Source organism: Beta vulgaris, chromosome 3 (assembly GCF_026745355.1).
Source record: "Beta vulgaris subsp. vulgaris cultivar EL10 chromosome 3, EL10.2, whole genome shotgun sequence".
NCBI lineage: Eukaryota > Viridiplantae > Streptophyta > Magnoliopsida > Caryophyllales > Amaranthaceae > Beta > Beta vulgaris.
Window position 1 is genome coordinate 42,381,055 of NC_079204.1, and position 69,462 is coordinate 42,450,516.

Genomic DNA, 69,462 nt, shown 5'->3' on the forward strand with positions numbered 1-69,462 from the left:
AGAGTGTTGCTGCTCTTTATCTCCCTGAAAGCATTTCGAACCATAGCCCATCCTTGATCAAGTTGACAAATACATGATTGAATAGAGTTAAATCATTCAAATACTGTAACATGTGGAGCTTGTCTAAGGAGTTTGGTTGGAAGGTGGAAGATAGTTGGTGTCAACCAGTTTAGGGTGTGCTTATGTAGAGGTTGGTAACCAAGCTGAAAAGATTAAAGCAGGTGCTTAAGCAACTTAATAAGGAGAAATTTTCCAATTTACTTTTGTCAAATTGAATGATATTTAGACTGAGGTTCATGTTAATCCTCACAACATTGATCTCCATCATTCAGAAAAGGCAGCTTTACAAGAGTACAATAGAGTAAATAAGGCTATAATGTGCTTTTTGAAACAAAAAGTGAAGGTTGAATGGTTGAAGGGAGGTGATGGAAACACTTCTTATTTCCATTCATGCATTAGGAAGAGAAGGCCGCAAAATCAGGTGGCCAGAGTGTAGAATTGGAAGGTGAATGGAAGAAAGAAATCCAATATATTGAAAGGACTTTCATTCAATACTATGAAAAGATTACTAGGTACCGCTGAAGTTAATGTGAAGCTTCTTAGTAGGAATGTTGTGAATGAGGGTGTTGTGGTGTCAATGGATCAGCACAAGGATCTTTGTGCTCCATACACAGGAGAAGGTGTGAGATGAGCAGTTTTTGAAATAAATGAGACCAAGGGAGCTGGGCTTGATGGTTACTCAAGTGGTTTTTACAAGAGTGCTTGGCCTTATATAGGGAAGATATGGTGGAAGCTATTTAGATTTCTTTCAAGCTGAAAGAATCTTGAAGCAGATCAATTGTACTACTCTATCCTTAATCCCTAAGTATGAGCAGCCTGAAAGTGTGACATAATTTAGGCCTGTAACATGCTGTAATATGATTTATAAGATCATTTCAAAGATGCTATGTACAAGGCTTAAAACTGGTGTTGCCTTCTATTGTGGGTCAAAATCAGAGTGCCTTTATGGATAAACGAATGATCATGCACAATATCCTTATATGCCAGGATATGGTGAAGCAATATAGAAGTAAAAGCCTGCCAGCTAGATGCACTATGAAGGTGGACCTAAGAAAAGCCTATGACTCAGTCCATTGGAGCTTCATTGAGGATTTGATGACTAAACTTCAATTTTCTGCATAGTTTATTAGATGGACCATGAATTGCCTGGCTACCCTTCATTTTTTCTCAGTATTAATGGGAGATTGTGTGCCTTTTTTAAAGGAATAAAAGGGTTTAGGAAAGGAGGTCCTATTTATTCTTTAATATTTGGTGGTTTTGGAATATTTCACAAGGATTTAAAGAAGATGGGCAGGAATGAAGGTTTGAGTTATCGTTACAGGTGTGCTTCTTTGGAGTTTAAGTATTTAATATTTGCTGATGACTTAATGCTTTTTTGTAAGGGTGATATTAGCTCTGTAATCTTGATGGTGAGAGCTATGAAAGCCTTCTCCCTAGCCTCAGGGTTTCATGCCAACAATGACAAAAAAACTTTGTACTTTGGCAATGTCAAAGATGAGATGCAGCAAAAAATTCTTCAAGCTACTGGGTTCACTAGTAGAGAAAGGTCGATTTGCATCGGACGTGGGACCCCTATTTGCGTCGGACTTGGGTCCAACGACACAGGTCTCGACGCAAATGACCTAAAAGTTGATCGCATGTTCAAGTAATATGCGACGCAAATTAGGAGTTTTTTTATTAAAAATAAAAGGGAATCTGCATCGCATTGCTAGCTAGGTGCAACGCAAATTGGGCAATTTTTATTAAAAAAAAGAAAAATCAAACCTCAACAATCCAACATGAAATAACAGTGCAAACCTAATGATCGAAACGCAGCAAAAGCAAATAATTTCAATCGCACAATAATGACAGTATTGCAAGTAGATAACAGATTTATTATATATAGAATCAAAATTCTAGAATACTATTGAAATTGAAAACGACAACGTAAGGGGGAAATTTACAATGCAAATTTAAAACACAATGAATTTCTCGAACCACAATGAATTCTTGAAAACCTAAGGATTTGGGTGGATCTGAAAATTGAGGAGTGTTGTGATACTTCCCATTCCATCAACCTATGTAAAAAAAAAGAAAAGAAATTTAAAAAAATCATGATAATTACACATAATTAAGTAAGATTTCAAGAATTAAAGAGAGTAATAAATGTACCTTCAGGGGAGAAAACCGCCGACAAATTCGAGCCATGTATGTTGCGTTCGTCTTTGGTGCTTCAGAAACAAAGGACGAACTTCTCGAACCCAGAAGTTATGGATCTCTACTTCTCACAATGAATTCCAAAGAAAGGACTAGATAGATTGGAGCAAATCAACTTCTCGCAAAGGACGAACTTCGATGCGCATTCGTCTTCGGTGAATGAAATTGGAGCAAATCTTTGCTCGATTTTCAGTCGATTCTCTTGCTTTGGTTTCGGTTTCTAGGAATGAGTTTGATCTGTTTTAGCCTCGATTTATGCGCCGGATTATTGATTTGTATTTTTGAGCGATGGCTGGGGAACCTGAGAAGAATGTAGAAACTTCTGCAGGAGAGAGTTCAGACATGGTTGAATCCTAAAGATGAGGAGAAATCAAAGGAAGTTTCAAAGAAGAAGAAGGAAAAGGGGAGGAAGATTGAGGAAGGAGAGGTGAACGACGTTCAGAGAGAGAGGGGGAGTTTTAGGTTAGAAAGGGATGAGTTGGGAGTTTTATGTTAGAAAGGGATGAGTTGGGCGTAAGTTATAAAGTGGGCTGATCTGCGCCGGATGGGCCCAGATGGTCCGACGCAAATTGTGCTTTTGCAATGCACCAAAGTACCATGCGAGGCAGATAGTGGAATTTTCTTTTTTCAAAGAGGAGACTACTTACGTCGTATGTGTCAGGTGGTCCGACGCACATTGGGGTTTTGCTACGCACCTATTGTACGTGCGACGCAAATTACCCATGATGTGCGTCGAACTCTTCTTTGCGTGCGACGCAAATTACCCTTTTGCGTCGTTTTGCTTTACATTCGACGCACTTGGGGCGACGCAAATTGTCGTTTTTCTACTAGTGGTTTACCAAGGGTACATTCCCATTTGGGTACCTTGGTGTGCCCACAACTACTTGGAAATTGAATGTAGCATATTGTGATCTATTGGTTGATGAGATACTTAAAAGAATGTTGTGTTGGTCATCTAAAAACCTTTCTTATGCTGCTAGACATGTGTTAGTTAATGATGTGTTGCAGCATCCACACTTATTGGGTACAAATCTTCTTATTACCTAAAAGTGTTTGCGTCAAAATTGAACAAAGATACAAAGCTTTCCTTTGGGAGGGGAAATCTATTCTTCATAAGCCTCCTACTATTTCATGGGAATGGGTTTGCAAGCCAAAGAAAATGCGAGGATTGGAGCTGACATATTGTCTTATGTGGAACAAGGGTACTATAGGGAAGTAATATTTGGTAGATTTCACGAAAGGAGGATGTGTTGTGGATAAACCGGGTTCATAATGTTTATATTAGAGATTCAGATTGGTGGGAGTACTAACTACCAAGAAGTGCAAGTTAAGGATGGAAGATGATATGCAAGATGAAGGATGTTTTCAGACCGGGTTACTCTCAAAATCAATGGGTTGATGGCTCAAAAGAGCACACTGTTAAAAATGGCTACAATTGGCTTACAGGAGACAACCAAAGGTAACTTGGCATCACTAGCTTTGGAGTACAATCACCCCAAACATGCTTTTATTGCATTGTTAGCAGTCTGGAGAAACTTAGAACCATAGAGTTGCTTGTCAAAATTGGTTTATGTTCTAATGCTGTCTTTTTATTGTGTAATAATGGTGTAGACTCTTATAGACCCCTTTTCTTTCAGTGCCCAAGTTTGCATAGGAGTAATGAGTTGGCTCCAGATCAATTAGAGACACCCAAAAAGCTTATATATAAGGTGGAAAATACGGGGGTGTATATTTTGCAGCTCTTGCTGCTACTGTTTATCATGATTGGAAGTCCAGGAATCACTCCTACTGGAATTGAGCTGTTATTAGGTTTGATAGTGTACTTAAGCAGATCAAGACTTCTATTTGCATTAGAGTTAGAAGTAAAATATCAGATCAATGGTAAAATCAATGGTGTACAGGGGATAGGAATTGGTTTAGTCAGTTGTGTAATTTGAAATAGTGAGGCTTAGCTCTGTTGTATGTATGTTTGATGTCTTCTGTTGCCGTGCCTATTGGTTGAGTGTTTGTTAAATTCTCTTGCTGATGAGAACTAGTTTAGGTTGTATTAGGTGGATTTGAATGCTTTTGGTAATACTACTTACATTTTACCAAAAAAAAAAAAACAAAGAAGGAAATTTGAAAAGTTCAAGAGTTTAAAGTAATCAAATTCTTTAGTCTGTTAAGTCAGACTATTACTGGACATGAAATAAAAAAGGACATGAGAATATGAGATAATTTGTTATCATGAAATCAAAATTCTAGTTCTATTGTTTCTCAAAGCTACAATTAATACGTACCACTATTCAATAAATTTTTGCTTAATACATTACGATTTGCACCACAAGCAACATGAAAAATGTTATACTCAAGTTCTACAAAATTAACAATTATTATACAATAACGCCCTCAAGATAATATATGTCAGTTGCAAGCAATACGGAGTCATGACAAATATGTTTCTATCATTAAATACAAAAAGTGATGATGTGAAAACTTATCATGACGGGAGCTAAATGATGATAAGAATGTGTATGCTTAAACTTTTTCTTTATCATAAAATTAATAAAATTAACCTTAATCCTAGAATACTCAAGAGTCGCCACCCAAATTTTTAACTTTTAAAAGCTGGAGATAAGGAAGATATATACAATTAAGAAAAAGATAGTGATATGATTGCTCTTATGAAAAGGAAGATATTATCTAGAGCGAGCTTTGACTTTTATTACTCCAAATTTCTGTTTTTATAATCAACAATTTCATTTGCGAAAACTGTATTTCTTTGAGTTGGATTTTAAATATCTTGCTCATAAAAGACTATTAAATCTATAACACTCATGTCTAAACTAAACAAAACCCTGAAAATTGTTGTAGGAAAGTTCTCATGTAGCGTAAATAATTAGCTCATCATGATGTCGAATAATTTGAAGTAAAATCGTATAAGATTCACTGGACATTTTGGAAGCTCTCATTATTAAGATTTTATATTATTTTTTAAGATATTACATAATTTATAACAAATCAAAGTTTACCTATTAATTTACTAATTCGGTTTAAAATGATGCGCATAATCATGACCAAAAAATATTGCCAGATTATGATGTAGATGATAAAATATGCCTCTCATCTTTGTAGATCAGATTATATTTTAGCATTAGAATATGTACAACAACTAGTTTTAATAAAAACTAGTTATTAGGCCCTAATTATGCCCCGAGTAAGAAAATTTTCATTTATTAATATAATACTTGATGATAATAACACTAAATACAACTTAGTCTAGTTCTTAAAACTTTAGTATATGTACTTGAGGTCTCAAGATCAAACCTTATACTATGCAATTTCTTAATTTTTTTATTATACATGAATTACATGAACTAAAACTCCGTAGGGATAGCGGCACATGACACATTTTCTTATTTTCGCACGTCTTTTAATATATTTGTATAGATTAAATATCATAAAAGTTAGCATAACATTTTCTGAATATTATATTCTCAAAAACTACCTATTAGTTGTTGACTTTTAAAAACAAATAATTTTAAATATATATAAGAACCCAAAAAATTTGAATAGCACTACCTATTAATGTTATGCGTCAAGTTCTTCTATTAATGGGCCCACTCTAATTAACGTCCAACTAATTAGAAATATAATTATGCCCCTCAATTACCCTATATCCTATTTTCCAATTCAATTTTCCACCCTTTTAACCTCATTTATCTTACATAATGAAGATTCTCTACTCTCCTCTACGGCTCCACCATTACTCTCACTTCAGGCATACTAGTTAAACCATCAAAGAGTTATACATCAATTAAATTGAAGCATAAGTTAGATATATCTTAAACATCTAAACCATAAGTCCATAACACACAATAATACGCAGGGCGTCTAGGGTCTAACCCAACAACTCAACAAAAAATTATTAACTTTCGAATACCAAGGATGTCTTGGCCTAGTGGTTAAGATTGAGGTGTCCTGAATGATAAGTCACAAGTTCGAATCCCCCATCCCCTTTTTTGTACTTTGTACCGCCTTCGTGGCTCATATGGATAAAAAAAAAAAAATTATTAACTTTCGAAAGGTACAAGAAGTCACACACAAATACTACAATAATACAATATGACATTTTTTTTCTTCTGAAGGGAACAATATGACAGAAATTAAATATACCCCTTAACATGAAGAGGGATATGTCCAACCATAATTAACTAAATAGGAAGGATTTATTCATCCTTGGATGAACCATAGAGTACATCACAAGTCTAGACCATGGCTAATATATCAAAAGCTTTCCTGAACACAACAGGAAGAGGGTTATCATTATTGAATCCCAAAAGCCCATCCTTCTCAATGAAACCAACATCTGATCCCAGACCCCGAATATACCTTATTTTATACACATTATTACCCTCAATCTGCGTAATATTGAAGCCACTGATGCCATCACTACCTGTTGTGACGTACGACTGGCCAGTTGTTTCATCGGGAATCACCTGCCACCCTAATGGCTGCATACAAATGTTGGGAGTGTCGTTGAAGACTAGGCTGATTGGCAAAGAGGAAGTGATGATTGCTATTTTGGCAACGGAAGCGATAGTAACGGGGATGCCAGGAGACGTTTCGTCGTTTTCTCGGGTTATATAGAGTGGGCACGGTGAATAACCGGATTTTGATTTTAAAGTGAGGCCGCCCCCAAAGCCTATGCTCTGTGGGATGATGTAGTATTGTCCACCATTCCTTATTGTATCGCCATCTGTATCTAGGATAATGGCTGTGGCAATACAAAGTGCAGAGAAAACTAGGAGGAGAGTGGTGGTTGATTTTAGGAAAATGGAAGCCATAATGTTATATTTTGTTAGTAGATGAAGAATGCTTGTATTTATAGAAGGATTATATGCTGCCGAGTGCCGATGCTAGTTTGAAAATACATGCAAGTGGAGGAAATAATACATAAAATAAGCATATACTTCCTCTGTTTTCTAAAGATCTTCCCACTTACTGTTCCTACAGATACTAAGGAAAATCAAGTTGTGTGGGGCATGGTGTGAGTAAAGTAGGAGAGAGAAAGGGGTTAAGATAAATAAACAAATAAAAAGGGGTTAAAGTAGGAGAGAGAAATGGAGTAAAATTGAATTAATAATGTAATGGTGGACCATATGATAGTGACATGAGAGGGTAAATAGGGAAATTTGATTTGCCAAATAAGGAATAAAGCAAAAGAGGGAAGATCTTTTAGAAACACCCTTAAACGAAAAGAGGGAAGATCTTTAGAAAACGGAGGGAGTATGCACTTGTGCCCTTCTCGTTTTCAATTGATAAGCATACAGTCATCGTGTGAATTTAATTATATAGCTTTACATTGGTCTCACCATCAACATATCCTTACAGAGTATTAATCCCAGTCATCCAATAGATTTTTTTTTTATATTATGAAAACTTGCATAAATAAAAAAAAAAAAAAAGTACAACCTAATGTTAATAGAATCAAATATAAAACTAACCATATTGAAATTAAAGTGAAATAAATATTCTCTTACATTCTTTATGAAATGAAAACAAGCTACTTCCTCTGTTTCTAAATAAGTGCAACATTTCTTGTTTTCACGTTTGCCAATACATTATTTTAACCAATAATATATTCAATTATCAATAAGTAAAAATTATAAAAAGTTGATTTTAAAAAAATTCACATTCAGACGAATCTAACAAGATCCCACATGACTATGTTTTTTTTCCTAAAATGTAAATCACCAAAGCTAATTAAAGTTTAAACTGTGAATAGTAAACACTATGCAAATGTTGCACTTATTTAAAAACGGAAGAAGTATTATTTATCTAGTCTAAATTAAAAATGCCTCAAGCGATGGTAGGTGAAATTAAGTTATATGTCCTGATAAATTAGACCTTGATATGGAGGTAATATGTTGAGAGATGAAACTCAAACGACCTTTAGAGATAGGTTGTTGCATCTCATTCAGTAGACCCCAATGTATACTAGACGTTAAATCGCAATGTCCTTGAACAAAAATATCTTCTTGAAATCCTAGCTACTGATTAAAGTCACGAAAAAGTAACGTCCTTTGCTGAATTATGACCCTTCTCCGAGAATATCCAGAGTTTCATCTCGCGAGACCGGAACCCAAAATACATGGAGGTCGAAATTTCTCAAATTAAATTGGGATGCCTCCCACAAGATGCATTTTTGAAGTGTGATGACTCCAAAAATCATCACATGAACTTGGGGCAAATTATATTGAAGTAATTCACCCAACTTACAAATCCGATGATCCGAACTTGCAATCTCAAATCTAGAAAATCGAACCACAAAAGATTTAAAGTGAGAACCCCTACCGTATATATAGGTGCTATTGGACTTCTTGGTTGGGATCATCAATGGATGTCATCTTTTTATCAATTGGAAACGGGCCCTGCGACATAAATTACCCATTTTGATCAGTCTGTATCTTGTTTGGAATTTTTTACCCTTAGCATCAATTTTTACATTGACGGGTGAAGATGTGGCAAAAGTCGAGGGTTGTAACTTGTAGTTGTCTTCATGTATGGATGACTCTTCGGCGGATGGCCTGCACAATCACATTGGGATAGGTATTGATTAAGGGTATGTTCTCTTTGGTATAAAATAGCTGAACTGAACTGAACTGAACTGAACTGAACTGAATTGAACTGAACTGAAGTGAATTGATTTGAACTGAACTGAACTGAAATGAATACTGATATGTGAGAGTAAAAGTATTGTCAAGAGTTGAACCGAGTTGAACCGATCTGAACTGATCTAAACTGAACTGATCTGAACTGAACTGAACTTAATTGAACTGAAAATAAGTTGGGGAGAACAGGCCCTAATACTATTTCAAGCATATATATCAGGCAAAAGACTAATTGAATTGAACTAAACTAAACTAAACTAAATCGAACTGAACTGAATTGAACTGAACTGAACTGAAATGAATACTGATATGTGAGAGTATAAGTATTGTCAAGAGCTGAACCGAACTGAACTGAACTGAACTGATCTGAACTGAACTGAACTTAATTGAACTGCACAGAACTGAACTGAAAATAAGTTGGGGAGAACAGGTCCTAATACTATTTCAAGCATATATATCAGGCAAAAGACTAATTTTGGATAAAATAAAATAACATAAGTGCTATATACATCAAAAAAAAAAAAGCTAAATACAGCATCTAAAATTATGCCTAACTTAACCATGGTTAATTATTTTATTTTTTTTTAATAATATAGTTGCACAATTATTATTCACCCCATAGCAAATTTGAGAATATAATTTCACTTACCACAAACACTTTTTCCTTTACCGCGTAAGTCATATTTTCTAATTTTCGGGTTGCGACTATGGAAATGTGGTCATTTATCATAGATGACCCCCCCTCGGGGAGGTCATTTGTGATAGATGACCCCCCCCCCCCCCAAAGCGGGGTCATTTGTCATAGATGATCCCCCGGTAATAAGTTAGTCTTTTTAATATGTTTTGTTGCATTTAGGCTTTTTTTTTTTTTTTTACTGTATATAACACATCTCTAAAATAAAGCCACATTGTGTTAGTAACACTTTTGTACCCGGACAATAAAATTCATTTTTAGCATTGCATTCTAGATTCTACCCACTTAAAATTCAAAATATTGGACACATAAGAAAACTCAATTTCTTTTCATTTATTCAGGAAAGATATTGAGTAGACATTTCTTTGAAAAAAAGACATAATTGAATAATATGAAATTTTGTCAGATTTGTTTCAAATGTAAACTTTACGAATGCTATTTTTTTTGTAATTTTTAGTAAAATTTAACAAATAAATTCATGGTAATACATATCAAAGACTTAAAAAAAAGTAAATAGGTAAAATTAACAAATATATATTGTGTTTAAATTATTAAGTACTCCATCCGTTTCAAAATATAAGTCACGCACGATATTCAAGTTCGAACTTTAACCATGAATTTCTATCAATATATGTTGATAGAAAATTTTAAAAAATAATGTTATTATATTATTTTTCAAGACGAATCCAATGGTATAATTTTTTAAATTTTTATTTATCATATTATGAGAGATATTTGTGGTCAAAGTAAATTTTTACAAAACATGAATATATTATATTTGGAAACCAAGAGAATATAACTTCAACCCACGATATAATAATGTCTTTATTTTTTATAATTTTAATTACTCCACAATACTCCCTCTGTATTTTTTCTCTTTCTCACTTAGAATCTTGACACTATTCATAATTAAAGAGAATCTGTTAGATTTTTCTTAATATATAAGAAAAAATATAGTTATGTGGGTCTTGTGTGATTCGTCTCAACGAATTAATTATTATAATTTTTATTAATATGTAATGAAAGATATTTAATGTAGAATAAGTGCATTGGCAAATGTGTAAAGTCAAAGTAAGATAGTTAAAAAAATATAGAGGGAGTAATACTATGGGTTTTTAAAACAAATCTATTTGGACATAGAAACAGTTTTTTGCTCAATCACAAATTCACAATGTTAGCTTCCTTTCTTTCCGCTATCACCCACTTATTTATGAGGGATTGATTGTTCTCTTTTTAAAACAAAAAAAAAAAATTGCAAGGGGAGGCAATTAAACGTGGCGTACTAGCTAGTCAAGTATCCATACATCATTTGGTAACAGATTGTCCAAAGACCAAAAATATCTCATGCTTATCCTTTCATTAGAGGTGTCAAAAACTGGGCCGACCCACGGGTGAACCCTCATGCGACCCAGACCCAACCTGTTCCGAGCCTCAGTGGTCGGTTGGAAAGCCGACCCATTCCGACCCAGTGTTCACCCGTGCCCAGTTTAACCCGTGGAATTAGTAACCCAACCTGAGTTGGGCCGACCCAGTTGTACCCGTACCCAGTTGCACCCGTGAATAACGATCCAGACCAACCTGTTTCCGACCCAAAATGACCCGCACCCAACTTCACCCGCCAATGACCCAGTTAAACCCACCCAGTTATCACCCAACCCAGTTATCACCCAACCCAGTTACCACCCAACCCAGTTGTGACCCAACCCAGCTATCACCGACCCAGTTGTGACCCAACCCAGCTATCACCGACCCAGTTATGACCCAACCCAGCTATCACCGACCCAGTTGTTACCCAACCCAGCTATCACCGACCCAGTTGTGACCCAACCCAGCTATCACCGACCCAGTTGTGACCCAACCCAGCTATCACCGACCTAGTTGTGACCCAACCCAGCTATCACCGACCCAGTTTCGACCCAACCCTGTTACCACCCGACCCAACTAAACCCGACCCAATGCCATTCCGACCCAAGTAAACCCGACCCAACACCATTTATTTGTTTTTGGGGTGCAAGATCGAAGACGTATAAGATTACCAGTTATTTCAAGTTTCATCTTTCTTTTATTTTTTTAAAAAATCGATGGAACAAATTTTTTCTGACAAGTACATTAATATTTGGAGTAGTTCTCGATTAGGCGGAGATGAAACACATAGTTTCTGTTGTTAGACATGCATTTAAGCCATGACTTCCGTACACCATAGGGCATAAGCCATAAGGTATCTTAATTCTTAACCTCCAACTTTTTTTTAATTTATGTAAATAGTTGAATTGAATTAATCATTATGTATATTTTCAGCCCATTTATATTTGGTTCTGTTTAGAAATTAGGCAAATTACAATATTTTTAGAGTTTAAATGTAAATTATAACATGCTGTTTTAGAAATAAATAAAATCAGACTTACTTAATGTTTGAACGTGTTCGGTCCTTGTTACTTAATGTTTTAATGTCTAATAAAGAAATAGTGAAGACGTCTCTCTCTAACGATCAAACATTTATTTTACTTAGTATTTAATAAATATTAGAAATAAAATAAATAAAATCAGACTTAAAGTATTAGACAAAAAAAATATATATAATTAAAATTGAACAAAAACTGCCATTAATCATTCCAAGCTTCCAACAACATTACAAAATCAGCAACTAATACGCCCTAATATAAAAGGTGGCACTTTTCTCCATCTGTAGTCAAAATGAGCCAAACAAGAACAAACAGATTTATGACTTTACAAGGTAAAGGATTGAAGAAGGGACTGCTTGATACTAAATTACTTTATGTAAAAAAAAAGAAATTTAAAATAGGAACATATTGAAACTTGCCAATGAATAAACAGAAACAAAAAAAAAACGAAGAGAGTACATTCCTAAGATGTATATACATCAAAATATCTAAATTCTTCCAAAAGAAAATCATAATCTCTCTGTTTTTATTAAATTGTTCAATCACTTTCACACTTGTCCATGCACAACTTTGACAATTAGAATCTTAATTTATCACTTAGTAATAGTTAACAAAAGTTATTATTATGAAATTATACATTTAACCACATTTTACATATAATATTTGTTTTTATATACTAATTAGAAAATTAAAAGCAATAGTGCAAAGGTCAAAATCAAACAATTGAATAGGAAAAAAAAAGCAAAGCAATAACTTTTCTATCCGCCAATAACGATAGAATCAGACTATTTAATCCCCAACGAAGGGCTCAAAAACAATAGCAGCGTTAGATAAATTGATCAATAGGACGGAATGAGTAAAAGCAAAAAAAAAAAGACCTTGGTGTTGAATGGTATAAGGTAGAGGTGTCAAAAACTGGGCCGACCCACGGGTGAACCCGCATGCGACCCAGACCCAACCTGTTCCGAGCCGGGAGTGGTCGGTTGGAAAGCCGACCCATTCCGACCCAGTGTTCATCCGTGCCCAGTTTAACCCGTGGAATTAGTAACCCAACCTGAGTTGGGCCGACCCAGTTGTACCCGTACCCAGTTGCACCCGTGAATAACGATCCAGACCCAACTTGTTTCCGACCCAAAATGACCCGCACCAATTCACCCGCCAATGACCCAGTTAAACCCACCCAGTTATCACCAACCCAGTTATCACCCACCCAGTTACCACCAACCCAGTTGTGACCCAACCCAGCTATCACCGACCCAGTTGTGACCCAACCCAGCTATCACCGACCTAGTTGTGACCCAACCAGCTATCATCGACCCAGTTGTGACCCAACCCAGCTATCACCGACCCGTTGTGACCCACCAGCTATCACGACCCAGTTGTGACCCAACCCAGCTATCACCGACCCAGTTTCGACCCAACCCTGTTACCACCCGACCAACTAAACCCGACCCAATGCCATTCCTATATTTGTGCAAGAAAACATTTGTTGTAGCTAAATAAAAAAGATAGTATATTCGACCAATTATAACATAATAACAAAATGTTTATTCACTTAAATTTTTCTTTACAGTGGAGAACGAGAATAAGGACATTAAAAAGTACAAATATTCAAAACTTTTGAAACTGAAAATCTGAAATTCAGTAAACTTACAAGATTAAATTACAATTAAGTGTATAAAGTAAAATTTACATTACAGCAAACCGAAATAAAAAAAAGAAGAAAAAACCAGATACAATAAAAATCAAGGTCAAAGCAAATTATAGGGATTGTATTCTTTTCTTTTACAAGAGGGATTGTATCTTCATCTTCATCCTCATATATTGATGAGTATAAAACAGTCCAATCCTACAGAGAAAAAGGGCACAAATTAGATCGCAAATTACTAATAGAAATATAAAATATAATAAACTTATAAGAACGCAAATTAGTAAATTACTAATAATACAACAAAAAAAAAACAAGATTAGTGGAAAATTAATCATGAGCTACAATAATATAGAACCAAATCATTTTATGCTCATGGCTTTATTGTTGATGAAAACTTCCTAGAAAAACAAAAAAAAAGTTGACCATAAACCTGGAAAAACATAAGCAGCTTATCAGAAGGAGAAACTAAGATGGCAACAATTTCAGCTGGCTCCGTTGAAGCTTCTTCTTCACAACAGCAGCGTTAGTTTCTGGGATCTCTGCATACTTTTGTTTTTTACCAGCAACATTACAACAACCCAGTAAGAAATTCGAAATATATAATCAAAAAGCTTAATTCTTTTATCACCCAACCCTAGAATTTAGATTCTCATATCTCACATTATTTGAAAAATAAAATTCAGAATTACAAATTTAGTACAATTAACAATAAAACAAAATACAAAAAAAAGAAATTAGAATTACAAACCTATAAGTACTGTGACTGCAAATTCCCAATTCACATACCAATAAGAAACTTTAACATTGTGAAAATTACAAGAAACTGAGATGTTAAGATAAAAGAGGCGTGAAGAGTAGAAGAGAAATTTGCTGAAGAGGATTTGAGAGAATAAAAAATGTTAGGGTTTGAGGGGATCTAAAAAGGAGTGATTTTCTCCAAATATAACTTTAGGGTTTTTATCTTAATTCATCCGTTGGATTGTACATTTAAGGGCTGAGATTAGCTTTCATCCAATTATGATTTTTTTTTCCAGAAGAGAGTAGTTTAATAAAGGGCTCAGATCTGTTCTTCTCTAATCAATGGTATCAATTCATGATCCATGACATTCTTTTTTGACCAATGAGCATTGACAATGACCAAACACATGGATTGCCAAGTTAATGTCCATCAATGGTTGAATTTTGATCTTTCTCAAATCAATGGCCCTATACAACTTATAAAATGGTTTGTTTATAGCCCATATACAACTTTAAGACATATAGCTCAAGTAGATTTTTTTGTTTAAAAATGCATTTTTCATAAAGACGATTAACTCAAATATTGTATTGTTATCTTAATTAGCCTATCAACTACCATTGACACATTCATTTAGTATAGTATGTAATTTGGATCATTATTCAAGTAATTTTTTTGTTTATGAAACGCATTAACACTCGATGACGATTATCATAATGATTACCCACCTACATTAACTAATCTATACACTAATCCATTTATATTACTTTGTGTTAATACTAATGTATACTAGCTAGAAATGCAATACATTGATCTATACACTAATTATACATTGACATATAGTCAAAATGCAATACATTATCTATACACTAATCTAGTTTAGCCTAGTGATTACCCTCCTATATTATTCCGTCACGTTATACTCGTATTAGTTTGTGTTGATCGACTTTAATCATCATTATCACCAATTATGATCACATATACTTGTATTATTTGTTGGTCAATGATATGAGATTTGAGAAACGATAATGTTTATCGACAAGGGAGTAACCGAATAACTGACTAAGTATTAAGTTATTATATGATTGTGCAACATATGAACCTCGTTATAATCACTTAGGCTCATATGAATGTCGTGTAAACATATGATTGTATGATTATTCTCCTTACCATCATAGCTATTTACAAACTTATATATCAATCATAATGCTTATAATAATAAATCATTTATATAAAGTTTGGAATTGATCGTCTACTGGTTATTATTGTCGTTAGTTATAATATATAATATTAAAACATATGAACCGTCGTTGTAAATCTATGAATGTATGATTATCATTTGTTATACTATTTATTGTTATTGTTATTGTGTTATTGTTATTATTTCTTCGTATTTATATTATATAATAATAAATCCTTTATATGAAATTTGGAACTGATCTTGTACTCGTTATTATTGTCTTGGTTATGAATTATGATATATAATATTAAAACATATGAAGAGTCGCCTCTACTCCTTTACTCATTAGGCAATAGGCCAATTACCAATAGCCAATAATGGTGAATGGCCCAATAATATAAGATATAAGTATAACTTATAAGTTATAAGTCTTACTTTAGTAAATTTCAAATTAGTAATATAAGTATCAAAGTATTAATGATTCAATGTATTATTAAAAATTCACAATAATGACTCAATCACAATTACAATATCAGTATAATTACAGATTACTATAATATACCACTATAAGTATAAAGTATAATGACTATAATCTATACCAAATATCAATACCTCAATACCACATCCACATGTTATAAGTTTATAACAATCTCGACCCAAATCAATACGCCACGGAGCCGCCGGTTCGATATTTAGTCGTTCCAAGTAATTCCGACCCAAGTTATTCCGATATCGATTTCTTTCGACCCAAGTAGCCCGAAAGCCGATTTATTCCGACCCAAGTAATTCCGAAAGCCGTATTATTCCAACCCAAGTTATTCCGATATCGATTTTTTCCGACTCAAGTAACCCGAAAGCCGATTTCTTCCGACCAAGTAATTCCGAAACCCGATTTCTTTCGACCCAAGTTATTCCGATTTCGATTTTTCCGACCCACGTAACCCGAAAACCGATTTCTTCCGACCCAAGTAATTCCGAAAGCCGAATTATTCCGACCCAAGTTATTCCGATATCGATTTCTTCCGACCCAAGTAACTCCGACCCAAGTAACCCGAAAGCCGGTTTCTTCCGACCCAAGTAATTCCGAAACCCGATTTCTTCCGACCCAAGTCATTCCGAAAGCCGATTTCTTCCGACCCAAGTTATTCCGAAAGCCGATTTCTTCCGACCCAAGTCATTCCGAAAGCCGATTTGGACCGACTTCACCTTATTCCATTCCGACCAAATTCACCCAACCCAGATACCGACCGACCCAGTCTCACCCGACCCATTTCGACCCAGTTCCGAGCTCCTCTTACCCAGTTTCACCCGACCCAAGTTCACCCGACCCACCCAGTTCCGACCCATGACACGGTGTCACCCAGATTATTCCGACCCAAATCATTCCGACCCAGCTTGGGTCAACCCAAACCCAGCCAGTGACCCAGATTGACACCTCTAGTATAAGGGTGACTAATAGTAGGATGACCCACATAAGTCACAAACCTATATATTCTATACACTGTAGGCTGGTTAATGGTAGTATAACAACAATTAAAAATATGACAAGTCAATTTATATGAAGTAGAAGATACATGAACCCATACCCCCAAAAAAGTGGAATGCTCTTTGTATCCTATACCCGACAAGAGGGTCTCTTACCTTAAAATGCTTTATATGTTTAGCTACTTCGTTATAACTAACATTGATGTTCTTTTCCGCATTGGAAGGATCCTTAGAGAGAATCAAAGCAAAACAACTCCCACTCCATAACAAGACATGGGGCTTTTTCACTTGATATAAAACATCCTGGATCTCCAAACCCTCGAAATGATGGAGAATGGTGGTAATGAGCGCTTGTTTGCCACCTCTTTACCAAAATCTTAGGGCTAACGACTCAAGTCAGCACTAAATCTTGGTATTCTTTTTATAGCCTCCCATACTCCTCCTATAGACCACAATTAGGTATGTCAAACTCGAACATAATTTCAATTCAGAATTTCAACATTTAGAGAAAAAAACAGACCTAGAAATCATTTCCTCCTTCTTATTCAGGCCATCTTGTTCAGCTTTCTCTCTGATCTGCTGCAGTGCGAAGAAAACACCTTTGATCTCGCTAAACTTAAGCCGAATTTCTGCAAACCAAAAGAAACGGTAACAATACAATAAATCAACCAGCAAATTTGAAACAGAAAAATCTAAAGAATTACGATGAATAAGTGAGAGAAAGAGAGAGAAAATAAATTAAAAGACCTAGAAAGTTTGTTGTCGAAAATATCATGATCTACCGGAAACTTTCGCTTTCGCTAACTGGACTACAGAGTGTCATCTTCTGGATTCTTCTTGCCGTTATTTTTCGTCGTCTTCTACTTCACCAAGCTCATCGAAATGTAAATAGATAATGTGATTCCTCATTTGAATCTTTGGTAATTTTGGTTCGAAGAAGAATAATGGTTAGGGTTTTTGTGAGAGATGGTGTAGATCTGAATTGCAAACAGAGAAATTGAGATTAGGGTTTAGAAAGTGGCGAAATGGGGGAGGAAATGAAAAAAAGGGTTAATTATAGTATGGACTGTAGGCTTAGATTTTAGGGTTAATCACTTAATCTCAATCGTTGGATTTTAGAGTGAAGGGCTGAGATTTTAGAGTAAAAAGTCCATAGAGTTATAAGGTTAGAGAGTAAAGAAATGAAGGGCTTAGATTTGATATTGGCTAATCAATGGTCTCAATTCATGATCCTTGATTTATTTTTTTGACCAATAAGCATTAAGAGTGACCAAGCACATGGATTTCAAAATATCAATGGTTGGATTTTTATCATTCTCAAATCAATGGTTAAGGTTAAATATTCTATTTTCTAATTTCTAAATTTATAATTCTATACTTCTAGTATTGATTTGATAAGCAATTAGTAATCTACTTAAATTCCTAAACTATTATTAATAATAAAAATTATAAACTTTAGAAGTTTAATTATTATTTTTAATTTCAAACAAGTTGATTCATGTAAATATGATTATGAATGACGTGAAACTTAAGGCAAAGTTGTAGTTTAGTAACTTTAAAAATTAGTAGTGTTATTATAACTTAATAGAAATTATAAACTTTCAAAATTAAATTAGTATTATTGATTTTTAAGAAATTATTATTCTAAATTATTTAAATTAGGAATTTGTGAACATGTTACATGCGGTGATTAGGGATTAATTTAATGCTAACATGTAAGACGTGACACAATAACAATTACTACTACTACTACTTGTATAGGTCTTACATTAATACTTAAGTTATTGGTTATAAACTTATATTAATATATGGTTATTTCTTGTATTAAGGTAGATTTCTTATAACCTTACTTATACAATTATTTTACTCAGCTATAATTTGATTGTATCCAGTTAAGTGAACTTATATAAGTTATAACAAGCCTTAATCAGTACTAGACCGTAGCTTATAGTATACTACATATACAATTTTCGCTTTTCATATCAGTATCTTACTGATAAGCAATAAGGTTTACTACGACATAGTAACAATAATTAACTACTTGTTTCAATTCAATTAGATGATTTGGGTTTCGAAATGAATTTAACTTAAAGACGATTACCTTAGATAGAGTATTGTTATCTTCTATTAAGTTAATTACTTAACTTACATTGATACATTTGTTGATATTATCCAATATCCATTATCTTAAACGAACTTACGCCGTCTTGAATTAGCTAATCGACTTACATCGATACATCGATCTAATCCAATATTAACTTGTTTCTATTCAAATTAGATGTTTTGAGTTTCAATATGAATTTAACTTAAAGACGATTAACTTAAATGAAACATTGTTATATTGAACCAATCTACTAAGTTATACGATTAACTTAAAAAAACATAGTCACATTTACATGAAATTCGATCATGTTCATCCTCTACTAACATAGTGTTTGATTATGTATCATTTTCATATGATATATTGACATATTCGATTAAGTGATAAGTGATTAACGTTGATCATTGTTAATTGTTAGTTGTTACTTGTTAGATGTTAGTTGTTACTTGAGTACTTATGCAATCATCAATAAGAATAACTAAATAAGTGAATAACTAATAGTAACTGTACTGATTCAGACTTGAGAGTGAGTAAGTCACTAACTAACAAAATGTTTAAGTTTAATAGTCTATTAACCCTAACACTATAAGTCTATAATCAATAATCCTTATGGTTGTTAGTTGTTAGTTGTTACTCACTTACTTGTTAGATGTTAATTGTTACTTGTTACTTGAATACATATGCAATCATGAATGAGAATAACTAAATAAGTAAATAACTAATGAGTGATACTTAGTAACTTAGGCAATAGGCCAATTACCAATAGCCAATAATGGTGAATGGCCCAATAATATAAGATTATAAGTATAACTTATAAGTTATAAGTCTTACTTTAGTAACATTTCAAATTAGTAATATAAGTATCAAAGTACTAATGATTCAATGTATTATTAAAAAATTCACAATAATGACTCAATCACAATTCACAATATCAGTATAATTACAGATTACTATAATATACCACTATAAGTATAAACTATAATGACTATAATCTATACCACAATATCACAATACCTCAATACCACATCCACATGTTATAAGTTTATAACAATCTCGACCCAAATCAATACGCCACGGAGCTGCCTGTTCGATATTTAGTCGTTCCAAGTAATTCCGACCCAAGTTATTCCGATATCGATTTCTTTCGACCCAAGTAGCCCGAAAGCCGATTTATTCCGACCCAAGTAATTCCGAAAGCCGTATTATTCCAACCCAAGTTATTCCGATATCGATTTTTTCCGACTCAAGTAACCCGAAAGCCGATTTCTTCCGACCCAAGTAATTCCGAAACCCGATTTCTTTCGACCCAAGTTATTCCGATTTCGATTTCTTCCGACCCACGTAACCCGAAAACCGATTTCTTCCGACCCAAGTAATTCCGAAAGCCGAATTATTCTGACCCAAGTTATTCCGATATCGATTTCTTCCGACCCAAGTAACCCGAAAGCCGGTTTCTTCCGACCCAAGTAATTCCGAAACCCGATTTCTTCCGACCCAAGTCATTCCGAAAGCCGATTTCTTCCGACCCAAGTTATTCCGAAACCCGATTTCTTCCGACCCAAGTCATTCCGAAAGCCGATTTCTTCCGACCCAAGTTATTCCGAAAGTCGATTTCTTCCGACCCAAGTCATTCCGAAAGCCGATTTGGACCGACTTCACCTTATTCCATTCCGACCCAAATTCACCCAACCCAGATATCGGCCGACCCAGTCTCACCCGACCCATTTCCGAGCTCCTCTCACCCGGTTTCACCCGACCCAAGTTCACCCGACCCACCCAGTTCCGACCCATGACACGGTGTCACCCAGATTATTCCGACCCAAATCATTCCGACCCAGCTTGGGTCAACCCAAACCCAGCCAGTGACCCAGATTGACACCTCTACCTTTCATATATGGGACTATTCGTGCACATGTCCATCTTTTCTTACCCGGCAGCTAGTAGTGTACGAATTGCTCAAGTATGGTGTGTACTACTTCTTCCGTTTCATTTTAATTGTTATATTTTGATATTTTACACTATTCACAAATTTCACTTTGATCATCATTTGTGATTTATATGCAGATGAAAATATAGTCATGTGTGATTTTGTTAGATTAATCATAACATGTGTTTTATTAATATGTACTTTTTATAGTTTTTACAAATATAAAACTAAAGATATATGTCCTCCAAGTTTTGCATTGACATGCGTGAAAAGTGTAAGTGTGTAGATTAAAATGAAACGGAGGGAGTATATATTAAAAAAAAAAAACCGTGAGTTAAGACTTAAGGGCTTTACCCATTTCAACTCCGAGGTGTTATAGGTCATTAATAGTGAGATACTAAAATGACATTTTATATAAAAAGATAAAAAAAAACTAATATTAAAATAAAGTTAAAATGGTATGAAATTAATGTCACGGTATCAATATGTAACTTTGATAACAACTAAAAATTGGTACCAAAATAGAGTTAGTATCAAAGTACACTATTTTGGTACCACTTGAATTTAGTTTTGGTACAAAAAAATTTTTGTCTTTTTGCGTAAGATGTCATTTTGACATCTGATCACTATGAGACGCCAATACTTTCCCCTTAACTCTATTTAAATAGGTCTTTAATAGGGAGATACTAAAATGACATTTTATATAAAAAGATAAAAAAAATTAATATTAAAACAAAGTTAAAATGGTATCAAAATAATGTCACAGTATCAATATGTAACTTTGGTAACAACTAAAAGTTGGTACCAAAATAGAGTTAGTATCAAAGTACTCTATTTTGGTACCACTTGAATTTAGTTTTGGTACAAAATTTTTTTTGTCTTTTTGCGTAAGATGTCATTTTGACATCTGATTACTATGAGACGCCAATACTTTCCCCTTAACTCAGCGACTTGAATTAATTATGAGTGAATCCGTTTTAGAAATCTTGTTTAATTAAGTAATATTCATCTTGAACTTAAGAGAACTCAAAACCTTTATGTAAACCACACATCCATATTTTAGAGAAGTAGTGTCTGCGATCAATGTGGGGCCTATATTGGCCATACACCTAGCCTGGATGCTCATAAATGCTCTAGAGAAATGACCCACATTTTCTCATAGGAACGACTCCACTTCCACATCTAAGTAGGTGAATCCCATCAAGTGTGTACCACCACACACCACTACATAACTGTGGATATAGTTTCATTAAGAGCCTTTTGCTCATCCTCAATCACTAGTGGTAAGCTGTTTAACACAATTTTTCATAAGAGGGACAGAAACAAACATGTGATTTTATTATTAACGTTGCTCGTCGAATTCTACTTGCATAGAGTAGGGTTTCATTATTACAATTTAAATGGCTCTCAATCCCATCCCTTTGGATGCATCCACAATTACATTTCTAGAAAGGCCTTTAGTAAACGAATATGTTAAGTTCTTTTTGGATTTTACATAGTCCAGTGATATCACTCCACTATGTATCAAATCTTTAAAAACCTTGTGTCTGAGACATATATGTATCCTTTTTTTCCATTGTAGAAATTGTTCTTTGCCACTACAATAGCTGCGTGTGAGTAACAATGCATTGCAACCGAAGGAGCAGGTTTCCCCCACAATGGAGCATCATTCAACAAGTTTCTAAGCCATTCTGCCTCAATTCCTGCCAAATCAAGTTCAACAAACTCAGATTCTATAGTTGACATAACAGTTAAAGATTGTTTACAAGCTTTCCATGGATAGCACCGCCACCCAAGGTAAAAACAAAACCGCTAGTAGAGTTAATCTCATCATTTCCAGATCAGATACCCAATTAGCATCACAATATCCTTCTAAAACAACATTCGAAGAAGAATAGTGAAGGCCTCAATCCATGGTTCCTTTAAGGTATCTAAGTAAACGACGTAATGCACCCCAATGATCCTTGCTAGCATTATGAGTGTATCTACTATACTAATAGCATATGCAACAATCAGGTCTAGTGCAATTCATCAAGTACATAATGCTACCAATTACTTTAGAATATTCAGATTAGCTCACTAGGTTTCCCTTATTTTTCACCAAGTGGATACTAGAGTCATAAGGAGTCCTGACTGGATCAACATCAAAGGAATTGAACTTCCTAAGTACCTTTTTAACATAATGGACCTGACTCATATTAAAACCATGAGGAGATCTAGAAATTTTAACTCCCAAAATAAGGTAAGCCTTACGATATCTTTCATTTCAAACTTAGTAGTCTTAACATCCATCTGATGCACTACAAATTTCTTCCTTCAGGTTGATCATTTTAAGCCTTGACCCGAAACTACACATCCTTCAAGTTGATCCATATAAATTTCTTCCTCAAGGTCACCATTAAGGAAAGTAGTCTTAACATCCATTTGATGCACTTCAAGGCCATATAAAGCAGCTAAGGCAATCAGAGTTCTAATGGTAGCAATCTTAGTGATTATGTAATAGTTGTCATAATAGTTAATTCCCTTCCTTTGAGTAAAACCCCTCACAATTAATCTTGCCTTATACTTGTCAATTGAACCATCAAGCTTTAACTTCTTTTTAAAGATCCATGTGCTAAAGATAGGCTTACAACCCCTAGAAAAGTCTGCTAATTCCCAAGTGTTGTTACTCATAATGGAATCTAGCTCACTATCTATGGCCTCTTTCCAAAAAATAGCATCAACAGATTTCATAGCCTCGTCATAGGTCATAGGGTGTTCTTCTAGGATAAAGACAAACATTAAACTCTCATTTAGGACACAACTTTCAGTAAGGAAGGAGGTGAGAAAATCAAAACCAAAATTATTCTCTTTTTTAAGTCTTTTACTCTTCAAAGGTTCTTCTTCTACTACAAGTAAAGTCATTTGAGGACTAGGCACAGACAAAGAATGATCAGTAGAAGAGAGACTTGAAGTAGTAGAAGAACATTTTAGAGGATAACATGTTCAAAGAATTCAGCATCTTTTGATTCAAGAATAGAACAACAAGCATAAGAACATCTAGCATCCTTAACAAGAAAGCGATAAGCAGCACTATGAAAAGCATAACCAATGAAAACGGAATCACAAGTCTTTGGTTCTATCTTATTCCTTTTAAAGGAAGGTATGGCCATCTTAGCAAAACACCCCCAACCTTTCAAGTATTGGAGGTTAGGAATATGACTTTTCCACATTTAATATGGGGTTTTGTCTAGCTTCTTATGAGGCACACAGTTCAAGACATGACAAGGAGATAGAATAGCCTCTCCCTACATGTTATCAGGTCTTAATTTTGTGGAATGATGACACTTATGAAATGGTTCAAGCAGATGAAGACGTTTGTCTAATTATTCCTGGTTATGTTTTTATTAGAGACTCTTTAATGTTAGTTCCTACTATCAAAATTGAGGTTGCTCTACAACTTGAGTCATAAACTCACCAAGAGACAGAATACTCGGGTGCAATCCTCATTGAAGTGGTCGAGGACGTCACATAAGTTGAAGACATTCAATCAAAATATGAATATGCAGAAAAGGCAATTTGCGTCGGATGTGAGGCGCCTATTTGCGTCGGACTATGGTGCGACGCCAAAGCCCTCGACGCAAATGACTCGGAAACGATCTGCGTCGTATGCGGAAACGACGCAAATGGTTCAACTATTTGCGTCGCACCTTTATACGGTACGACGCAAGTGGATCTTGCCAGCCCAACACATAGCTTAATGTGCGTCGCACATTGCCTCTGGTGCGACGCAGATGAGTGATTTGCGTCGCACCTAGGGCTACGTGCGACGCAAATTGCAGTTTTTTTTTTAAAAAAAATTAATTTTTTTTAATAAAAAAATTAATTTTTTAAAAAAAAAATTAATTTTGTGAACCTGTAGTTTAAACGCGTATTGCTGGTCGAATTTTTCAGATTTCTAAAATACCTATTTGATGATCTTAACGCAAAAACAGATTTCCAAAATACCCATTACTACATCTCCCGCGGTTCAAATTAAAAAATCAGATTTCCAAATACTAACAATTACACCAATTAACGCAAAAAGATCCATCCCTACTGCCAGTTTAAACGCCTACTGCCAGTTTAAACGCCTACTGCCAGTTTCTGCTAAATTTATGATGATCTTAGATAGTGAAATTGACAAAAACAACTAAACATGTAGATCTACAAATCCAAAACAGAATAGATTAAAGTAAGGTTTAGATCTGCACCTCATCCTAAAAAAATTAATATGAACTACAAATTCTCTAAAACAACAAACAAATCTCTCAAAAACTTTTCAAATACAACAAAAGAAACTCTGAAAAACCCTAATTATCTATCATTAGCACTAATTACCATCAAATAATTGCGCTGAGTTCTTGCTGTTTTTTTCAATTTCCCTTTGCTGTTCTTGAGTTTCGAATGATAAGATCTACAAATCCCATATTTGCTCCAGTTTCAGATCTGGTTTTTTGATGGCGGCTTCTCGAACAGCAACGAACAACAACAATGGAGCTGTTTTTATGGCGGCTTCTCGAACAACAACGAACAACAACAATGGAGCAACGAACAACAACAATGGAGCAACGAACAGCAACAATAGCGGCGACGAGGAGAGAGAAAGAGAGTGCAGACGAAGGGAACAACGAACAAAAATAGCGGCGACGAGGAGAGAGAAAGAGAGTGCAGACGAAGGGAACAACGAACAACAATAGCGGCGACGAGGAGAGAGAAAGAGAGTGCAGACGAAGGGAACAACGAACAACAATAGCGGCGTGAAGCAGACGAATTTAGGTTAAAGCTTTTAGGAGGGAGACTGAGGGAGCGGCAGTTAAGAGTTGGAGAAGGAGAGGGTGAGGGTGAGGGTAGAGAGAGAAATTTTAGGGTTTGAGAAACCATAGTGGGACGCGTTTTTAATGGAGAGGCGCTAGTGCGCTAGTTATATGCGGAAAATATTTGGAAGTGAATGTGCGTCGCATGCTCTGTAGGTGCGACGCACATTGGTCCAAAAATCTACGTCACACTCTCTTCACATGCGACGCACATTGTTAATTTGCGTCGCACGTGAGGAGGGTGCGACGCATATATTTTTGATTTGCGTTGCACAGCTTTCAACATGCGACGCAAATCCCAACTGTGCGTCGTTTCCGTTTCTGTGCGACGCAATTGAGGGGATGCAAATCGTCCTTTTTCTACTAGTGATATGTTCAACATGCGCCAGACTATGATCAACCCTTAGCTCTTATTAGTTTAGACAGTTATGATGTATTTTTCTTATTAAAGGTATTATATTTATAAACCAATGAGAATGTTGTAAGGGGCTTACCCCTATTGTTGATCAAGTAATGAAAGATTTCGTTTTTAAAAAGTATCAAGAGGATTTCCTTATAAATTCTAATTCATGTTGCTCAACTTTGTACGAAACTGTATCCTTGGAAATGGAGGATGAAAAAGTATTGGTAAAGAGTGAGGATATTAAAACGGAAATTCATGATAATCCTCTAGAGGAAGTAAATTTAGGGGACGATGAAAATTCATGTGCTAACATAAGTAAGCTTCTCATTGACTATGAAAAACAAGAGATAATAGAAATTCTAAAAGAATTCAAAAATTATTTTTGCATGGGAACATCATGAAATGTCAGGCATTAATAGGAAAATGGTAGAACATAAACTACCTATCAAGGACATATTTAAGCCGGTGGCACAAAGTCCTAGGAGACTGGTGTCAGAACTAACATACAAGAGGAAATAGAAAAACTCCTCAAGGCAAAGTTCTTAAGACCTTACCAATACGCTGATTGGATTTCCAATATAGTTCCAGTGGTTAAGAAAAATGGCTAAATACGAATTTGCATTGACTTTAGGAATTTAAATAAGAATACACCTAATGATCAATATCCCACGCCAGTAGCTGATCTTTTAATAGATGCGGCATCCAAATACGAATATATATATATATATTATATATATATATATATATATATATATATATATATATATATATATATATATATATATATATATGGATGGTTATGCATGATATCACCAATTAAGGATTAGCCTTCAGATGTCCAAAGTCATTAGTGATGCAGGAGCATCTAGTTCAAGCAACCAAGGTCTTCTTCTACATGATCAAAAGGAGAACATGGTAAAGGAGGTTCAATTTCTAAGCCTAACTAGTTCGGTTTATTCTAAAACCTTACTTAAGCAACTTGATTAGGCTAATCCTATGTTAATCTCTACTTAAGCAAGATTAGTAATACTTAATGACACCTTAAACATCATTATGTGTTAGTAATCAAGTTTAGTAAGTGATTAGTAGCCTAAGTACATGCTTAAGTTATGTTAATCATGCTTTAAGAGTTAAGCTAGTATAAGCTCATGTAATCCGGTTGTATAAGCTAGTTTTAGGAGTTGTTTTTGCTGCTTTTTGGTGCCACCTCCTACTGAATTGAAGCCATTGGGAAGTGTACGAACCCATATGAAGACCACATGGGCAAGGGAAGTAAAACCAATGAAAGGAGGAGACTTCAAGCAAGGGTATGCTGCTGCCTCATTTCCAGCGTCCAGCATAGCTTCCCTTTGAAGCTTTTGGGCTGCAATGATTTGTGCTGCAAATGGTACAAGATTTTGAAGGTTTATAGTTTAATATGTTTACTTTAGTATTCCATTGGTAGTTTTTTGTTTTGTACTTCCAATAGGTGACTAAGCTAGTTTGTAGGAAGTGTGCTGGAAAGATTGTAATATTTGTATCTTGTATTTTATTAGCTTAGTTGGCATAGCTAGGGAAGTCCAAATCATCCGAAATTTGGACACAATGTAAACACATATGTTAGCTTTGCTATCCTTTTGGAATTAAGTCATTTGAATGAAAATTGAAGCTTTTATGCTTGAAACATTAAGCTGTGTGCTTATTGTATTTCCGGTCAGTTTAGACCATTCTCAAATCTTTGCTTAATTCTATCACTTAATCGTTGAATTAGTGATTGAAACTCAAAAGTATGCAAGTTAGAAGCTTATTGTTATAACTTGATCTTAGATTGGTGGTATTTGGTTAGTGAAAGTGGTGGTTGTTCAATCTAATTGAACCGGTTTGTAACAAACAACTTATGTTCTCTTTCTTTGTTCTTGCTTAATACTTTGAATGCTCTTGTTATCTTAATCAATATGTATCATTTGGTATCAGAGCTGTAGGTTGATTAAGAGCATTCTAATTCATCCCTTAAACACATTAAAACACAACAAAAACCCAAACACAATCCCCCCCAAAACCGAACCTAATTCTAAGCCAAACACACTTCTTTTCTTCTTTCTAGCCTAACTTTCATTGAGGTTGAATCAATCATGAGTGGAGGTGAAGAAAATCAGTTTAGAAGGGGTATGAACTTGAGTGAAGCAAGGTTGGTAGGAGTGGAGAATCAAATAGCCACTTTGAGTGAACAAATGGCTAATTTGATGACTGTTGTTAGAGAGGGGTTTAGAGGACCTTTAAGGAGAGAAAATGTGGAGGATGAAGGTGTAGCTTATGATAGTAGTGAGGAGGTTTCTCTGAATCTTCAAGAACTAGGAAAACCACAAAAGAAAGATGATTTTAGAGACATTAAGTTAGAGGTTCCTGAGTTTGATGGAAACCTTAATCCAGATGCTTATTTGGAGTGGGTTTCAAGGTGTGAGAGATCTTTGAACTTAAGGAGTATGATGATGTAAATCTTTCAAGTTGCTGTAGCTAAACTAAAGGGGTATGCATCCCTTTGGTGGAGAATGTTGTATAGCTAGGAATAGAAAACAAAAGCCTAAAATCAAGAGTTGGAGTAAGCTTAAAAAGAAAAGAGGGAGAAGTTTTTACCATCTACTTACACCCTTGATTTGTATAACAAGTTGGCCGAATTCAAGACCATAAAGGGGTAGAACATTACATCCATGAGTTTGAAAAGTTGTTAATGAAATTGATGTACAAGAGAGAGAGAGCAAACAATGTCTAGATTTCTAGGAGGCTTAGAAAAAGACATTAGGAGGAAGGTGGAGTTACATCCTTATTCTACCTTAGATGAACTCTTTAAGTTAGCTCTTAAAGTTGAAAAACACATTAAGGAGAAGAAGAAGAAACCTTTTGTGAAGGGAACTACCTATTCTAAGGGAGTTTCTAATGTTAAAACACCATACACATCTCCTTACACCCCTAAAGTGGCGTTGAAAGGGTTGATAAAGGGAAGAAAGTAGTGGATGAAACCTCAAAAAAATCTGATGTAAAGTGCTTTAAGTGTCATGGTTATGGTCATTATCAAGCTCAATGTCCTAATAAAAGAGTAATGACTTTAATTGACATTAAAAACATTGAAGAATCACTTGAACAGGAGAGAAACCAAGAAGAGGAGTTTGAAGAGGAGGCCGAAAGTGATGATGCTTTGGAGGTTGGAGAGGTGACTCAAGGAATTTAAGCCTTGTTTTAAGAAGAGTTCTTCATGCCAAAGAAGCTGAATTGGTTCCATCTCAAAGGGATCAAATCTTTCAACCACAATGCTTGATTGGAGGGAAGATATGTTCGATGATATTGATGGAGGAAGCTGCACCAATGTTGCTCATCTTCTATGGTGGACAAGCTCAATCATGCTACTTTCTCACATCCAAAACCATATAAGCTTCATTGGCTTAATGATGGCAATTGTGTGGAGGTAACAAAACAAGCTTTAATTAGCTTTTCTTTTGGTGATTCTTATAAAGATGAAGTTTTATGTGATGTATTACCTATGGATGCATGTCATGTACTCTTAGGTAGACCTTGGCAATCTGATAAAGAAACCTTGCATAATGGTAGGACTAATACTTACACTTTCATGCATAACAAGAAGAAAATTGTACTTAGTCCTAGCCATGGCCGAATCATCTTAAACCAAAAACAACCTCACCTAAAACACAAAACAAAAAAACCTTAATCCTTTCTAAACCTCAACTTGATAAAGCTGTAGAAAAGGGGAAGGTTATGTATTTGTTGTTGTTATTGGATGAAAATGATGTAAACCTTAATGAAGTGCACGAAATGGTGAAACCTTTAGTGAAGGAGTTTGGTGATGTTTTTCCTATTGATCTTCCATGTGGATTACCCCCTAGTAGAGGAATTGAACACCAAATTGACTTAACCCTGGCGCCCCTTTACCTAATAAACCAGCTTATAGATGTAATCCTGAAGAAGCTAAGGAGTTACAAAAACAAGTTAGTGAGTTGTTAGCTAAAGGATTTGTGCAAGAAAGTCTTAGTCCATGTGCTGTGCCTGTCATTTTGGTTCCTAAGAAGGATGGTTCTATGAGGATGTGTGGATTGTCGTGCTATTAACAACATAACAGTGAAGTATAGGTATCCAATACCTAGACTTGATGATTTGCTTGATGAGTTACATGGTTCCACTATATTTTCGAAGATTGATTTAAGAAGTGGTTATCATCAGATTAGAATCAAAGAGGGTGATGAATGGAAAACAGCTTTTAAAACTAAGAGTGGTTTGTATGAGTGGCGTGTGATGCCATTTGGTTTGACAAATGCTCCTAGTACTTTCATGAGACTTATGCATGAGGTACTCATGCCCTTCATTGGTATCTTTGTTGTTGTTTATTTTGATGATATTCTTGTGTATAGTCAAAGTGAACAGGAACATCTAATGCATCTCAAGAAGGTTTTCCTTAAACTAAGGGAAAAGAAGCTGTATGCAAAGATGGAGAAGTGTGAGTTCTTTACTTCAAGTGTGACATTTCTTGGATTCATAGTGTCATCTAATGGCATTTCTATGGATGAATCTAAGGTGGAAGCAATCAAGTCATGGCCAGTTCCTAAATCTATCACTGAGGTTCGAAGTTTCCATGGTTTAGCTTCTTTTTACAGGAGATTTATCAAGAACTTTAGCACCATCTTGGCGCCATTGACTGAGTGTATCAAGAAAGGGTCCTTTATTTGGACTCCTGCAGCACAAGAAGCATTTGATCAATTGAAGAACATGCTTAGTAAGGCTCCTGTTCTAGCCTTACCTGATTTCAAGAAAGTGTTTGAAGTGGAGTGTGATGCAAGTGGCGTAGGCATTGGAGCTGTTTTACAACAAGGAGGGCGCCCATAGCCTATTTCAGTGAAAAGCTTAATCAATCAGACTCAACTACAGCACTTATGATAAGGAGTTCTATGCTATTGTTCGTGCCTTGACTCATTGGACTCATTATCTCAGACCAGCTCAGTTTGTGTTACATTCAGACCATCAGGCTTTGAAGTACATAAATGGACAACATAAGCTCAGTCCAAGACATGCAAAATGGGTGGAATTCCTTCAGTCCTTTGATTTTGTTTCAAAATATAAAACTGGAGTTTCTAACATTGTTGCAGATGCTTTATCAAGGAGGCATTCTATGCTTTCTCTTATGGAGGCTCGTGTATTGGCTTTAGCCATCTTAAAGACTTGTATTATGATGATCCAGATTTCTCTTTATTGTTAGAAGCATGCAAAGAAGGATCTCATGGAGCTTATTCATTGCAAGATGGCTTTCTTTTTCGAAACAACAAGCTTTGTATCCCTAAATGCTCATTAAGGGATTTGCTAATCAAGGAGGTTCATGGAGGAGGACTAGCAGGACACTTTGGCATTAACAAAACTGTTGATGTATTGCAGGAACACTTCTACTGGCCGAAACTTGCAGGAGATGTTCATGCTATTCTAGCTCGATGTTCTATATGTCAGAAGGCTAAAAGCTCCTTTCATCAAGGGCTTTACACGCCTCTACCTGTTCCAGTTCAACCATGGGAAGATGTGAGCATGGATTTCATTGTTGCTCTACCTAGAACTCAAAGGCAGAAAGATGCAATCATGGTGGTGTAGATAGATTCTCTAAAATGGCTCATTTCATTCCTTGTAATAAAACTGATGATGCTATTCATGTTGCTGATTTGTTCTTTAAAGAAATAATTAGACTTCATGGAGTTCCTAAGTCTATTGTTTCTGATAAAGATGTAAAGTTTCTTAGCTATTTCTGGAAGAACTTGTGGAAGCTTTTAGGTACTAAGTTGCTGTTTAGTACTACTGCTCATCCTCAAACTGATGGCCAGACTGAGGTGACCAACAGGACATTAACTATGCTGCTAAGGACACTTGTGAACAAGTCTCAAAGGGATTGGGATCTAAAGCTAGCTCATGCTGAGTTTGCTTACAATAGATCACCAACTTATGCTACTAAACACTCACCATTTGAGGTAAATTATGGGATTAATCCTTTAAGTCCTATTGATTTACTTCCATTTCCTATTGAAGCACATAGTAGCAAAGAAGCTGAAGTGAAAGCAAAGGAATGAAGCAACTTCATCAGCAAATTCGAACCAGAATAGAGAAGGTGAATGAAGCATACAAGGTTCGAGCAAACAAGCACAGGAAAGAAGTTCTTTACAAGCCAGGTGATCTAGTGTGGTTACATCTAAGGAAAGAGATTTCCTACAAGGAGGAAGAACAAGCTAATGCCACGAAGTGATGGTCCTTTCAAAGTGCTAGAAAAGATCAACAACAATGCATACAAGATAGAATTGCCAGATGAAATGGGAAACCTCTCAGCTACATCAATGTTGGTGATTTAGCTCCATATCTTGCAGATGATTCAGAGTTACAAGAAGACCTTTTCGAACCTGAGGAGAATGATGCAGGAGCATCTAGTTCAAGCAACCAAGGTCTTCTTCTACATGATCAAAAGGAGAACATGGTAAAGGAGGTTCAATTTCTAAGCCTAACTAGCTCGGTTTATTCTAAAACCTTACTTAAGCAACTTGATTAGGCTAATCCATGTTAATCTTACTTAAGCAAGATTAGTAATACTTAATGACACTTAAACATATATATATGTGTTGGTAATCAAGTTTAGTAAGTGATTAGTAGCCTAAGTACATGCTTAAGTTATGTTAATCATGCTTTAAGAGTTAAGCTAGTATAAGCTCATGTAATCCGGTTTATAAGCTAGTTTTAGGAGTTGTTTTTGCTGCTTTTTGGTGCCACCTCCTACTATGAAGCCATTGGGAAGTGTATGAACCCATATGAAGACCACATGGGCAAGGGAAGCAAAACCAATGAAAGGAGGAGACTTCAAGCAAGGGTATGCTGCTGCCTCATTTCCAGCGTCCAGCATAGCTTCCCTTTGAAGCTTTTGAGCAGCAATGATTTGTGCTGCAAATGGTACAAGCTTTTGAAGGTTTATAGTTTAATATGTTTACTTTAGTATTCCATTGGTAGTTCTTCTGTTTTGCACTTCGAATAGGGTGACTAAGCTAGTTTGTAGGAAGTGTGCTGGAAAGATTGTAATATTTGTATCTTGTATTTTATTAGCTTAGTTGGCATAGCTAGGGAAGTCCAAATCAGCCGAAATTTGGACACAATGTAAACAAATATGTTAGCTTTGCTATCCTTTTGGAATTAAGTCATTTGAATGAAAATTGAAGCTTTTATGCTTGAAACATTAAGCTGTGTGCTTATTGTATTTCCGGTCAGTTTAGACCATTCTCAAATCTTTGCTTAATTTTATCACTTAATCGTTGAATTAGTGATTGAAACTCAAAGTGGATGCAAGTTAGAAGCTTATTGTTATAACTTGATCTTAGATTGGTGGTATTTGGTTAGTGAAAGTGGTGGTTGTTCAATCTAATTGAACCGGTTTGTAACAAACAACTTATGTTCTCTTTCTTTGTTCTTGCTTAATACTTTGAATGCTCTTGTTATCTTAATTAATATGTATCAATTAGGCTTGTTTGAACATATGGTCATGCCATTCGGGTTAAAAAATGTTGGGGCCACATACCAGTGAGCAATGGATGCAATCTTTAAGGACATGATTGGAAAAATAATGGAGGTATATGTGGATGACATACTTATGAAGTCAAACGACTTTGCAGGACATAAAAAGACCTTAGTTAAGTCACTCACCGGGATGAGAATATCACCTGAAAATGAATCTACTAAAATGTGCATTTGGCGTTAAAGCTAGTAACTTTTTAGGATTCCTCATTCACAAGAATGAAATGGAAATCGACTAGAATAAGGCAAATGCGGTATTAGCAGCTAAGCCACCTTCTAATGAAAAGGAATTACAAAGATTCCTTGGACCGATCAACTATGTTAGAAGATTCATGGCTAATTTAGCTGGGAAGACTAAAAAAGTTTCACCTCTGCTAAGAGTAAAACATGAATCATAATTAATATGGGAGGAGGAACATCAAAATGCCTTTGATCAAATCAAACATGATTTGGCAAGTCCTCTTGTATTGATTCCTCCAAGGCAAAATGTAAAACCATTAAGATTGTATCTATCTGCTTCTGAAGATTTCATTGGTAGTCTCCTTACTCAAGAAAATGAAAAAGGGGCATGAACATGTTATATTCTACCTAAGTAGAATCTTGCATGATACCTAAAAAAAGGTATACCATGGTAGAGAAATGGTGTTTGTGTTTATATGATGCATCAATTAAGCTCATACCATATTTCATGGCCTTTACAATAGAAGTAATATCTCCAACATATGTCATAAATATATGATATCTCAACCTTTCACAAAAGGAAGGTTAAACAAATGGAGTTTACATTTACTGTAGTTTGATATAGTATATGTGCCCACAAAAGGCAGTAAAAGGTCAGGCCCTAGCTTTTCTTGGAAACCCATCCTTACTGTGACTCAAGAATCATTGATAGAGATGTCCTTCCATGGGTCTTATTCTTTGATGGGTCCAACACTAGAGAAACGACAGGAGCCGGTATATATATTTTATCTCTTGAGGATTCCAACGAAGCTAGTAGTATCCCTCAAAGGTCCATGTACAGACAATAGAGGTGAATACGAAGCTTTAATAATTGGGTTGGAGATGCTGTTAGAATTAGGGGCTAAAAGAGCACAAATATATGGGGATTCCTAGTTAGTCATTTACCAAATGAATGAAGAATTCAGGAGTATATCATCAGTATCATAGGAGTGTGGAAAAAAAGCACAAAAGTTGTGTAAAACATTTAAGGACATCACTTTCATACACATTCCCAAAGAAGAAAATAAAGTAGCAGATCAGCTATCACAAATAGCATATGCTAGTGAGAGATACATTCAAAAAATGAAGATATCATTCTCCAAGAGAAAATCCTAGACCCTCTCAGTGAAACTGATAAGGAAGGATCAAAAGGAATATTGGAAATCTATAGAATTTCAATATTAAGAGAGGAAAAGGACTAGAGAGATAAAAGTATTCACTATCTCCAGAACCCAAATAGGACAAAGTGCCAAATAGAGTCAAAATGGCAGCAACTAAGTTCTATATAAAATTTGTAAACTACACATAATGGATCCAGAAGGATTACTTGTAAGATGTGTGGATGCTAGAGAAGCTCTAACCCTCATGGTAGAGATTATGCTAAAGATTGCAAAAGATGTCAGAGGTTCAGACCTATCAGTAGGGCACCAGCTTGATAACTTAAGTACATTCTTAAACCTTGGTCCTTTAGAGGATGGGCATTAAATGGTAGGGGAAATAAACCATGTATCTTCTAAGAACATTCATACATTCTGGCGGTGACTGACTACTTCACCAAATGGGTGGAGGCTCAGGCTTTCAACAAGATTTGTTCCAGGTTGTAATAAACTTCTTGGAAGAGAAAATCTTCACAAGATTTAGGATTCTAGAAACTATCACCTTTTATCAGGACACAATATTCAGGAATCCTAACCTGCAGGAATACCTCAATCAGTTTGGGATCACTAAGTTGCATTCAACAGCTTAGTATGCTCAAGCAAATGGTCAAGCTGAAGCTACCAATAAAATCATAGTAAAAGGGATCTCAAAGCTAATCGACAATAATCCACGAAAATGGGATGAGTTACTGCTATAACCCACATGGGCTTACAAGACCTCTAAAAGGAAAGCAACAGAAGTTACCCGCTTTAACTTAGTTTATGTACATACTCTAGTCATCCGAGTTGAAGTGAACGTGAGATCATCAAGGGTGGCCCAACAAATGGGACTATCAGGAGATGATTATTCACATGCGATGAATATTGAAATTATGGATGCTCTAGAGACTAAGGAAGAAGCTCTAGCCAAAATGAGAATCCAAAAAGAGAGGTTTGCTAGGGCCTACAAGAAAAAGATAATGCCTAAAGAATTCCAGGAGAATGATAAAGTTTCGAAAATGTTTCTGTTAAAAGTAGCTTACAAATATCCACAATTAGGAAACTGGTCACCTAAGTGGTAAGGTCCCTTTATCTTCCATGCGAAAATGTCTGGAAATGCATACGTATTAAAAGATATAGATGGCAACATAAAAGATAGAGCCTTGAATGGCAAATTTTTAAAGAAATATCACCCATCTATATGGGAACAACACGATCATATGTTTCAACAAAAACCTGCAGAATTTTTCTAAACAACAAATGATTATTAAAATTATAACATTAATAATAAGAATCCTAGAGACAGAAACTCTCTCCTCTCTCTAGACCTCAATGGAACAGTAATGTTCATCACAATTTTTGTCCCTCAGCAACACTGGAGCTATGGCAAAAGGTGCCAAAAAGGGTAATGGAAGTAAGAAGCAAGTTAAGGAAGGACAGAACGTTAAGGTTGTCCGTAAACCACAATCAAGAGATGCTAGGAAGGAAATCAATGTCAATGAGTTAAAGGATGATTCATTGAGTTGGAGCTCAGATGATGATCAATCACACACTTCTGTTGATTTTGCAGCTTCGGAAAGAGATAAGGAGGCATTTGTTGAAGCTCAAAATAGACGAGAGAAGTGGATTGCATCGGTCCAAACTCTGGCAAGTTCGATTTGGCTTATAGTTCAACCCTCTCCTCATCCGATGCAACAGCTTGTGAGCAATGCTACAAATTCCTCTGTCTCAAGTACTTGGCGTCACTCTTTGTTTCATAATATTGTTGATGAAGGATTGAATTTAGAAATACATGTGGTGGATGTTGGTGTCATTGTAGGAGAGAGTAGTGATGTGAATGTTGTTAAGATAATTATGGAGGATGTAAAACAGGAATTAGAATATTGGCAGAGTTTTGTAGTGTGTTACATTCTTGAGGTGAAACCTCCATTAAGGATTGTGAAAGGGTTTATAAGGAGGATCTCGAAGAAATATGGTATTGTGAAGGTGGTTGTGCTGAAATTTGGTGTGTTTATGGTTAGGTTTCATAATGTTGATAGTAAGAATCAAGCACTGGAGGCTGGTCCCATCTTGCATGATAGCAAGCCAGTCATTGTGAAGGAATGGTCCCTTGAGGTTGATATTACTACTGATTGTGTGAAAATGGTACCTACCTGGATCAAGTTGCCTAATCTGCCTTTGCAGTACTGGGAACAAGTAGCTTGAATAAAATAGTAGGAGTTATTGGGAAACCTATTAGAACAGATCGTGCTACTGCTCAAAAGGATCTGTTAGACTATGCTAGAGTATTGGTTGAAGTTGCTCTAGATCAAGAATTCCCTAATGAGGTGATATTTTACAATGAAAATGGTAAGATGCAGACTCAGCAGATCATAAATGAATGTAAGCCAGTGATGTGCAGTGATTGTGGGGGTATAGGGCATAATATGGAGCAATGTAGACAAAAGAGAATTGAAGTTGCTATGGCTAAAATTAAACCACAAAAGAAGTGGGTGCCTAAGGGTCAGATGAAAGATCTTACTAGCAAACAATTTGTTCTTATAAAGGTGCCTAACGCAGTGGAGGTGACTGAACTTGTATCTGGTTTAGCTGCTATTGTAGAGGAAACTGAAAAAAGGGCCAGCAAGCTATTCTAGAAGGGGGTGTTCATGATACTCTGGTGATGCAGCAAGTTGAAAATAGAGAGAGTGAGGAAGAAGGTGTGATACAGGTAAATGAAATGAAGGATCTGGACGGGATAGTTGCATAGGAAATTCAGGCTCCTAGCTTGGTTCCAAATGGAAAGAGTGGGGTTTTAGAATATAAGGGGACTGAATAGCTTGAATAAACATGGTGATGTTAGAACTATTCTAAGTCACCATAATTGTGGGTTGTTTGGTCTCCTAGAGACTAGGGTTAAACCAAGGAATGTGGATAAGGTTTACCCTAGAGTATGTCATAACTGGAGCATTGTGGCAAACTACTCTTATCATCAGGGAAGAAGAATCTGGTTGATTTGGCTTCATAATAAATTTGATGTTGAGGTAGTGGAATGTAGAGCTCAGTTTATTCATAGTAAGGTGACTCATAAGGGAACAAGTAGATGCTTTTATTTGACTATAGTGTACTGCTCAAATGATATTGCTGACATAGTGGTTATGTGGGATGATTTAAGGAGACTGAAGATCAGTAGGGTGACTTGGGTAATTTGTGGATACTTTAATAATGTGATTTATTTCAATGAGAGATTGGGCTCTGCTGTTACAATGCAAGAAGTGGAAGAGATTAGAAGGTGTTTGAGAGATTGTGAGGTGCAAGATTTCGAGAGTGTGGGCCCCTTCTTCAATTGGTCTAATAAACAAGAGGAGGAGGAAAGGGTGTATTCCAAAATTGATAGAGTTTTTGTCAATGACGCCTGGTTGGCAAAATTTGAAGGCTCTTTTGCTAACGTTCTTCCAGAGAGTGTATCAGATCATTCTCCTTGTATAATTAAGTTGGAAGGCCAGCAGGGTGGTAATCCAAAGGCTTTCAGATTTTTCAATATATTGACTAAAGCAGTGGAATTTGAATCCATTGTGCTGAGAGGATGGCAAAAACAAGTTACTAGATGTGCAATGTATCAAGTTGTGAAGAAATTGAAGGAGATGAAAGTTCAGCTGAAAATGCTGAACAAGAGTAAGTTCTCTAACATTGAGATTGAAGAAGATGTGGCTTATAAGCATCTAATTACAATTCAAAAGCAATTGCATTTAGATATGAGGAATCCTGAGTTGCAAGCTCTTGAAATAGAAGGCAGGAAGAGATACTTGGAGATGAATCAGGCTAGAATGACCTTCCTTCATCATATTGTAAAGTGTGACTGGTTAAAGGGTGGTGACACTAAAACTGCTTATTTTCATGCATGTCTGAGAAGAAGAAGAAGAGCTCAAAAACCATTTATAAAGAGTGAAGGATATGAATGGTGAGTGGGTTGATACTAAAGAGCAAGTGGAATCTACATTTATGGAGTATTATGAAGGATTGTTAGGTAATGCTCTTATTAATAGGAAGAAGGTGAGCAATAGTGTCCTGAATGAGGGAGTGACTTTGAATTAAAGCCAGCAAGGTTTCTTAATTCAACCTTTTTGCTGTGAGGATGTGAAGCAAGCTTTGTTTGAAATTCAAGATAATAAGGCTCCTGGGCCTGATGGGTACTCAAGCCATTTCTTCAAGCAGTCATGGAGTATTGTAGCGGAAGATATCACTAGTGCTATACTGGATTTTTTCAGGTCTGGAAAAATTCTAAGGCAAATAAATAGCACTACTCTTTGCCTGATCCCTAAGTGTGAACAACTTCAGGATGTCACTCAATTTAGGCCCATTGCCTGCTGCAATGTCCTATATAAAGTTATATCCAAAATGTTGTGTAATAGGCTGAAGAAGGTGACTGTGGAACAAAGAATAATTTTTCATAACATATTAATCTGCCAGGATATGTTGAGGCACTATAAAATAAAGTCTGAGCCTGCTAGATGCACTATAAAAGTTGATCTGCACAAAGCTTATGGAATATTTGTTAAATGGGTAATGTTGCGACTACCCCTAGTTATTCATTGAGTATAAATGGGAAGCTGTGTGGTTTCTTTCAAGGAAAGAGAGGGTTGAGGCAAGGGGATCCTATTTCCCCTATCTTGTTTGTCATTGCTATGGAATATTTTTCAAGGTTGATGAAGAAAATGCAGAAGAAGTCATAATTTGATTTTCACTACAGATGCTCTGAGTTGAAGTTCACACACCTGATATTTGCAGATGATTTGATGTTTTTCTGTAAAGGTGTGACTCAATCTGCAATTATGATGAAGAGAGTTCTAAAGACTTTCTCAGCTACATATGGTCTGTTTGCTAGCCAAGAGAAAACAACAGTCTACTTTGGCAATGTGAAGGAGGAAGTTCAGTAGAGAATCCTTCAAGTTACTGGTTTTCAGAATGGGTCTTTTCCATTAAGGTACTTAGGGGTTTTTATCACCTCAAAAAGAATTTCTAAGGCAGATTGTGAAATTCTGGTGGATAAGATATTAAAGAGGCTTGTTTGCCTGAGCTCTAGACACTTATCATATGCTGGAAGAGTAACCTTAATAAATGTAGTGCTTATGAACTTACACTCTTACTGGGCACAAGTGTTTTTATTGCCTAAAGGTGTGCTGGAGATAGTAACAAGGATATGCAGGGCATATCTATGGGAAGGTAAAGTGTATTCTTCCAAACCTCCTCCTATAGCCTTGCAGGATGTGTGATATGCTAAAAATAGAGGAGGTTTAGGTATTAGGGAATGTATAAGTTGGAATATAGCAGATATTGGTAAGTATATGTTTTGCAAATAGCTAATAATGCTGATTTGTTATGGATCAAGTGGATCCATTCAGTGTATATTAAGGATGATGAATGGTGGGAATATAGAGCTCCAGTGAATGTAAGCTGGTGCTGGAAGAATATTTGCAAAGTTAAGGAGTTGTTGAGACAAGCCTACACTGGAAATAGGTGGCTAAATTCTGATGAAAAATACACAACCAAGGCAGGATATCACTGGATGCATCCAGAAGGAGAGAGAATTACATGGCATAATTGGGGTTGGAGTTCTTTTAATGTTCCCAAACACTCGATCATATCTTGGATGGCTGCCAAAGGCAAGCTGAGGACTAGAGACAAGTTGGTGGTTGTGGGAGTTAGCAATGACAGTAGATGTGCCTTGTGCTACCAAGCTACAGAAGATTGTCAACATCTATTCTTTAGGTTCCCATTTATCAAGCTGGTGTATTCTGATCTTATGCAGTGGTTAGGCATAAGAGCTTCGGCAAATGAGAGTGTATATACACACAGGAAGAAATGGCGTAGAAAGCATGGGAGTAAAAGAAGGCAGAAGATTTGTTGTGCTACTTTGGCTGCAGAAGTATATGATGTATGGAAGGCTAGGAACAGTGCAGTGTGGAAATTTAAGGTTCCTCGCCCTGAAGTTGTTATCAAAGGTATACAGAGGACTGTATATACAGTAGAGTGCATCATCAGGTGACAACAAAGTGGTCTAGAGAGGATATTGAGTGGTTAGAGAAGTTAGCTATAAAGGCTAACTAAATAAGGCTATGTTGTGGCTTTTGTTATCTGTTACTTGCTGAGAGTTTTCTTGTATCAGTGTGTGGATGGTGTTAGTGTAGTGTAGTGTAGTGGTTGTTTAGTTTGCTTTGTTGTTTTGTAGTAGTGTTTGTGTTTGTAGATGGTGGAGCTTCTAATGCTTTTTGGTATAAAATCTCTTACATTTTACCAACAAAAAAAAATAACATTAATAAAAATGTTATATCCTAAAAATTTCAACATTGTCTAACAACTAAGGTTTTTAATGGCTGACCAAGTATTAATAAGCTTTTCCTCCTGGAGAATCAACCTCTACTGTACAACCATCTCTTTGAACATCTCTTACCTCAAATGGGCAAGCTTATTTCGTCCTTGGTGCAGTTTATTTTCTTCAACATCAATGCAGTTCTGAAGTGAAGACTTCTCATTGATGATATTAGTTTCTTCCTTATTGATCTCAGTCAGGCAACTTTGTAGAGGTTGCCTTTCCTTAGAATGAAGCTTCAGCATCTGATCAAAGGAGCGCACAAAATCTTGAATCTGTTTACCAAAGTTTTTGATGGATCTGGCTTGAGTTTCCAAAAATGCTTCCACTTCCTGAAGTTTTTGAGCTGAGAACTTCGGTGATTGAACTCTTGTTTCAAAATTACATAATTACAGAAGTAGGGTTTCTTTGACATTGTCAAGACAGGGTATCAAATACTCAAATCCTTGAGAAATTAGGGATTCCAAGATTTGTCTGAGTGTCTGTGCAAAAACCTTATCATAAGGGTTGTTTGTTAACGTTAAGCAGGGCTCCCATATTCTGTCTTCTTGTCTCATATGTTCAGAAGATTGGTCACTGGAGCAATGATTACTGCGAGTAATGGGAGGCTGATTCCTTATAATCATGGTTGTTTGGAGATTAGCTTATTTCTCTCCATAAGACTCTTTCATTACACTTGCTTCTTGAGTGATGCCCTCTGCATCGTAAAGAAGAGAAGTCAAGTTAGCAATAGAGTGAAGTCTGGTATCATGAGACATGGGTTCATGTAGAGGAAGTCGAACATGAATTCATGAGGAAAGAAAGGCAAACCGAACCCAGAAGTAGAATGTGAAGTTGATGAAGAGCCCTTAAGCAGGGATGTAATCAAAAGCTCAGTGTTGTTCCTTAAGCGTGTGACCTCTAAATGAATGATATCTTTTGGACTTCACTCCCAGCAATGGAAGACATCACTTCGAATTTTGTTGAATCAATATTTGAGCTTGAAACCTCAACATTCAAAGTGGCTCATAGGGGTCCTCATTAAAGTAATGAAGTGAGGCCTCATTAGGAGAATCCAAGTGTGAATAATTAACATCCTATGACTCAGGGACATCACTTCCTTCCAAAAGTAAAGTAATAATGTTCTCTAATTGAGGGGCAACATCGCTTGGATGAAGAGGGGATGGTTAGACGAGGATGGTTGATGGCAGTTTCATCAACAAAGCCACCTTTTGAGATTTATCCTGGATCAACCACCTGGGAGATACCTACTAAAGGATGGTTGGTAGAGCTAAGAGATGATGACTTCTCAGAAGAAGGATCACTAGGAGACTTAGTCTCAATGTTATCAACACTAGAAGGACCTAGAATTAAAATCATCAATATTCCAAACGAAAAAGCGAAACTTCTTCTAAAAAGAGTAAAGTTGGTGTTCATACCGCTTTGACTCCTTGGAGTTTCCATCTAGGAAAAATTTAAGATATTGTCTTGTCATCATCTTCATCAGAAGAGATTACATATTGTGGGACTTCAGAAAAAACTTTCAACTTAGGGCGTGTCGTGCTGCAATGCCTCAAAGGCTTGAAAGTAGAAAGATAGTGGTAATATCTCTTTTTTGTAGCTCCCTTGGAAGGGTCAATATGGTGGAGGTTAGTTATAAAAGATAGGCAATACATATGAAAGATATGGAATACATTATCTAGATATATAACAGCACATGCCCCACGTATCCTAAAAAATAGGGATGGCAGTTGTAATGGTTGTATTATAAGTACATCATTTTAAATCTGAGGTTTTTTTACTCCTATTTTGTTTTACCGTCAAAACCCAAAAATCCTTGAATATGGCTAATCAATAAATATCCCCTTGCCATTTCCTGGGGAATATTGGAGGCATAGATTTAAGATAGACATAACACAAGAGGATTGGGAGAAATTCAAAGATGGGGAGATGAAAAAGTGGCATTCTACGATTACAAGACTCTCAAAGGTCTAATCTGGAGATGCGAAGGAACAATGATCCAATGCTACTATCATTGGAAGCAATGTGGATTTCCTAGCATTGCACCTTTGGCCAAAAATGAAAAAAGGTGAGTTATAAAAGCTAATGAGTGTCTGCAAAGCATAGGAAGAATGCATTGTAAAACAATACTTTCCCCTAATCTCACGTTGAAATACTAGAAGTCCATAATCTGCGAAGGAAGCTTGGGCGTATTCAACAAACTATATAGGATAGTCCAATTGAAAGAAAATATGGGTTTAAAAAAACGCATACAATATTAGTCTACTTGCCTATTATGGGATGAAACACTAGTAGAATAATTGCTAATTGCTGCGGTAATATTACTATGGTTTTACCTATACGCAGCGATATATCACGTAAAAAGAAAAAGAAAAATATAAAATAACCATATTGCTGCGGTTTCGAACGAAAACCGCAGCAATATGGTCTCAACAAATTAATATTTAAAAAATAGGATTTGAATCTATTGCTGCGGTTTCAAGAAGAAACCGCAGCAATAGGGTTATTAGGGTAGTTTTAATGTCTTTTAAAAATAGGGTGAGCGTCGTTTCCTCATATTTCTCTCTCACTCCTTCCCTCCTCCCTCATTCAGTTTCCTCCCTCCTCCCTCATTCAGTTTCCTCCCTCATTCAGTCTCCTCCCTCCTTCGCCGGTTCACCCATCTTCTCTCCTCAATCGTTCTTCGTCGTTCTCGACGAAGTCTTCCCTCCTCCTCGAGATATTACACACATCACCAGTCTTCCCTCCTCGAAATTTGTCTTTGTTGGTCGAAGATGAACTGTTTCATCTGCGTTCTTCGTCGGTTCACCAGGCGAATTGAAGACGAAGACTCGCGAAGCCCGTGCTCATCGGCGCGTCGGGATTTCCTTCGCCCATATCATCCGTGTTCTTTGTCGGTTCACCAGGCGAAGACGAAGACGCAACCTCTATCGTTTCATCTACCTTCGCCATTTGAAGCCCGCGCTCGATGGTTCACCAAGCGAAGACGGTTCACAGGCGAGGTTCGATCGTCGGTTAACCTCTGTCGTTCCGTCTTCGTCCTTCCTCAAAAATCCAGATCTTGTTTTGTTTTTTTCTTATTTTAATTTTTTAAGATTCATATGATGTTAATGGTTAGATTCTGATTTTTCGTATTTTTTTAATAATTTTTTTTTGAATTTCTTTTCTTATATATGTTGGATTTTGTGTATTTTTTATGATTTTGATTTTGTATATCTTTTCTGTTTTTGAATATTGTATAAGCATTTTTTGTCATTATTTAGAATCATTAGTGTCTTATTTTGTTCCTAGTTCCTTTTCTTTAAAATTTGATGGCAAAGACTAAAAAAAAAAATATATTTCCAATACCAGTACCCTATTGCTGCAGGTTTTACTAAAAATTGCAGCAATAGACTTCATTTTTTAGTATTGAAAAACATACATATTGTTGCGGTTTTATCCCAAAAACCGCAGCAATATCTTCCAATATTGCTGCGGTTAAAAACCGCAGCAATATAATTATTACCTATTGCTGCCCCCTGAATTGCTGCGAGCCTAAAACCGCAGCAATAGGTCAGTTTTTGACCGTAGCAATAAGCATTTATTCTACTAGTGAAATTTTGTTGGGAGGAGGCATCCCTATATTCCCGGGCGAAGATTACTCAGATGATGATGATCCTGACGTTAATGAAGATGAGGAGCCACAAATTATCATCAGTTTTACCCATCTACGTGCTTGATAAATCAAGCAAATATTTTAAATGTCTTTGTGATTCTAGTGATAGTACGTAGTTTAGACCCTGCTTAGTAATATATGTCCATGTTTCTGTTCGACCCTTCCATTTTGTTGTGGGGTTTTAACACATGAAGTTTCAAAGATTATCCCTTATTTCACAAAATAGGGGCGTAAATAATTAAGCTTAGTGCCATTATCACTCCTAACACGTTTAATTGTCTGATTAAATTATCTTTCCACCAATGCCATAAAATGCAGAAACATAATTTCAACCTCCAATTTATTATATAATAAATAAGTCCAAACAGTCCGAAAAAACTTATCAACGATTGTTATAAAATACGAAGCACCACAGGCAGACTTAGTTCTATATGAGCCCCATAAGTCACGGTGTATTAATTCAAAATCCTACTAGCTCTACTATCACTCCTTAAAAAACTAGTTCTAGGTTGATGGGCATGAAAATAAATATCACACCCATCTTTGTTGCGGCTAGTAATAATAGAGGGACTCACACAAGGTAAATGTCGCTGAACTTTCTCCAAAGGATGACCAAACGCTTATGTCATATATCCATCGATGACATGCCAACAAGAACCATTATATTAACATACTATATCAAAAACCCTCTCCGAAAACCCTCCTAAAACCCTCTGCTGGCGCACGATTAGGTGCCTTGCTATCCTACACCATCGGTTGGTATGGGTCGGAAAAAGAAGACCTCCGGGCAGGCGAGTAGCTCGTCGACGCTGGGATCTTCGAAGATGGTTGATAATGTTACAAAAACTCAGGCTTTTGGTGAACCGGTGGAAAAAATCAATGAAACAGTAACTAATGATCAACAACCAGAGGTAGTGGAAAAATCCCACGTTGAGGAAGCTCAGCTACGATGGAAAGGCTTTACAGGACAGTCACGTATCTCCGAGAAAGGTATGGGGTTGAACTTTTTAGCTCCTGTTATAGTTAATGGTGATTTTGTTGCTAAACTTGATAAAAAGATGTGGATACTCAGATGAAGAACTGGGAAGGTGCTTTAGTAGTCTATGTTGTTGGTCAAAATCCCCCTCTTACTTCTATTTCACAATATGTGAATGTATTTTGGCATTTGATGCATGAACCTGCCGTTTTCAAACATAAAGAGGGTTTCTTCATTGTTATATTGAACTCTAAGGAAGATAAAGATCGTATATTGCTTGTTGGGCCTCATTTATTCTATGGTAAAACCATGATAGTTAAGAAATGGTGTGCTAGCTTTAATTTTCATGAGGAGATCTTGAAGGTGGTTCCTGTGTGGGTGAAATTTCCAAATCTGCCACTTAGTTGTTAGGGTGGAGATTCCCTAAGCAGGATAGGGAGTGTTCTAGGAGTTTTCCTGTTTGCTGATGAATGCACTAGCAAAGGATTGCGCATCTCCTTTGCGAGAGTTCTTGTGGAGATAGATGTAACTCATAAACTACCAGAAAATGTTATAGTGGAGGAACCTAATGGCAATTGTTGTAACTAGAAAGTGGTTTATGAATGGTTGCCTCCTTTATGTAAGAAGTGTAGTAAGGTTGGACATAATTGTGGTGCCTTACCAGAAGTCAGAGCAAAACCTAAGGTCACTCATAAATGGGTTCCAAAGAAAATGAGCTCAATTTTTAATGTAGAACTTCCTACCAGTAGTGTGGAGCCTACCCTTCCTAGACCTCTAGAAGACCTTCTAGAGCAGATTGCAGAAGAAGGAGATACTGAGGTTATTATCACTCTAGTTGCCACACCTGCAAATGTGAGGGTTGATACTGAGGAAGGAGGGGCCTGGAAAGTTGTCACAAGAAAAACAGAAGATAAAGGGAAGGGCATCCAGAGTGGTGTGCAGCTTCAGTTTGGCTCAGGTTTGCCTGTGGGTGCTAGGGGACCAAATCCCTATTTATCTTAATGATTTGCATCAGCTAGAATGTAAGGGGTATGAACGACTCCTTCAAGTTGAAGGAGATTAAAAACTTCCTTCATATCAATAAAGTAATTGTGTGTGCTCCACTTGAAACTAGAGTTAGACCTCATAATCAAGGTAAGATTCAGAAGAAATTGGGGGACAGATGGAATTGGATTTGCAACTATGGTTCTACAAACAAAGGTAGAATTTGGCTAGGATGGGTGAAGGGTGAAGCCAGGGTGAGGTTGTTGCTTGCCTCTGAACAATTTGTTATTGTTGAGGTTCAGAACACTCAGGGTGAGTGTTTGTTCCACTATGCAGCTATCTATGGGCTGCATACAATTGAGGATAGGAAAAGCCTATGGGATGACCTTAGAAGTTTTGTGAATGGCCTTCATTCTCCTTGCATTTTGATGGGATATTATAATGATGTTTATCAGGCTATTGACAAATTGCAAGGAAGTGATATTACCCATGCTGAAACTATGGATTTCAGTAACTTCATGGTGGATAACTGTTTATCTGAAGCTCCAACTAGTGGGAACTTCTATTCATGGAGTAATAAAGGTCATGGAGCTAATAGAATATCAAGCAGGATTGATAAGGCTATTGTTAATGTAGAATGGGTGAGTAAATATTCAGATGTTGTTGTGAAGTATCTTAATGCAGGAGTATCAGATCACTCTCCCTTGCTCTTCTCACTTGCTGAGGCTCATCATGAAGGAGGTGGTAGGCCTTTTAGGTTTCTTAATCATTTGGCTGATCAGACGGGATTTCTAGATATGGTGAAGAAAGCTTGGGATTCTCCCCATTGCAGTTGGAAGATGAAGAAGCTGTTCGTTAACTTACATAAGACAAAGGAGGCTATTAAAATATTCCATGCCAGTAGCTACTCCCAGGCTCATTGCATGGTGGATGCTTATAGGAGGCAGTTAGAAACTTTGCAAGCCAATCCTGCTTTGAACCATGATGTTGATCTTCAAGAGAGTGAGAAAGAAACCTTAGAGATGTTGAAGAAGTGGTCTCTCATCAACATGAGTGTTGTCAGGCAAAAATCTAGAATTAGTTGGCTCTCACAAGGTGATGCTAATTCTAAGTTTTATTTTACTGCTGTTAAAGTGAGAAATGCTAAAAGCAAAATTGCTATGTTGTTGCACAACTCACAAGGTGAAATTTTAACTGATCCTGTGATAATTGGAGAAGAGATTAAAGCATTCTACATGAAGTTACTCGGTACTAACTCTGATTCCATTGAGGCTATTAATATAGGCATGGTTAGAAAGGGTCCCAGGCTCTCACATCAGGCTTGTAACATGCTTATTCAGCCTGTCACCACTCATGAAATAGATGCTGCATTGGCTTCCATTGATGATGCTAAAGCCCCAGGCTTGGATGGGTTTAATGTTGTCTTTTCAAGAAAACTTGGGCAGTGATTAAACCTGAGGTGTACTCTGGTGTCCTTGAGTTCTTTGAAAATAACTTGATGTACAAGCCTGTTAATATCACTGCTATCACCTTAATACCTAAGGTTGATAATCCAACTCAAGCCAAAGAATATAGGCCTATTGCCTGTTGTACTCTTATCTACAAAATCATCTCTAAGATTTTAACTAAAAGGCTGCAGGAAGTCATAAATGGAGTAGTGTGTAGTTCTCAATCTAGGTTCATGCCTGGGAGGCAGATTGGGGAGAATATCTTGTTAGCAACTGAACTAATCAGGGGTTACAATAGGAGTCATATGTCTCCTAGATGTGTCATCAAAGTTGACATTAGGAAGGCTTATGACTCTATGGAGTGGGTGTTTCTAGAGAGTATGCTGAAAGAGTTGGGCTTTCCAAGACAATTCAATGAGTGGGTAATGCTTTTTGTTCAAACTGTGTCCTATTCTATCTTGTTGAATGGTTGTCCCACAAATCCATTCCCTGCCAAGAAAGGGCTAAGACAAGGGGACCCCTTGTCTCCTTTCTTATTTGCTATAAGTATGGAGTACCTCAGTAGATGTCTGGGAGACATGAATATAAGCTTCACTCATCATCCCATGTGTAGGAGAATTCAGCTTAGACATTTAATGTTTGCAGATAATTTACTCATGTTTGAAAGGGCTGATCAGGGGTCAGTGGTGGAAATTTATAAGGCTTTTCAAAGATTTTCAAGAGCTTCAGGTCTGGAAGCTAATAATGAAAAGAGTTGTATTTATTTTGCTGGCATCAATCAGGAAACAGTGGCTCTGCTTGCAACACAAATCAATATGCCTATTGGATCACTTCCCTTTAGATACCTTGGAGTTCCTCTGGCTGCAAAGAAGCTAAGCTTCACTCAATGCAAACCCCTGATAGACAAAATCACTGCCAGAGCTCAAGGTTGGATGGCACACTTTCTTACTTATGCAGGCAGGTTGCAACTGATCCAGTCTACTCTGGGAAGTATGCAAAACTTTTGGGCTCAAATATTCCCACTTCCTAAGAAACTTATCAAGGCAGTGGAATCCATATGTAGAAGATTTCTGTGGACTGGTGCAATTGATCAGACTAAGAAGGCTCCAGTAGCTTGGACTTCTATTCAGCTACCTAAGACTTCTAAGGGCGGAATGTAGTGGATATGAGAGTGTGGAACAAAGTTGCTATCCTGAAGTTGCTTTGGGTTATAGCCTTCAAACAGGATAAGTTGTGGGTAAGATGGATTAAAGCCTATTACATTAAGAGAAGTAATGTGATGGAGGTTACTTTGAGTACTAACATCTCTTGGATGTTAAGGAAGATCATTGCTTCTAGGAGTTTGTTAGAAGAGATAGGGGGTTGGAGTGCTATTAGTAATAAGCAGAAATTCAGCATTAAGGAGACCTACAATCAACTTTGAGGCAATTTTGTCAAGGTTGGGTGGAGAAGGCTTATATCTAACAACAAATCTACTCCAAAGAGTAAATTCATTCTGTGGCTTGCATTACTTGACAGACTAGCTACATCCAGTAGACTGAGTGTGTGGAATATATTAATATCAGCCCTATGTGTAAAATGTGTTACCAACAGGTGGAAACCAGGCAACATCTTTTCTTCACTTGTGGTTACAGTTGTGAAGTGTGGAAGTAGGTGTTAAGTCACCTTCAGAGGCAACCTCTTGCAGATGCAAATTTGGAGCTTGAATATGTATCTAAAAAAAGCCAGAAGTACAAAGAGTATTGATAAAGTATATGTCATGCTCTTGACCTAGTGTGTTTACGCTGTGTGCTTACAAAGAAAGAGTAAAGTGTTTAGGAACTCTTTGTTTCCTCCTAGTCTGCTTGCAAAGGAGGTTATTTTTAGAGTTTCTTGTAGATGTAGTGAGCTTGAAAGACAATTGTTACTCACTTAAAAGCTTTGTAGTTTGTGGTGGAGTGTAGTCTATTTGTAGCTACACTCTTTTGGTTATACTCCATTTTTTTTTTGGTAGTCAATAAAAATTTTGAATTGCTAAAAAAAACAAACAACGATTATATTTACCTTTGGAACACCTTGGAAAAAGAAAAGTCCATCTTTTCGTTCACCCGCTCTAATCAACGTCCTCGTTCTATGATCTTGTAAGACACATAATGTTTTTAGTGAATTGGTCAATAAAATTTCCAAAATCCAACAATTATGGAATAGAAATCAAGTTACAATCAAGTTTAGGCACAAATAGATTAGTAATTTTCAAGTTTCCAGGAAGATTCGCATCTCCCTCATGTGTAGCATATGTAGTACTTCCATCAGGCAATCCAACTAGACAACCAATAATTTACCAGGGCTCACACAAGTGCGAAAACGTGCCTATGACATGATTAGTTGCACCGGTATCCAAAATCCATAAGAATTTACCATTGATCCTATTTTTAGGTTGAGGGAAATTCAATTAAGGAAAAATGGATGAGAAAACCCCCAACTTTGACCCGTCCACTTTTAATAACCCCAACTATGGGTTATTCCTATATAATCCCAACTATGGGAAGGTCTGCCACAAATGCACCCAGATGACTTGTAACCTGTTACCCAGGTAATTTTTTTTCCTTTTTATTTTTATTTCCTCTTCCTCCCCCATTCCCACCCCTCCCCTGATTCGTCTTGCCAGCCCAGCCCCCTCCCCACTCCCACCACCCCAGCCCAGCCCCCTCCCCCACTCCCACATCCACCCTCCCCTAACCCCCTTTGAAAATTTAAAATAAAAATTTCAATCCTCCATTATCATTTTCTCTGTTTTCTTTCCTCCGCCAGAAAACACCTCCGGCCACCACCAATCGCACCGCCTTCGACCTCCGCGACAAACACAAACACCACTGCCAGCCCTTTTTCCTTCGCAGCCCCCCAAAACCGTCGGTCCTTCCTCCTCTTTCGCGACCCCCTTGCGCCCTCGTGCCTTGCACTCAGCCCCGCGAACCACCACTCAACAGCATCCCTCTTTCGCGGCCTCCCTCTCCGGTCGTCGAGCCACCAAAAACCGCCAGCCAAAAACCCCGCACCGAACTCCCTCTTCCTCCCCCTGCCTCGAGTCCTCTTTTTTTTCCCCTCCTCGTTCATTTTTATTTTTTTTCCCCAAAATCCGGTGAGAAAACCGACTAATAGTCCGTGAACTACGAGTTCATTCTCGACGTCGACTTGTATGCCGTCGCCGCCATTGAAGAAGGAGAAGAGAGAAAATATTAGTGGGAATCGGGGTGGTGGTTGGGGGTAGGGGAGGGGGCTGGGCTGGCAGGACAAATCAGGGGAGGGGTCTTCAATTAACTTGTGGTTGGAAATTCGACGGGGTGGTGGTTGGGGGTAGGGTAGGGGGTTGGGGTGTGGGAAGGGTGGTAGTATGGGGAGGGGAAGTGGCAGTGGGTGTTGGGGGTAGGGTGGTTTCGGCGGTGGTGTAAACGGGAGGGTGTTTCTCGGTGGGAAGGGGTGGGGGAGGAGGGAGAAAGAGGAAGGGGAGGGGGACTGGTGGTTGAGGAGGGGGTAGGAGATGAGTGGTAGTAGAAAATGGTAAGGGAGGGGTAAGAAAAAAGAAAAACAAAAAAAATAAGTAAAACCAATCAGCGCATGACACATGACATTTTAACCTGTTAAACCGGTTATTTTAGGTCAGGGGTGCATTTTTGGCTAACCTCCCCAATAGTTGGGGGTATTTAAAAATAACTCATAATTGGGGGTATTAAAAGCGGACGGGCCAAAGTTGGGGGTATTATAATCCATTTTTCCTTCAATTAATCCAAAAAAGTTTATCATTTGCTGTGATACAGAAACCGAAGATAGCAACCACATTCTTCGTGGTTAAAGTGTTCCATGTCAGGTCTGGGAGCAACTCTCCCCACCTCATCTAATAGGTGGCCCAGTTAATGAATGGCTAAGAGAGAACCTAATGTGTATGGAGGTCGTTCATGAGTTGGAGTGGTATGTTCTATTCCCTTACTTATGCTTTGAAATTTGGGAGTCACACAATGGTGTGATCTTCAACCACGAGCCTATAAACTTAGATTCGATAATTAGTATGGCTAAGAAAACAAGCTTGGGATATGAAAAAATATGTCTATATGACCCAACCTACCCAGTTGGACGAGGTGCTCTCCGAGTCTCCTCCTTTACGAACACCATCCGACTTTTATTTGCATACGGACACTTCATTTGTGTCTGACAAGAAGCCCATGGGGCTGGGGTGTGCCCAAGGATCAAGCAGGGAGATGGATTCACGGTTTTGTGAAAGTCACTTATACAGCGAGGAGCCTAGCGGCTGAATTGTTGGGTATTAGAAAGGGTCTTCTCCTTTGCCATCATCACGAGAAGATACAAAAATGTGAAATTTTGAATGATAACTTGGTGGCAGTTAACACTTTGAATTTACATACTAACCATTGGTGCACCATTACTCCTTTAATTCTTGAATGTAGGGAGCTCTTGCAAAAGTTTAATGACGTGAAGATCGAGCACACAAGGAGGGAGTACAATACGCTTGCGAATTGTCTCGCAAAACAAGCTAGAAGTTTAGATGATTGTATGAACATTACTAGGGAGCATCCAAACCCCCCTAATTTTTGCATGTCTACTTACATCTCGGATTGTAATAACTCTTTATTTACTACTTAATTTAATGCTTTCCATTTTCACCAAAAAAAAAAAATCCCCACCCGCGGCATTAGGAACTTGGTAGTGGTGTCAAAACAGGTTCTCAAACAGCATCTGGGTATACCCACGACGAACCAGGTCAGGATTCTGATTGTCAGTGCCCCAGGTCATGATTGGTCTGGTTTTGTTCAACTGGGTCGAACACGTTTGAATCATTGGATTCTCGGGTGCCGGACATGTCTGAGCGTTCCATTTACAAGTCGTTCCATTCCCGGGTAAAATCGCTTGTAGACAATTTTTGACCAAGTTTGCACAAGTCGTATTTGGATTTTATGTACGCTTGGGTAGAGTCAAGTGTACTCGGGTTGAATCGCTAATGACCTTAGTTCGATCATTGTGAAGCATCGGGTCCATTCGTTATTGAACATTGATTCAACTTCGGTTGACTCCTTATTGGGTCATCTTAATTTTGTTATAAATTTTGTAAACGAAACATATTATTAAAAGCATCAAGATCGACATATATATACATATGTAAGTGTGTAATATATATGTGGATGATAACAAAAAACTAATAAAAACACCATATTGTTTACCGTGATATTTAGTGTATTCTCTTAGTCAACTCTTATTTCGACTAATCAACTGCGTAAAATCACTCTAATGAGTAAAGGAATAGAACGACTCTTCATATGTTCTAATATTATATATTATAACCAATGACAATAATAACGAGTAGACGATCAATTCCAGGCTTTATATAAATGATTTATTATTATAATCATTATAATTGATATATATGTTTGTGAACAGCTATGATGATAATGAGAATAATAATAAACATAAAGTGATGATGATAATAATAATAATACAAATAATAACAATAATAGTAACAATTCTAACAATAGCAATAGTAATACAGATAAGAACATGAATACTAACAAAAATAACAATATAAATACTAATAGTAATAGTAGCAACAATGCTAATAAGAACAATAATAATAACAAACATAATATGGTATAAGTGTATTATGTTGTGACTATATATGATGAAGTATAAACAAACTATTTTATCAATATATTTAATCATTTTAGTAGTACATTAGTATTAATATAATTGTAAAACCATTGTCATACTACATTAATTATAAATTAGTACACGACTCTTGATATATATGTTATGATATTATAATAAATGACAATCATATATTTACAACAACTGGTTCATATGAGGCCTAACCGCCTAAGTGATTATAACGAGAGTTAATATGTTGTACAATAATAAGAATAAACATAACAATAGTTTATATAAATGATGGTAAACATAACAACCATAAGTCAATAAGTTAACAAGCACTTCCTAGTTAGTAACGTGTTAGCAACCATATGTTAACTTAGCATTTTGTCAATTACTCACTTAGAATTATACTAACTCAGTAACTCACTAACTTGTTCCACGATAATTGAAAGAAGTTGTTACTAGATAAGATTAATGAATGTATCAGTATAGATTATAAGCTAATTCAAGAACAATACAATATTTTATCGAATAGTCTTCATGTGAAATGCATTTTGAAACTAAAAAGATGTAATTGGATTGAAACAAGTTGTTATTTGATGAGATCAATAAATGTATCATTGTAAGTTGATAATCTATATCAATGTAACACTACATATATATCAAGTCGTGTAACACTACATATATAAGTTTACTTAAGTAAATATAATTATACTATTACTTAATTGAGTAATAGACTAATAGTTGTATAAGTAATGCTATAAAAATTGTAATTAAAATTTAGAAACTCAGTTCATAACTCCAATTAAATAATACTTAAACTCTAATCATAATAATTTCAATAAAAATAAACAAAACTTTAAATTTAAAAAATAATTGACTAATTATTAAATTTAGAAGTTACTAAACCAAGACAAGATAATTAGTAAGATTGTAAAAAATATAAGAGTGTCAATCAAGTGATAAGTCATCAATCCATGTGTTAGGTCATTCTTTTTTCCTATTGGACGAAGATTAATATCATGGATCATGAATTAGAACCCTTGATTTGAGAAGGATCAAAATCTAACCATCTAATAGTTTAGTAAGATTATTTGCTTTTTTCAGGCAAAATCCAAAACCATCTAATAAACAATATCTAAACCGTTAGATCATCACAATCAAAGGCACACAAGAAATAAAATAACACAAAGCACGCGGATCATAAATATTAGCCGTCAGATAGAAGCCACAAAACAAAGTGAACCGTTAGATCGTCCTTAATCTTCACCTTTTTCCTTCTCTCTCCTCCAAACCCATCTTTCCCATCCAAAACTCCCAATCTTTTCCTCTCTCTCCTTCCCTCCCTCCCTCCTACTTGCCAGAATTCGGCGACCATCATAAAACGCATCCCTTGTCGATGTTCTCTTTCCATCTCCCCTCCCCTACATCGCTCCACCACCGCAGTCACTCATGTCACTCTCACCCAGGAAACCCTAGATTTCTCAAGCAACGACATCGTCGACGATGTCGCGAAATTCGGTGGGACTAACGTTTTGTGAATCGTCGGCAAGCACGTTTTCCTTTATTTCGAAGGGGTGGATGCAGGTGATAAATTCGGTCGATGCTAACCTCCGGTTGAGACGAGATAGTGCGAAACATTCGACGATTTGGTGTCTTCATTTGATACGGAGTTAGAGAAATCACCATATCTACATTTTAATTTTCAGATCTTAATTCTGAAATTTTAATTTGTTTCGTCAGAATCACCGGATGAATTCTTAGTTTTTTTTCGAAATTTTCTTAGTTTTTTTGGTAATTAGGGTTTGTCGATTTTTTTGATAGCGATGATTGTTGGGTATGGTAGGCGGTGGTGGTGGTGCAACTACCTGGTCTGGCAGAGGTGGTGGTGGTGCGACTACCTGCGCTGGCAGAGGGTGGTGGTGCGACTACCTGGGCTGGTAGAGGTGGTGGAGGTGGTGGTGGTGTGACTAGCTACCTGGGCTGGCAGAGGTGGTGGTGGTATCGTTGGGTTAGTGGAGCCCAGTTGCTTCCATCTCAATCAAGGAGGATATTGTTTGTTATTTTTTTGTGGAATGTGTGTAATATTTTTTTAAGTAATCTTTGAATTTGCGTAATTGTTTTTATAATTGGTTATTAATCAAATTGGATTTATTGGTAAAAATAATAATATTTATTTAGATTTAGGTCCCTTATTTATGGGTTGTAATTGAGTTGGAATGATTGAGTTAGAATTGTGTCGCAATGTCAAATATTAATATATCAAGAGTGAAAGAATTTCACTTGCCTCTTTTTCTTAATATTTTAATTATTTTATAGATTTGTATATGTATCGATTATAACATACTAAAATAATCATGTTATTAAGAAAAATATATTTTTAAGTAGTACCAACTTATAAATAGTTATAAAGGAATGATATTGCATATAAGAATAATATACTAACTTATAATCATTTTGTGGATTTTAGTCGTCTAAATAGGTTGGTTCGAAAAATTGGATCAATAAAGTGGATATTATTTTATTTGGTTCCACTGAATTATAGTTGAATCCGGGTCTATCATAAATAAATCGGGTTGAACCACATATTTGAAGGGTCTGGTTAAATTTTGAGTTAATATTTTGTTAGTTTACGGTCGCGTTCGAGTTTAAATGCAGGTCTGTCTGGTCAGGTCAACATATAATCTTGCCAAGTGCCGGTCAGGTTTGGGTAATCCCAGGTCAGGTTTCGGTCAGGTTTGAGAACTGGCCTTCACAGGTCGAACCAGGTTCAAGTCAGATCAAAATCAGGTTGACCCAGTGGTCATATCTGTTTCAGAAACCATTCGCCTTATGTCCGCCAAAAATTTCAACCTGTCGGAGGGACATAGACCTCTAACGGCTTTATTAATTGTACAAAAATTCAACAAAGCAAAATTATTTTCCATAACGTCACTTGTCTTCAAACTTTTAGTATTTTCTCTCTCCTCTCCAATTTTTTGCAGCGTCTTCATCTTTTATTCTTCTCCTGCGTTTGTCGTTGTACTAACTATATGTACCATTGCCTTCATTATCTCCTTCAACTCAACTTTATATCCCTCCACAACGGCCGGAAATTCATCATGTGATTTGTCTTGAGCAAGCGCCATTGAAGCCGCACGTTCTCGATTGTCGGTGATAAAGGCGAACTTTGTCGGATTATGCTCCAAACTAGTCAAATAGTATTCCTAATAGTTAGGACTAGTTTCTAATAATTAGTTACTGGGCTAACAAGTAGTGGTCTACATAATGGTCTATCTAGTGGATAGCAGATAGTGGGTTAAGTAGTGGGCATGTTATTAGTAGTGTTTTGTATGTCTATTTAAAGGTTGTTTTGTTTAGTAATTGATGTACATGAAAAATATATTAAAATGTAGTATTTCTAATTCTCTCTAAATTTCTCTTTTTTCTCTTCTAAAAAATTCTACAAGGTATCAGAACATCAGGTTAGATCCAAAAACAAAAGTAGAGAGAAAAAAGAAGAAGAAAAAAAGGGAGAGAAGAGTGTTCAAAAAAAATATTTTTTAAAAAACAAACAATAAGAGAAAATTTATGAGTGTTTTATGTATTTAACCATTGCAAGTAATGGTTTTACTTAGATGTGTGGATGAGTTTCATTTTAGCTTATGAAATTATTTTTGATTATGATAAAAAAGAGGGAGTAAATATTTAGGGTGATGGGGCAACCTTTACAAGAAAAGTAGATAATTGACAATCTGATAATGGTGGAAGTCCATAGTCAATGCAGGCATGGTTTTCGGAATTTTAGTAGTGGATGTGGTCAAATTTGCAAGAGTATGTCAAAGAGAGTTTATGGAGAGAAGTGATCCATTCATTCATTGAAGGTTGATGAGAAGTGCCTCAACAAATTTGAAGATGGTAATGAGAAGTGCATTACATTAGGAAGAGAAGTGCTTCCATGTTAATGGAGAGAAGTGCTCCATGAAGATTAAGAAAAAATTTGAAAGTCCATCATGCGGGGAGCATTACGAACAAGCAAGATTGTGATACAATGTTTAATGTTGGCTCTTAGAAAATTTGGAGCAAGGGGGTGTATTGGATTATGCTCCAAAACTAGTCAAATAGTTTTCCTAATAGTTAGGAGTTTAGGACTAGTTTCTAAGAATTAGTTAGTGGGCTAACAAGTAGTGGTCTACATAATGGTCTATTTAGTGGGATAGCAAGTAGTGGGTTAAGTAGTGGGCATGTTATTAGTAGTGTTTTGTATGCCTATTTAAATATTGTTTTGTTTAGTATTGATGTACATGAAAAATATAGTAAAATGTAGTCTTTCTAATTCTCTCCAAATTTCTCTTTTTTCTCTTCTAAAAATTCTACAAAATTTGCAGTATGTCTTCAATTGATCCGGAATTTTCAATGAATTGGGTGATCATCGGTCTGTCAATCATCACCGTCCTTTGGTCGCGAAGAAGATGGGTGGTTAATTAAATTGGGGTTTTGAGTTGGGTATGCGGTGTGGTGGATTCAGTTGTTTGATTTTTGTTATTGTTTGTTTTTTTCTGAATTTCGAAAATAATTCTAGGTTTTAGGTTTTTTCTTTAGCTCTTGATACCATGTTAAGATTTGGTCAAGTTGTGTTGTATTCTCATTCATCATCAAAAGTATTTATAGAATTTAAAGGACAAAATCCTGATACTATGTAAACTAAGCATAACATATCTATCTATAATGTAATAGGGATAAGAGTCCTAACAGTTGATTTAGCAAGCATGTCCAATTATTTAGTCGAACTATTACGGAGTCTATTTTCAACTATCTAGTTGTCGCTTGAATTTTTCGATCAATTTATCATCAACAACCTATTTTATTAACCTGGTTAATTCTCTGATTGTGGAAGCACGTCTCTCCATTGAAATTATATTGCGTACATAACTGGCGTTTAATAATATTTGCCAATAGCCGCCCAAATATTCTTGTTCTTTTGATATAAAAAGGAAACACCGAAAAGTGAAAAGAGCCAAACAAACAAGCTAGTTACAGTACGGATTCTGGACTCGATCGTATTTTCGTAACAAGCTAATCTATACTAATATATTAAAAGGCGTTCCTAAGAACGTATATGTGCAACGTGTCACCCTCCCTCATCCAATAACATTATATCCACGTCTTTCTCATATAGTAAAAAAAATAGAAGAATTGTTTACGTAAAGATTCGAACCCATAACCTCAAGTATGAAAGTAAGAAATCCAACCATTACTCCATCATACCATTATTGATTTTGTAATCAAAATTAATGATGACATATGAATGGAAAACGTTTGAAATACATATAATGAATAAGATGACTTTTTTAAATGAGTATGAAAATACTTATTTAACTACTAATAAATTGTAGCAAAGAGAAAATCTGGGGCATCGCCCGGGCCTAAATACTAGTTAGAGACTTAAAATAGGATGCACATACATAACCTAGAAGAAAAGATTTAGCTTTATTCATGCATGAACTATATGGTAGACTACATTGAAGTGGTTGTCTCTTCAGGAACATCAAAAGCTTTCTTGAACACAACGGTAAGAGGGATATCATCAGTAATACCCAAAAGTCCATCCTCCTTAAAAAAGCCAAGATCACCTGCACCTGCTTCACTGTCAAGCGCACCAATATACCTAATCTTGTACACATTATTACTTGACTCACTCTCAGCCTGCTCAATAGTGAACCTCCCAGGTCCACGACCAGCACCAGTAGACACGTACAATCGACCAGTTGAGTCGTCAGAGATCACCCGCCACCCCATTGATTCTTGAATACAAATAGTTGTCATTTCTTCGAAAGAAATGTGAACAGGAGAAGATAAGGGAATGAACAATATTCTGAGAGGGGAAGAAATATATAGAGGCATACCACTAGAGGTTTCATCGTTGTCTCGAGTTATATAGTATGGACATGGTAATTCCGGGTTTTTTGTTGTTCTTGTGAGGCCGCCACCAATGCCTATAGTTTGGGGGAGGATGTAGTATCTGCTATTGTTCACCTGGTTGAAGAGTGGTTCACCGTCTGTGTCTAGGACAAAAGCTGTGGCAACAGAAAGAGCAGAGAAAATTAAGAGGAGGGTAATGGTTGATTTTAGGAAAATGGAAGCCATTTTAGTTTTGTTTGTTTGATAACTTAGTTGTTTCAGGGTAGACAATAATTGATGGAGAATGTTATTTATAAGGGATTGATTGTTTGTTCAAAAAATGAGAGGGAAGGAAATAAAACGTAGCGTACTAGCTAGTGTATTGCATTATTTAGTAACAAATAGTCCAACTAAGTAGGTGAGGCTTATCCTAATTACGTTGGACTACTCATGCAGGTGTCCGTCTTTTCATACTCGGCGGCTAGTAGTGTATGAATTGTTGAAGTGTACTATTAAAAAAAGAAAGAAAGAAGGAAAACCGATAAATTTAGAGACTTTAGAGCTTAGCCATCTGACCTTCACTTCAGAAAAATTATATCTATATATATATACACGATCCCAATAATTTTATAGAGAAACCTCTGCGGCACTACTATGAACTGGAGTGCAATGATACATGTTTGTTTACCTGCAAGCAGTTTAGTCATTAGATAAATGAATATAATAAGAATGTGAAATATGTATACTTTTTCAAGGGACAAAATAACGACATCTTATATTATAAGTTTTTTAATATATATTAGCTAAATGATACAATTGAAACACACCTTGCTTATTTGGAATAGTTACAATAAGTGAAATCAAGCTCTAAATAATAAAATAGTAAAAAAAAAAAGGAAAATTTTACGTGGTAGCCCTTAATTTTGGAAAATTCTACATGCTGACACTAGTAGAATAAAGGTTAATTTGCGACGGTCATTAAGTGGTCTATTGCTGCGGTTTTGGCCGCACAACAATTAAGGGTACATCAATAAGTTATTACCTATTGTTGCGGTTAGGGTAACCTATTGATGCGGTTCCTACCCAAAACCTCGGCAATACAAAAATCGCAGTAGTAGGTATTGTGCAAGTAAAAAAAATTGAATTTTGCCATCAAAGTTGAAAGATAAAGATAAAAAACTATACAATAGGAAAACCAAAACTTAAAATCTAATATAAATGATGAAAAAACCAACAGACAACTAAATACTTCCTCCGTTTTTTATTAGATGTTACACTTTTCAAATCACAGATTCCTAGGTAATTTTTGGAGAGGAGAGAGATAGAGAGAATGAAAAATAAAAGGGTCCCATGTGAGCATATAATAGGAGAGAGATAGAGAGAAATTATTACCCAAAATAAAAGTGTAACATCTAATTTAAAACTTCCTAAAATAGAAAGTGTAACATCTAAAAAAAAAAACAGAGAAAGTATACAAAAGATTAAATATAAAAGTATATATCAGCACATACAAACAGATTATAATTATAAATCAAAAACTACAAAAGAAAAACAATCCGACTTGCGTGGACCCGGTTCACACTAAAAATAGTGTGGACCAGGCCCAGGCACGTGACCCGTTATATCACTTTAACATACACTATATCATTTTCACATACACTATATCATTATAACATACACTATATCACTTTAACACAACATATATCACTTTAACATACACTATATCACTTTAACATACACTATATCATTGTAACATACACTATATCATTTTAACACACACTATATCACTTTAACACACCCTATATCACTTTAACTATATCACTTTAACATACACTATATCATTGTAACATACACTATATCACTTTAACACACACTATATCACTTTAACATACACTATATCACTTTAACATACACTATATCACTTTAACATACACTATATCACTTTAAAATACACTATATCACTGTAACATACACTATATCATTTTAATATACACTATATCATTTTAACATACACTATATCACTGTAACATACACTATATCATTTTGATATACACTATATCATTTTAACATACACTATATCATTTTAACATACACTATATCATATCAATATACACTATCATAAACTCACGTGATATGGATCGGGTGCACACTAATACCGGGATCATATTAGTTTTTTTAAAAGAAAAAATAAAGGAGATCCAACAATAAAACCAAACTACTTACGAAAAATAAAAATGAAAATGTCTTAACATATCTCAAAATCTAAAATCAAGATCTATTGTATACAAGTGGAAAAATCTAACAAATCGAAAAATGGACATATACATGGACTGGATAAATCAGAAAAAAGAAAAAAAAATCAGATATGAAACTATCCGCCGCCGTCGAGAATCGAGATGGTCGTGCTTTTCTTCCGCCCTTTAATGGAGATTGGTGACTGGGAATATATAATACTTTGCATCTATTAGGGTTCTTCTCCACCAACGAGGTATGAGCGAAGAACAGTCTTCTCCGCCGACAAGGTTAGAGCGAAGAATGAGCGTCGGGATTCAAACGGCCAACGATGTCAAAGAAAGGCCGACGAGGAGGAAATAGAGGCGAGAATCGTCTTCGTGTGGTGAACGACAGCGAAGAACTGAGAGGGAGTGAGAAAGGGACAAAGAAGGACCACTACAAAAAAAAAAACTGAATCTAGCAACCAATTTTGGCAATCATTTTAAATTGGTTGCTAAATTGGCAACCAAATGTTGAAAAGTGATTGCTAAGCTTGTGTTGTTAGTTGCTATTATCAATGATCAACGAATGTATAATTTTTCGTTGCCAATATAACAATTGATTTACTTTCCTTTGCTATTATAGCAACTGGTTTGAATTTTTAGTAGCCAATACAGCAACCTAACCAAATCGTTGCTAATTGGCAACCAAATTCCTATTTTTCGTTGCCAAGCTAATGTTGCTAGAGCTTTAAATGGTTGCTAATTGGAAACCAAGATGAAATGGCTGCTAATATTTATTTGGCTACTAAAAATTTATATTCGTTGCTATTTTAACAACCAAAACTATAATTTCGTTGCTATTTAGCAACCAAAACTATAATTTCGTTGCCATATGTAACATCTACGAATACTTTAAGAACAATTGTTATAGTAGTTATTTGAATAATGTGCATCTTTCTATTAGGGAGCTCATATGCTAAGATAATTCACAGTTAAGCATGCTCGACTGGGAGTAATCTTGGGACGGGTGACCACCTGGGGAGTTGGGATAGCTACCAAAATTATTAAATTTGGTTGCTATTTAGCAACAAAAATTAATAAGTTCGTTGCTAATTAGCAACAAAATTAATAATTTAGTTGCTATTTAGCAACGAAAATGAAAAAATTGGTTGCTATTTAGCAATGAATTTGTAGTTGGTTGCTAAAAGGGCAACGAAATTGACTTCTTTTTCGTTGCTAAATACAATTGGCGACTAACCCTTTAGCAACAAACTGTTTTGGTTTCCAATTTCGTTGCTAACAACATTAGCAACCATTTTTGGTCATTTAGCAACGAAAATGGCTAGCTGCTAAATCCACTTATTTGTGTAGTGGACGTGTGGTTGTTGTTGTTGTTGTTGTTGTTGATGATGTTGTGGCTGTTGTTGTACTAGTAACTAGTTTAGTTTTGTTTAGTTTTGTTTAGTTTTGTTTAGTTATTTTAGTTTAGTTTAGTTTAGTTCAGTTAAGTTTTGTTTTGTTTTGTTTTAACTTTAAATTTTGTTGTTGATTATTGAAGCTAGCTAGTGATGGAGTGTTGAGTTCGATTACCCTATGTGCAACCTTGATATTGGTATGTTATCGCTCATATTTAACTTTCTTTCATAGTAAATTGGTTTATATGTGCAAATATGTATATATTTATTGTTGAATTAAGATTAGATGTAAAATGCTTTGTTGTTTAAAAACCTATTCATGCATCATCATATCATATTCCTAGATACCCGTTCGAGACTTACGCATTAGGAGTAAGTCTTGATTAGTCCCCGATTTGGGACTGTTCTTATATGTTTAATCTCACTTAGGTGGTGAATGTATGTCTTTATTTCGATTTTAGAGGAAAATCTTGGCTCATCGTTTCCCTACTTTTGTTCTGTGGGTACATATGTAGATATAAGTAACTATATATATATCTACATTGTGTACTTGGAGAACCGTAGGGAAATGATGCAGAATTTTCCGTAGAATCGAAAATAAGCCATACATTGACTAGTGAGATTAAATATCTAAGAATGGGTTAGGTTGGAGTGATAAGGATCCTTGGAAAACATGTGTAATTTCATTAAATGTATATCGTTCATAAACTCTAATCATGTAATGAAGTTCTTTATTGACATGAGGTACGTGTTGCTTGTGTTTAATTAGAGGTCTGATTGAAATGAATCGTGCATGCATGTATGGTAGTCGTGACACATGTTAATTCGTGGATGGGGTCTTTGAATTTTGTGATGCTGCATTATGTCATTAGACTGCAACGGGAACCGAGGGGTTTTATTGTCCTTGTGTTGATTGTGGTAATGTGGGCATGGTTAGTAACATTGGGTCGCTGAGGGAGCATAACTTTCGTCGCGGGTTCAAGCAAGACTACCATGTATGGGTTTGGCGTTATTGAGAATGACAAGAACATATGATGGTGGGAATGTCGTTATTAACGATGTGCTTGAAAGAGGTGAGTTTGATGTCATTGAGAATGACAAGAACATCAAGGACCAATATGAGAATATTGAAGTAGAGGATGATAATGATGAAGGGGATAATATCGAGGAGATGATGGAGGGGGTGCATGATCATGCTAGTAAACGGGCTCGTATTTTTTAGTGCATGGTCGAGTCGTCTCGAAAACGGTTGTATCCCGGTTGTACGAGGTACACCAAGCTGACGGTTGTGATAACACTCTTTAATATCAAGACGAAAGCTGGTATAAGTGACTCTGCTTTCACTTCCTTGTTGCAAGCATTTGGTGATATGTTGTCGGACGACCATGAACTACCCAAATAGAACTATTATGCTATGCTAAGACACTGATGTGTCCCTTCGGTTTGGAGTACCAGAGGATACATGCTTGTCCAAACAATTCTTTGCTATATCGAAATGAATTTGCGAATATGGATGAGTGTCCTCGATGTGGGAAGTCGTGTAACAGGCGCGCAGGGGTTAGTGATAAGAAAGGGCCTCCAACAAAGGTGATGTGGTATCTTCCGAAGGCAACAAAGATTCTCTTTACGAGACTTTTGGAAAGTACCACAATGGATGTTTGAGAGGTTTTGGTGGTATTTGTCTCGGTGTGACAAAAGCCTATACTAAATATTCTTCCATGGGTACAAAATCACGCTCTAATGTTTCTGCACTACATGATATGGAAGCTATGGCACAAGCTCTCTGGGAGAAGCTTACAGAAGAAATTACAGAGAACGTGACGGAGAAACTCACGGAAAGTTTCAACGCGGTCCTTTCAGAGTATGGTTTAACGGCGATACGTCCCTAAACTTGATTGTCCTTTGGAGGACAAAGCTAGCCATCCCAACACACAAAAATCAGCATTATCTATACTTGAGTTAGAGGTAACTACTATCCTTCTTATAATTTCAAAAACTAAGTAATTATATAAACTAACCTCAATTCATTTACTTTTGAAGGAAGAAACGCCTTGCCAGCTTTTACTAGATGTAAAAGATGAGGGTTTGATTGTGGTTGCTAAAGGAAATGCATATCCACGAAGTGAACGAGCAATAGTCTATCATGAGTCTGTGGGCAATGAGCACTTGGTAGTTAGTGTAGTCATCATCACTCTTGGTTATGAAGACTTTGCTCTCCTGTTGCCTAAACAGTCGATTGATATAAATGTCTTAACCGACGCTCGTGGTGGTTATGTGTTGTGGCCATCGGCATGGGTGAGATTTTCAGACGAGGTAAAATGAAGCAAATAAAATCTATATTCATATTGATTTATTTCATTCATATCTATTAAGTATTAACTAACTAAGTTGATTTTTTTCCGTTTGAATCAATAGGTTTTTGGAGAGAATAACAAGCCCAAGGAAAGCAAGGCATACTCACGTCCTCTAGAAAAGGCGAAGGAAAAGGAGGGTTCAAGCAAGCCAAAGAAGGCCATTTTAGGTAAAGGAACTCAAGTCTCCAAAGGTTCAATTCGCCAACAAAATCCTTCTAAAGATACTTGGATTGAGTCACCAACACATCAGTGTCTCACTAAGGCATGCTTATGGCTATATGCAAATATGCGTGATGTGTCGGATGATACACCTGTGGAGGTGAAGTTAGGTACCACGAAATTCAACTACCACGAGGAAACATCGACATGGGTGTCCAAGGTTGATGTGAAGGAGTTCCTTTGCGGAGAGATGTTGAATGTTTCATTGATTCAAGCATTCATGAGGTATAACATTTGTACTTATGAAATATATGAACTTTCTTTGCAATATCTAATAATATATCTATGTTATGTACTTGGTTGTGCTATGAATTGAAGATTACTCCAAGATTCTCCTTGTGGACGCGATCAGTTTGGGTGGTTATGTCCAAATTTCGTCGAAGATGACAATTGTTTGCAAAACACAAGTGAGGTTAAGAAGCATATTTGGCTATGTCTCAAAACAGCTAAATGTGCACAACATAAGTTCATATTTGCCCCTTGTTTTGAAGAGTATAGTTCTTAACCTTGTATTTATTTTTACCACTTAACAATTATTATACAATACAATTACTCACATGATTGCTTCTAACTTTTTTTTTTTGGGGATTTTAGTGCCCATTGGTCGCTTCTTGTGATTTTGGGTAAATGAAGGTTGTTTCAGACCTATTTTTGCCTTTCAAGTTTAATTTACTTAGTTTCTCACATTTAGCCACATGTTAGGACATATATAGTACTAATAGCAACATATATAACCATTAGAGTCAAGAAGAATTATTTTTCATGCTTTGAGACCCATTTTTGGTAAATGAAGATCATTTAGGACCGATATTAGATTTTCATGTTCATTTTCCTTAATTCCCGCATTTAGTCTCATGTTATAACATGTGTAGCTATAATAACAACATATTTAACCATTAGAGTCAAGTAAAAACATTTTTCATGCTTTGAAATCCATTTTGAGTAAATGAAGGCCATTTCGAGCCGATTTTTGACTTCTTAGTTCAACTTTCATTAACCTCCCATACTTAGTCTCATTTTAAGGACATATATAGTTCTAATAATTAAGTACATATGAAAGTAAATGAGTCAACTAAAGTTCACTCACATGCTATGAAACCTATTATGGGTAATTATGATTGTCATTCTTGGCCGATATTTGTTTTTTAAGCTCGATTTCCTTGACTTTTACATTATATTATTTGCTTAATCTCTTTAGAGTCAACTAAAGTTTTATGTGTGTTTCCTTATGTTTGTTTTATAAGGTATTCCTCAAGGGAAAGCCAATGGAGGGTTCTTTCACCACCACATCAGTAAGGCCGATTTTGACTACATCATATGAGCTTTTTTTTCACTAGTGTAGGGTCACGTTGTGTAATCCTAACTTCAAGAATTTCACCATGTAGAAATTTCCAAAACTAAGGGCCACTACGTAGAATTTCCCAAAAATATTAGGTTAACTCTTATTACAAATATGCCACCAAAAAGCAAGAGGGCCACAATTTTTTGTTTCATCACTTGAAATACTCTATTTTATTCTGGTCCCAACTTTAATTTATCTCTCTACAATTCTTGGTATTCCACCACTTTCTCTATGTTGCACTTATAGAGAAACGAGGAAGTATATGAATAGTACACCGTTGATGTTTTCGCATTTATATGAATTTGGAGGAAGTCATCATTTAAAATATGTTTTGAGAAAATTTGATGGTTAGACATAAAAATAGAGAAGACAAATGTATAACAAACAAAAAGAAGAAAATAAGAATAGAGAAGAGGAAGAATCAAACTAAAAAAAAGAATCGGATGAGTCAACAAAAGACATTGCTTAATACCGAAAAATATACCAAAGCAGAAATATTCCCTTTATATATTTTTGGTTTTATTGTTTTGACTATGTTTTTCAATGCAAACCTTTGTCTTTAAATGTTTTTCATTATATATTAGTGAAATTTACAATGATTCAATATTAATAAAATGCTTATGGACACGAATCAAATAAAACACACATGACTATATTATTTTAAGAAAAAATTAGAAGATTCTCTTTAATTATAAACTGTGTCAAGATTCCAGATATGAAGAATAAAAAATACAAAGTGGTGCCTAACAATCCTCTCCTCATGTGTAATCTAGAATAAAACAACGTTATAGAAAATATTTTTTAGTTAGACTTAAATACAACAGTAATGCTTCTCAAAATTATTAGCCTTTGTTAAGGATATTTTAAGGACCTTAAGGACCTAAACTTTCACAAAGTCTGAAATTAAGGATCTCATCTTTCAATGTTTATGGTTAACGACCTCAAATAGATGCAAGTTATAAGTTCGTTAACCTTTCCATTATTTCATTAATTGTTCCATCTTGTGAAAGTATCACTTTATTGTATATTTTGAAGAATTGTTCCAATCAACCAAAACAAAAGCAATTAAAAAAATAAAATATTTACCAATAGATCGACTTAAAAATATGAGATTTTTCCAATACTTTCTTTGTTCCATAAAGATCTTCCTATGTCGAATTTTTATGACTATCAATGCACGTTTGTAGCTTTTAAATTGCCCAAAAATTCTCTCTTTCTTCCTTTGTGCTCCACAAAAAAGTAGATGAGACATATTACCAAGAATAGAAAAAGCATCATTGTGTCGATTAGAAAGAAACCAACCAAAAAGAAATGTAAGTATATTAAAAAGAAACGAAGAGAGTATATGATAAGCATGAATGCTGCTACGAAAAAAGAGCAAAAAGTACGTTGAAATACGCTTTATAGACCGTCTTAAAGGCGTTCTCCAATTCAACACTCAATAGAGTTTATAAAACGGGTGACAGAGGCATTTTCTATACCTAATCATAGAATAAACTGGTCAGAGATGACCTTTCTCAATTTCCTTCCTAAAATCAGAAAATTAAGGAGTATAGAACAGTATCTATAATGAACCGTCACATTTTTATTTACTGTGAAGAATAATTATCTTAGCCCACTGTGCTCTTTTCTTCCTTTTCAAAAACAATTATAAATAAATATTGCACCAATAGCTCAAAAAGTTCCAAAATGTTCAACCCACAAAATACACAATACCGTATGACGATAAATCAAATATAGTAA

The 69,462-nt window shown here is 36.0% G+C and overlaps 3 protein-coding genes and 1 long non-coding RNA gene across 4 annotated transcripts; 1 reads left to right on the forward strand and 3 right to left on the reverse strand.

The window, feature by feature from the left end:
• Window positions 1–6,503: 6,503 nt before the first annotated feature.
• LOC104906853 (kunitz-type trypsin inhibitor alpha chain) lies at window positions 6,504–7,082 on the reverse strand. Its single transcript, XM_010695681.2, has one exon. The coding sequence runs from the start codon at window positions 7,080–7,082 to the stop codon at window positions 6,504–6,506; it is 579 nt and encodes a 192-aa protein (XP_010693983.2).
• Window positions 7,083–17,225: 10,143 nt separating this feature from the next.
• LOC125496067 (uncharacterized) lies at window positions 17,226–17,950 on the reverse strand. The gene is made up of 3 exons (XR_008968583.1): window positions 17,805–17,950; window positions 17,578–17,686; window positions 17,226–17,499 (listed from the first exon to the last, which is right to left on the reverse strand). It is a non-coding gene; the product is annotated as an uncharacterized LOC125496067 (long non-coding RNA).
• A 29,308-nt stretch (window positions 17,951–47,258) lies between these two features.
• Window positions 47,259–48,659, forward strand: LOC125495680 (uncharacterized). Its single transcript, XM_048640467.1, has one exon. The coding sequence runs from the start codon at window positions 47,259–47,261 to the stop codon at window positions 48,657–48,659; it is 1,401 nt and encodes a 466-aa protein (XP_048496424.1).
• A 10,561-nt stretch (window positions 48,660–59,220) lies between these two features.
• Window positions 59,221–60,652, reverse strand: LOC104906860 (trypsin inhibitor BvTI). The gene has a single exon (XM_010695688.3). The coding sequence runs from the start codon at window positions 60,417–60,419 to the stop codon at window positions 59,790–59,792; it is 630 nt and encodes a 209-aa protein (XP_010693990.2). The 5' UTR covers window positions 60,420–60,652; the 3' UTR covers window positions 59,221–59,789.
• Between the last annotated feature and the right edge of the window lie 8,810 nt (window positions 60,653–69,462).

Coding starts and splice junctions, on each gene's coding strand:
- LOC125495680 (XM_048640467.1), top strand. CDS start 47,259: ATGAACGACTCCTTCAAGTTGAAGGAGATTAAAAACTTCCTTCATATC.
- LOC104906860 (XM_010695688.3), bottom strand. CDS start 60,419: ATGGCTTCCATTTTCCTAAAATCAACCATTACCCTCCTCTTAATTTTC.
- LOC104906853 (XM_010695681.2), bottom strand. CDS start 7,082: ATGGCTTCCATTTTCCTAAAATCAACCACCACTCTCCTCCTAGTTTTC.